General features: G+C 45.2%; 2 protein-coding genes across 3 annotated transcripts; both read left to right on the top strand.

Moving 5' to 3' along the window:
- The first annotated feature begins 5,989 nt into the window (after positions 1–5,989).
- ZNF862 (zinc finger protein 862) lies at positions 5,990–52,190 on the top strand. The gene is made up of 9 exons (XM_064289554.1): positions 5,990–6,121; positions 11,362–11,476; positions 12,883–12,987; positions 14,584–14,873; positions 15,776–16,452; positions 17,768–17,924; positions 37,929–38,033; positions 38,827–40,941; positions 42,573–52,190. Exons 5-9 carry the CDS (start codon positions 15,787–15,789, stop codon positions 42,833–42,835), a joined length of 3,306 nt encoding a protein of 1,101 aa, XP_064145624.1. The 5' UTR covers positions 5,990–6,121; positions 11,362–11,476; positions 12,883–12,987; positions 14,584–14,873; positions 15,776–15,786; the 3' UTR covers positions 42,836–52,190.
- Positions 52,191–52,376: 186 nt separating this feature from the next.
- On the top strand, positions 52,377–58,712 carry ATP6V0E2 (ATPase H+ transporting V0 subunit e2). 2 transcript variants are annotated; one of them, XM_023539531.2, is made up of 4 exons: positions 52,377–52,550; positions 55,378–55,425; positions 57,444–57,512; positions 58,497–58,712. In XM_023539531.2, exons 1-4 carry the CDS (start codon positions 52,381–52,383, stop codon positions 58,600–58,602), a joined length of 393 nt encoding a protein of 130 aa, XP_023395299.2. In that variant the 5' UTR covers positions 52,377–52,380; the 3' UTR covers positions 58,603–58,712. The 2 variants fall into 2 exon arrangements, with proteins under 2 accessions (XP_023395299.2, XP_023395300.2); XM_023539532.2 differs by having other exon boundaries at positions 52,383–52,550; positions 57,444–57,552; positions 58,497–58,559.
- Positions 58,713–64,851: the final 6,139 nt, after the last annotated feature.

Here is a 64,851-nt window from a genome sequence, read left to right as displayed (position 1 = left end):
ATGACAGCACTAAACTCATACCTATCTATAGTTACACTGAATGTAAATGGACTAAATGCACCAATACAGAGACAGAGTGGCAGAATGGATAAAAAGAATACGATCCATCTAAATCCTGCCTACGAGAGACACACCTTGGACTTAAAGACACAAACAAACTAAAACTCAAAGGATGGAAAAAAAACATCAAGCAAACACTCAAAAAAGAGCAGGAGTGGCAATATTAATTTCTGACAAAATAGACTTTAAAGTTAAATCCACCACAAAGCATAAGGAAGAACACTATATAATAATTAATGGGACAATATACCAGGAGGATATAACCATACTAAATATTTACGCACCCAATGACAGGGCTTCAAGATACATAAAACAAACTGTAACAGCAGTGAAACGTGAGATACACAGCTCCACCATAACAGTAGGTGACTTCAACACACCACTTTTGGTGAAGGACAGAACACCCAGGAAGAAGTTCAATAAAGACACAGAAGATCTAAATGCCACAATCAACCAACCTGACCTCATAGACTTATACAGAACACTCCACCCTACAGCAGCCAAGTATACTTTCTTTTCCAATGCACGTGTAACATTCTCTAGAATAGACCACATATTAGGTCATAAAGCAAGTCTTAACAGAATCCAAAACATTGAAACATTACAAAGCATCTTCTCTGACCGTAACGCCATAAAAGTAGAAATCAATAAGAGAAAAAACAGGGAAAAGAAATCAGACACTTGGAAACTGAAAAAAATCCTGCTCAAAAACGACTGGGTTATAGAAGAAATTAAGGATGGAATAAAGATTTTTAGAATCCAGTGAGAATGAAAACATTTCCTCTCAGAATCTTTGGGACACAGCTAAAGCAGTGCCCAGAGGTCAATTTATATCAATAAATACACACGTACAAAAAGAAGAAAGGGCCAAAATCAAAGAATTATCCCTACAACTTGAACAAATAGAAAGAGAACAACAAAAGAAACCCTCAGGTACCAGAAGAAAACAAATAATAAAAATTAGAGTAGAATTAAATGAAATAGAGAACAGAAAAACAATTGAAAGAGTTAACAAGACCAAAAGCTGGTTCTTTGAAAAAATTAAGAAAATTGAAAAACCATTGGCCGAACTGACAAAAGAAAAACAGAAGAGGAAGCAAATAACCCACATAAGAAATGAGATGGGCAATAACACAACAAACCCAACTGAAATTAAAAGTATCAGATCACTATGAAAATTTGTACTTTAACAAATTTGATAACCTAGAAGAAATGGATGTATTTCTAGAAACACACTACTTACCTAAACTAACACGAACAGAAGTAGAACAACTAAATAAACCCATAACAAAAGAAGAGATTGAAAAGGTAATTAAAAAAACTCCCAACAACAACAACAAAAAGCCCTGGCCCTGACAGCTTCACTGGAGAGTTCTACTGAACTTTCAGAGAAGAGTTAACACCACTACCACTAAAGGTATTTCAGAGCATAAAAAAGGATGGAATATGTCCAGACTCATTCTATGAAGCCAGCATATTCCTGATACCAAAACCAGGTAAAGCTACTACAATAAAAGAAAATTACAGACTTGTATCTCTCATGAACTTAGATGCAAAAATCCTCAACAAAATTCTAGCCAATAGAATTCAAGAACATATCAAAAAAATAATTCACCATGACCAAGCAGGATTCATATCAGGTATGCAAGGATGGTTCAACATTAGAAAAACAATCAAAGTAATCCATCATATAAATAAAATAAAAGACGAGAACCACATCAACTTATCAACTGATGAAGAAAAGGCATTTGGCAAAGTCCAACACCCATTCATGATAAAAACTCTCAGCAAAATAGGGATAGAAGGAAAATTCCTCAGCATAATAAAGGGCATTTATACAAAGCCAACAGCCAACATCGTCCTAAATGGAGAGAGTCTGAAAGCATTCCCTTTGAAAACGGGAACCAGACAAGGATGCCCTTTATCACCACTCTTATTCGACATTGTGCTGGAGGTCCTAGCCAGAGCAATTAGGCTAGATAAAGAAATAAAGGGCATCCAGGTTGGCAAGGAAGAAGTAAAAATATTTCTATTTGCAGACGCCATGACCTTCTACACAGAAAACCCTAAAGAATGCTCAAGAAAACTATTGAAACTAATAGTTCAGCAGAGTATCAGGATACAAGATAAACGTACAAAAATCAGTTGGATTCCTCTATGCTAACAAAGAGAATGTCGAAGAGGAAATCATCAAATCAATACCATTTACAGTAGCCCCCAAGAGGATAAAGTAGTTAAGAATAAATCTAACCAGAGACGTAAAGGACCTATACAAAGAAAACTACAAGACACTACTGCAAGAAACCAAAAGAGACCTACATAAGTGGAAAAACATACCTTGCTTAAGGATAGGAAGGCTCCACATTGTATAAACGTCTATTCTTCCAGAAGCGATCTATAGATAAAATTCAATTTCGATCCAAATTCCGACGACATTTTTTGATGAGATGGAGAAACAAATCACCAACTTCCTGTGGAAGGGAAAGAGGCCCCAGATAAGTAAAGCATTACCGAAAAAGAAGAACAAAGTGGGAGGCCTCACTCCTCCTGATTTTAGACCTATTATACCTCCACAGTAGTCAAAACAGCCTGGTACTGGTACAACAACAGATACATAGACCAATGGAACAGAATTGAGAATCCAGGCATAAATCCATCCACATATGAGCAGTTGATATTCGAGAAAGGACCCAAAGCAGTTAAATGGGGGAAAAGACAGTATCTTTAATATCTTTAATAAAATGGTGCTGGAATAACTGGATATCCATTTGCAAAAAAATGAAACAAGACCCATACCTCACACCATGCACAAAAACTAACTCAAAATTGATCAAAGACTTAAATATAAAATCTAGAATGATAAAGATCCTGGAAGAAAAAATAGGAACAATGCTAAAGATCCTGGAAGAAAAAATAGGAACAATGCTAGGAGCCCTAATACATGGCATAAACAATATACAAAACATTACTAACAATGCAAAAGAGAAACCAGATAACTAGGAGCTCCTAAAAATCAAACACTTATACTCATCCAAAGACTTCACCAAAAGAGTAAAAAGAGTACCTACAGACTGGGAAAAAGTTTTTAGCTATGAGATTTCCTATCAGCGTCTGATCTCTAATATCTACATGATACTGCAAAAACTCAACAACAAAAAGACAAATAACCCGATTAAAAAATGGGCAAAAGATAGGAGGCACTTTACCAAAGACGTTCAGGCAGCTAAGAGATACCTGGGAAAATACAATCATTAGCCATTAGAGAAATGCAAATCAAAACTGAAATGAGATACCATCTCACTCCAATAACCAAAAACAAAAAACAAACGAACAAAAAAAAAAACCCACTGCCGTCGAGTCAATTCCGACTCATAGCGACCCTATAGGACAGAGTAGAACTGCGCCATAGAGTTTCCCAGGAGCGCCTGGAGGATCCAAACTGCCGACCTTTTTTGTTTAGCAGCTGTAGCACTTAACCACTATGCCACCAGGGTTTCCCACTCCAATAAGGCTGACATTAATCCAAAAAACACAAAATAGTAAATGTTGGAGAGGTTGCGGAGAGACTGGAACACTTATACACTGCTGGTGGGAATGTAAAATGGTACAACCACTTTGGAAATCCATTTGGCACTTTCTAAATATAGCACTTCTCAATTTGTCCTCTTCTCTCCTGTACATCACCACTGACTGCTTTCAAGCCATCATCTCTCAGACAATTGCAAAATCTCCTTATTGGTCTTTTTTCTTCTAGTGTTTTTCCACTTACTTTCATCCTGTATTCTGCAGTAGGATTAATCTAAGTACAAATTTACCCATTTCAAACTCCCTACTTAAGGTAGCATACCTTCCACACCCAGTCCCTGTGTATCTCTCCAGTGTCATTTCCCATCACTTCCTGCCTTTCACAATGTCCTGCACACACTATTTCTCACCAGCCTGACTCTGCTCATGCTTTTTCTTATGTCCAGTTGCCCTTCTTAGTAACACTCCTCTTCCCCTCCTTAACCTGGTTAATTCCTACCCATATGTTTAATTCTGGTCATGCACCACCTGCTCAGGAAATTCTTGACCCATCACCATATCTCCCCCTTTGTAAAAGGGTAGTAGCAATAGCATCAGAACCTGTCTAACTTCAGCGGGGGAGAATCAAGATCAGCCCAGGGCTGATCCCTATGAGATGGAGGTCAGGCGTACTTGCACTCTTCAACCATTTTACCAATTCTGACACCAGCTGTCTTCCTCATGGCACTCTCTACTTCTGTGCTGGGTTCAATAATGTGTTGCAGTGGCCACACAGAACTCACAGACCATACTTAAAGTGGTTTATTTAGGAAGTAACAGTGTACGACTTGGGATCAGGATCAACAGGCTACAACTCAGGATCAGGATCAGGAAGCACGTAGGCAAAGTCTGAAAGGCTCCTCCAAAGAGGAGAGCACACCCCTCCCTTCTTCAGTGCAGGACAGCTATCTTGGAGTGCAAGCAAGCAGACCCTTCTCTCTGCATGTACACCCCCTCTCAGCCTTGCAGCCCTCTTCTCGGCCCCCTGAGGACAGGCCTCTCTGCCTTCGGCCTCCCTGCCATCAGTTCCTCCACTGCTAAGTGACCCAGCTCATAGCCAGTGTAGCAGTGTTTTAGCTGCATTCCCAGCAGCATGTTTCTGCTGACACCACTGACTCTGCTGCAGGGCCCCTTCCAGGCCTGTTGCCACCAACTCTGCAGCAAGGCCTCTCACTGTCTTCAGTGTTACAGCCCTTGACCTGTTACAGCTCTTTCAGGAGGTTCCTTGCCTCCTCTGTCTCTGCGTCTTTTTTCTTTCTTCCTTCTGCTACCGTCTGCCCACCTCTCTGGTGTTGGCTGCATATATAAGCAAACTCTTCATCGTTTTCAGGGCATGGCCCTCCCACCAGGGCCATGAACTAACCAATCCCCTCTTGGTGGGCCACAGACACTTCATTTGCATATTAGGCTATAGTCACTTCATTTAAGAAAGTATTTTTTTTTTATTGACCAATCACTGCAAGGTGCATACTAATCACAGGGCAGGCTGCAGCCCATGGCCAGACAAAAAGTACTAAACAAGTTGTTCACAGCTTATCCAGCAAATGTCAATCAACCTGGACAAAAGCAACAAACTCTCTTGGATAGGAAACTAGGGCAAAGATAACTTCTCATGGGTTAGGGGAAAAATCTCTCAAGTTGCGTTTTCCACAGAATCGAGGCAAAAGGCCACATAAAGGCACTGATTTCACCACACCTCTCCACCCTCACTCTAAGGTACTCTAATAGTGTCTTGAGCTTACCTCTGTCATTGCATTTGTCTCTTCACTTTGTAATTATCCATTTCTGTGTCTTTTTTCTCAATAAAGTATGAATGCCTTAAGGACAATGGCTTTATCTCATTCCGCTCTTTCTTCCCATAAGCCAGCAAAGTGTCTGGCACATGGTAGGTAACCAATGACGCTTTTCGAATGAATGTAAGAAAAAAGATTTGTCTTTCCTAATTACATAACGTCTGGACCCCTCAAGGTTGACATCAGAAGTCCAGAAATGCAGGGAGCAGACACAAGAACAAGGAACCCATTGCTCAATCAGAGCACTGCCTTCGACGCTCCCTCAAAGCCTGGGCTGTGGGAGCTTGGTCACGGTTACTCCCTCGAGCCCGGCGAGGCAGGAAAGGCGGGAAGGGAGCGCCTCTGCCTCCAATCAGGGACCCGAATTCCGGGAGCCAATCGCCGTTTCTGAGCCGCTCACCGAGGCCAGACTACGCTTCCCGTGAGGCCCCGCGAACGTCGGGGCGGGGCGGATGCCGTAAAGCTACTCGTCCGACGCGCCGCCCATCCCGCCTCGCGCCCCAGAGCTCGGTGGGCGCCACCGCCCCCAACCGAGGGCGCGAAGCTCCCGTGGCTCGCCGGGCTCGCCGGGCCCGCCGGGGCGCCCTCCCCGCCGGGGCCCCATCCTCAGGCCGGGCCGCGGGCGGAGGGGGCGGCCTGGAGGCGGTGGCGGGGTCAGCACGGCCGCCGAGAGCAGGGCCATGGAGCCCGGGGAGTCGGGGAAGGTAGGACCGGAAAGGCCCTGGGCTGCCCACTCCCGTCCCCCCGATCCCCGCTCTGGGATCCAGAGAGCCGCCGCGGTGCGGGCGGAGACCCCTCAGATGAGCCGGCCTTGCAGGGAAGGACTCGCCCGCTCGCCCGCCGGTCTGCGCACTCCCGGGGGCCGCCTCGGGGCAGCGGCCAAGGGCGGAGCAGACACCAGCTCGGCGCCTGGCGCATCCTCGCGGCCGGCCGCGCCCACCGTGGCGAGTGGCCGCTCGAGATGCTGGGGTGGGTGCCGCGCTGAGTGTAACGATGCGAGTGCGTCCTGTTCCCCACACCGCTGTGGGCTTAATGCAGAGTCCCCGCCTGCTCTGAGGCTGGATAGGACGCCAGCGGGAGCCAAGAGGTAGGGACAACTGAGAGGCAGGGTGAGGGCTTGGACCTGCCGTCTACCCGTTTCCCAAGAAAGGGTTGAAAAGAAAAATAGGGCATCTGGCGTATTTTTTGCCGACTTCTCTTTCTAGCTTCATGGAATATCTGGCCGTTGCTTAGATGCATATTCTAAAAATTTGCTTCAGGCTTTGGGCAAGAGGCTTTGAGTTGGACGAAAATGTGGAAAGTGCTTGGAGGTTAAGTGGATTTAACAGGATTGCTAGAGCACCGAGGCAGTGTTAGCCAACCAACATGGTTGTAGGCACGGTGACTTGGAGACAGTGCCCTGCCTCTTGGGTCTAAGATCTTTCTGGATGTTTTTTGTTGCCAGTTCTTGAGGATTGTTCCTTCTTTAGCACAGAGGTAAATTCCCTAAACAAACGTTTTGGAGTGCTTATTGAGTCTCTCCTTTTAAAACAAATTGTTCATTTCATAAACTTTTGTGGCTTGTGATTTACACCCAACTAGATGCTGGAAGTACCAGGATAAATATGAAATGACCACTTTCCTCAAGAAGGCTGGTAACTGAGAGGTCAGTGGTTGGAATTCACCAGCTAGCCTGGGGGAGAAAAAACCTCACTCACAATCGATTCCTGTAAAGATTATAGCCTAGGAAATGCTGTGGAGCAGTTCTGCTCTGTCCTAGGGTCTCTGTAACTCCAGGGCACACAATAACTTTCCTCAAGAAGTCTTCATGCAGTTTCACTTAAATAATATGGAAAATCCTGGAAGGGGTAGCCCACAGACGAAAGAGGGAAAGGATAGTGAGAGGATTTTCATTCAGTAGTTTTTTCTAGAAAGACTGGGAAGGACTCTGAATTACAAAGGAAATTATTCCTTGCTTCCATCCTCCTTCCCTGCCACAAGCTACAGTGATGCATTATCCAAACAAAAGAACTTACAAAACTCAAAGTCCGAGACAATGAAGCTCAACAGAACCTAGCTAAAGAAAGACAGAAGTTGAACTATGTGCCAGCCTCATGTTAAGCACTCTGGGGGATATAGAAAAGTAAAGAAAATGTCCCTTATCCTCAGTAATATCCCCAGATTAGGTTGAATCTGATTTTGGATGAGGGGGAGCAAAATGTAGTGGGAAAGAAGGATTATAAAAAACTGGCATTGAGAATTGGAATTAGATTTGCCAACTTTGGCCTTTCTACTTGTGAGAATGATTTGAAACCAATTTTCAAGCTGTTCTGTTCAGTGCTAGGCTTTCTTAGCATTTAATGAAAGAGGAGAGAAATACAAACATTTTGGGAGGTAGAGAAGACATTTGATGTCGCTTTTAGGTCCAACCGCTCATTGTAAATCCTGGCGACTAGTAATTTCACCCTTGATTGCGGGCTCTCACCCTTCCCAGGTGCATGAGTTGTCTGACTTGGGACATGAGAGCATTATCCAAAGATAGTGGAATAAAGTGATTGCAAAACAAACCAGTGGTGTAAGATGTGTTGCAAGTCAGTGACAGTAATTAAGACCTGGATGGAATGGCTGCATTCTGAATATTCGTTTTTGACTCCCAGGTGGGAGACTGGGAGTCCACTTGGGGTAGTGGCTTGGTCTATTAATAGAGCCCTCCTCTGATGGTATGTAGTGATAAAATATGTAGTGATATATGGTGCCCCGGTGGCACAGTGGTTTAGAGCTCAGCTCCTAACCAAAAGATTGGCAGTTTGAATCCACCAGCTGCTCCTTAGAAACTCTATGGGGCAGTTCTACCATAGGGTCACTATGAATTGAATCACCTTGACAGCAACGGTTTGAGTTTTTTTTCTTTTTAGTGACATTTGTGAACTAAAAGCAATCTTGGGCCATTGGCCATTGGATTGAGTGTCGGGTATGTTACCAGTCATTGGCAGAATAATGGGTAGAGGTCAAAGACTCTTCCTTTTACTCTTTACTCCATTATCCTCATTTGTTTTCTTCCCAGGCATTATCACTATACAAAATCATCATATTACAGAATCAGCCTGGTAGACTATAAGTAGGTGGAGGGAAATGGGGAGTCAGAGGATTTCAAGATTGAGTGTGTAGAGGGAGGAAAGGTACAAAATATGTTGTGTGGTTGCAGTTACACTTACCTGGTTGAAGTAGAGATTCCAGGTGGAGCAAGAAATTGAGCTGAGGTTCAGAAGATAGGTTAGACTCTGATTGAGGGGGACTTTGGTGCTGAGCTGAGAAGTTAGAGTTTTACCCTGTAGACAGTAGGAACTATTAAAATAGAACATCCAGTTGTTGTTGATAGGTGCCATCAAGTCGGTTCCGAATCAGTGACTGTGTACAACGGAACAAAACGCTGCATGGTCCTGTGCCATCCTCACAATTGTTGCTGTGTTTGAGGTCATTGTTGCAGCCGCTGTGTCAGTCTGTCTCTTGAGGGTTTTCCTCTTTTTTGCCGACCCTCCGCTTTATCAGGCATGATGCCCTTCTCCAGGAACTGGTCCCTCCTGATAACATGTCCAAAGTACATGAGACAATCTTGCCATCCTTTCTTCTAAGGAGTATCTGACTGTACTTCTTCCAGGAACATCCAGAGATTACTGAAGCAGATTCGTGTTTTCTTTACATTGCACTCAACCTGAGTCATAAGGTTCTTGCCGTGATACTAGTTCAAAGAGAGGTACCAATATTAGTGTAATCACTTGTCAGGAGACACCTCTTAGCATCCAGCCATAGCCGTATTCATCATCGTGGAGCTCACAGGCCCAAGCAGTGGGTCCACTGGTTTTCATTATGCCTGCCTGTTCACTCTGGAGGAAAGGGTGGGTATAACTAGGGAGTCCTGCCTTGTCCTTGGTCACAGAGTGTTTAACCTGTCCCAATCCTTTAGGCCTAGTTTACAGCAGTTACCCTGGGATTCCCATCCATTATCATTCTGGAGATTCTCTTTACCCCATCTACCTGTTAGATCTTCTTTTGCTGTATCTTGTGTGTACCCCTTTCCTGTTTTACTGCCTTGTTTTAGTGGAGCCCATCCTCCAGTAGGTTTTTGGAAATACAATCACATTTTGCTAAGGAATACATTCTTAGAGCAAATATTTGTTTAAATTATACACATTTGGCAGTACAATTCCAATTTTGTTTTTAAAAACTATTCATTTATACATATATGTACACAAAAGACTGAAAGATTATATACCAAATGTTAACAGTAATTCTCTTTGAATGAGGGATTGTGGGTAGTTTTAACCCCTTTTTTTCTGTTTATTTCTTTTGTCTAACTTATCTGCAGTGAATATGTATTCACTCATCATAAGAGAAATACTCAAAATTATTTTTTAAATTTACAATTCAGTAGCAACTAATAGGAGTTGTATATGCTGTTTTTCTCAAAAAACTTCTACTATTGAAGTTAGAATGCATATTTCATGTGCCTGAAATTATTAAGTATAAAGTTACAAAGCAATTTCAAAGATACTCAACTTATAAATGGAAATGAATATTGTTCCTCCAGATTTGTCACTTTGAAGGGTTTATACTTAACATCAAAGATGCTGCCATTTCCCAAAACGCTGTTTTTCTTTGGAGTGAAGAATTTGTTTGCTTATAATTTTATTTCTTTTACTGGGCGATAGATTTTTACGATACAAAATTAAAAAGGATAAGCAGAGAAATGTCTTTTGATTATTTCGTTTTCTGGTTATTTCTTTTATAACTTTATTTTATGGCTGCAATATCTTACTATCTGATACTATTAATAATAGTTTTTTTTTGTTTTGTAAGTTTCCTTCTCCCTGCCATACCTCCATTTTTTCAGTTCCATTAGCGCCCGTCTGTTTTGGCCTCTCTCTCCCCTGTTAGAACCTTTTGTCAGATGTCTGGTGGTCCAGTTGTTTGATCAGTAGAAGACCTAACATCTAGCTGGCAGTTCTCAGCACGAGGTAGGGGCTTGTCACTTTGGAGCCTCCCTGTAGGGGGGCTGGGTAGGCATTTGTTAGGGAGCAGCTTTCCCCAGTTATTATTTTAGCCCATCTGCTTTCACTCCAGGCCAGAGGTTTCTGGTGCTGCCAGATCCTGAGCCTTTTGAGGACTGAGTGGTATAAATTGGGTTGTTTCTCAGCTTTGCCCACAGCTAGGTTGGGATCTCATTTTCTTGGATAGGCTCAGTTACTACTCATTATCTGCTTTTTGCATTTTTCAAAATTGTGTTTTTGTTGTCTCCTCTCTTGTGCTCCCCGTTATTGTGGGTTTTTTGTTTTGGGATTTTTGGGTTGTTTTGGAGAGATCTTTTAAATTCTTGGGAGGGAGCAATGTACTTGTTCAATCTGCCATCTTGATCCAGAACTCCCCAAAGGGTTTTCTGAAACCTCTCCCTCCTTTTTTGCCCCCTTTATTTTAGTAGTTCTCAGCTCTAAAGCTTTACCTATTTGATCATTGACTTCATCCACAGACACAGCTCTAAATGGCTTCTGACTATTTCTAGAAACGGGTACATCCTCATAGATGACAGTTTACCATGTTCAAGATTATGCAAAAGAAGGTGTTACAAATTGTGACTGAAGGCACTGTCCGAGAAGTAGTGGGTCAGGTGGGAAGACACTTGAAAACACACAGGGAAAGGATTATGAAAGTCTTGAACACTGGTTGTCAGCCTTCTTTGTGACTATTTTGCTTCAGTATGTAGCACTTACCAGAAGAATGAGTCTCTTTCACACTGTGATTTGCACCCAGGGGCAAGAGAGATGGGATGTAGGGGTTATGTATGTAGATTGACCCCCCAATTCTGATATATTCCTTAAATATGGGTGCCTTCAGGCAGTTGTGAACACTAGTGTGGAAAACACACCTGTGGGAAATGTTGGTGCTTAGAAGGTGGTGTTTTTCCTTTCAGGCTCCTGTGACATTTGATGACATCACAGTGTATTTACTTCAGGAAGAGTGGATGCTGCTAAGTCGGCAGCAGCAGATGGAGATCTGGGGTTCTGACAAGCTAGTGGCACCACTGGGTATGTTCACTCCCTACCACTGCGAATCTTAGCCAGGCCAGGACATAGTGAGAATTTCCTGGGACCCTATCTTTTTTCCAGGCATCTTGGCACTACCTGTTTGCTCAACCCCATATCTGACCTATGCACATGAATTCATACACTGTTCTTTCTTTTCTTCCCTATAAATTGACCAAGAGAGGTGGGGAAATCCAGCATGTCAAGTCTAGACCTTGAGCTCTGTCTCCTGGATGCCTCAGGATGTGTCAGGGTACCAAGTGAGAAGCCCCTGCCTGTGGCTCTAGGAAGTGGAGTGAATTCTGTTTCAGGTACCTGAAGAGTACCAGAGGCAGTTAGCTGTGGTAGGAAGAGCATCAGATGTGGAGTTTGGAAATCTGGACTCAATCTCATTTTTAATACTCGTTTGACTTTAGCCAAGCCCTTTTTAAGGCCCAGTTTCCTTCTTCATAGGGTTGTTGTGGAGATATAATGAGATTAGAAACTTTTTTTTTTTTTTAAACAAATGTAGGTATTTTTAATCTGTTCTATTTTTCTGAATCCTTTTCTCTCGGCTTATATGGGTAGACTTTCTGAACCAAGCACAGAAGGAATTGTATCTCAGAAGTAGGTACATGTATGTGTACTATTTTTGGATTTGAATTTGATGAGTATCTACCGTGCTTTTGTTTTCAGTTTTCTTCCTGATCACTGTCTAGGGTCTTGGGAGCAACAATCTCAGCTGTTTGTGGGTGGAGTGGCTGTAGCTGGTTTGGGTCTTCTTCCTGTGCCTGATGAAAAAGACCTGAAAATCACTGGTTCTTCTAAACCAGAAGTTGCACAGGGCAGCTTAGGAGCCAGATTTGGTCCACAGATTTATTTGTTCATTTATTTATTTTTTCACTGGTTTTGTTTGGCTTCTTAAAAATATTTGAATAAATTGTCACTATTTAAACACTGGGAGTTTTCACATAAAAAAATATGGATTCCTGGTGTCTGTCGAATAGTGGGGAGACCTGGCAGTGCTGAGCCCGCGTTTAGGTGGTCACCGTGGCCCCTTACACAGGCCTAAGTGCCTCAGTTTTAGTTTCCTCTCCCCCAGCCTTGTATGTTGCCTACCTGTCTGGCTCCTCCAAGCATTTGAGTTTGGGAGCCTCTGTTCTGAACCAACAGTATTCGTACCTTTTTAGTCTTGAAGAGGGGCACAGAGCCTCTTACTGTGCCCTTCATTGTTTTCACCAGGTCTTCCTGCTCTTAGGGACCTCATGGGTAGCTGAGTTTCTAAACTACTGCTCTAAACCGTTGAGATTCCTTCTCTCACCTTTAACCCGTTACCTTACAATTCGTTGAGGGTGTGACAGACAGATTTTTCTTTGATGTTGTGACCTGGAGCCAGGACCTCATAGTGTTCTTCTCTGTTCCTGGAGCAGGACTGACAATTGCCAACCCAGAGCTATTCTGTAAACTTGAGCAAGGGGCAGAGCCATGGCTTGGAAATATTCAGGGACAGAGGAGTCTCCAGAACCATCGCTCAAGTAAGTGTGGACCTGCATGGGAGGAGGGGCTTAGCTGGAGAGCCAGCTGGGAAGCTGGGCACCAGGACTCCTGTCTCATTCTCTCCCAGCTAGCTCAACTAGTGCGATTCTTCCCCCAGCTGTCACCTTACTGAAAATACACATACCTCCCTACCATCCTTCTCCAGCTTCTTAACTCCCTTTATTTTATCTCCACCTAAGATTATACACTTATCTATAATTACGTACTGTGAACGTACTGTGATATGGTTGTGGCGTTACGTACTGTGAACGTACTGTGATATGGTTGTGGCGTTACGTACTGTGAGCGTACCGTGATGTGGTTGTGGCATTACGTACTGTGAACGTACCGTGATATGGTTGTGGCGTTACGTACTGTGAATGTACTGTGATGTGGTTGTGGCATCACATACTGTGAACGTAGTGTGATACGGTTGTGGCGTTACGTACTGTGAACGTAGTGTGATGTGGTTGTGGTGTTACGTACTGTGAACGTACCGTGACGTGGTTGCGGCGTTACGTACTGTGAACGTACTGTGATGTGGTTGTGGCGTTACGTACTGTGAACGTACTGTGATATGGTTGTGGCGTTACGTACTGTGAACGTACTGTGATATGGTTGTGGCGTTACGTACTGTGAACGTACCGTGATATGGTTGTGGCGTTACGTACTGTGAGCGTACCGTGATGTGGTTGTGGCATTACGTACTGTGAACGTACTGTGATGTGGTTGTGGCGTTACGTACTGTGAGCGTACCGTGATGTGGTTGTGGCGTTACGTACTGTGAGCGTACCGTGATGTGGTTGTGGCGTTACGTACTGTGAGCGTACCGTGATGTGGTTGTGGCGTTACGTACTGTGAACGTACCGTGATGTGGTTGTGGCGTTACGTACTGTGAGCGTACCGTGATGTGGTTGTGGCGTTACGTACTGTGAGCGTACCGTGATGTGGTTGTGGCGTTACGTACTGTGAACGTACCGTGATGTGGTTGTGGCGTTACGTACTGTGAACGTACTGTGATATGGTTGTGGCGTTACGTACTGTGAACGTACTGTGATATGGTTGTGGCGTTACGTACTGTGAACGTACTGTGATATGGTTGTGGCGTTACGTACTGTGAACGTACCGTGATATGGTTGTGGCGTTACGTACTGTGAACGTACCGTGATATGGTTGTGGCGTTACGTACTGTGAACGTACCGTGATGTGGTTGTGGCGTTACGTACTGTGAACGTACCGTGATGTGGTTGTGGCGTTACGTACTGTGAACGTACCGTGATATGGCTGTGGAGTTATGTACTGTGAACGTACCATGACGTGGTTGTGGCGTCACGTACTGTGAATGTACTGTGATGTGGTTGTGGCATCACATACTGTGAACGTAGTGTGATACGGTTGTGGCGTTACGTATTGTGAACGTAGTGTGATGTGGTTGTGGTGTTACGTACTGTGAACGTACCGTGACGTGGTTGCGGCGTCGCGCACCGGGAGCGTACCGTGACGTGGTTGCGGCGTCGCGCACCGGGAGCGCACCGTGACGTGGTTGTGGCGTCAGATGAGGTCATGACTGTGTCTCATTTGTTCTGCATTCCCAGCACCTGGACTAGTAGTTCTGTAGGAATGAATGAACGAATGGATAGCTGTCTGCCAAGTTCTCCTTGGAAAAGCTTCTCTTGATGAGGGATTGGCTTAGCTAGAGCCGGGCCGGGGACACCTGCCATTGTGTAAGATGACTGAGACAGCCCAGCACCTGCTGTGGGAGAGAAGTGAGGTGAAGGAGCAAGAACTTACGTAAAGTGAGTCACAGAGCCTTGCTCTCCTTTGGAATCTATCCCAGACGGACCACAGGAGCCTCAGATGTCTTTGTAACTCTAAAGTATCACAGGTATTCATTTGTTTTGTTTTTCTTTGCTCGGCACTTAATTTTGAGTCTAATGCCCTTTTATTAACAGCTTTGTGCTCTTGAGGTTGGTTACAATTTTGTAGACTGGCCTACTAACCTATAGCAAATAATGAGTCCTTGATCTCTGGGCATCTGAACTTATGTTGATGCATAAGGAGGAACCCCAAAGAGCTAAATCGAGTTGTGTGAGCTGAATTCCAACAAAGGAGTGAATAAAGAAACTTCAAGTTTAGCCTGAAGAAGAAAAACTCCCAGAGAGGGCATGAGAGTTTTCACCTCTTTGAAGGCTATGGTGTGAGAGAGGGGTTAGACTTGTTTCTCATGAAGGCTGGATCAGAGTCAGCGGGTGGAAGTTACTAAAGGGTGGATTGCAGTTGAAGGAAATGATCTAGGGACCAGACTCCACCCTGGGAGATAGGTAGCTCTTTCCCTGAAGGGACTTAAGCAAAATGCAGGTACCTCTTCAGGATCTAGAGAAGGGGATTCCTGCGGAGTAAGGAGTTATGTTATGTGGCTTCATACCTTTTTTAGTCCTGTGTTGTATTGCTTCCATGTTCTCATCCACAAGTAAGTTTTGAACCCCCCGAAGTTTGTGCCACTATCTTAGGTTGCACAGATCAAAGTGCAAAGACCTCCTCTTGTCTGGTGTGCCTGTCCTTGAAATTAAAAGAAAGGAAAAAAAAAAAAGATTTGCTTAAAGCCCATTTGGTTCTTTGCTGGATTGGGTAAGGTGGGCCTGGTAGGCTGGGGAGACTGAAAGGGGAGCGTTTGAGTAGACGCCGTGTCACTTTTGACTGTGTGATTTGCGGCTTTCCTACCGGATATGCCTGAGGGCCTCCATGTGTTGCAATGGCTCTAACTCCATTTGCCCCTTTTCTCTAAAGGAAAAGACAAGATGGGCCGCATGGAAGAAATAGATGTGCCGGAAGCAGCCCGAGAGCCTGGACTGTGCCTGCCGCCCCAAAAGAAAGCCCATCTTTCCCACTTGCGTGCAGAGGGTGGCGACATGGAGGTCCATTGCACAGGAAAACGCCAACGGCCAGCGAAGCCGCGGTCTATCCAGAAGTCGTGGTTTGCGCAGTTTCCGTGGCTGGTCATGAATGAGGAGCGGACGGCTCTGTTTTGCTCTGTTTGCCGAGAATACCCATGTGTCAGGGAGAAACGGTCAAGGTTAATAGAAGGTTATACAGGACCTTTCAAGGTGGAGACTCTCAAATACCACGCCAAGAGCAAAGCTCACCTGTTTTGTGTTAATGCCTTGGCTGCAAGGGACCCCCCGTGGGAAGCACATCTCCAGAGCATCGCAGACACACCTGGAGAGGTGCTCACCAGCTCAGCACACCTCTTCCCTGTAGACTGTCCTACATCATACCCTCCCGGGCCTCTGGGAGACTATGACGATGTAGCCAGGCTCTTGCCAAGCTCTAGAGCTGAGCTGAGGGACCCTGCATTGTATCTAGATTGCGTCTCAGAGTTGAGGCAAAAAGAAATCACTGATGACATCCACACGTCCTCAAACATTAACGTTTTATTTGATGACTCTGCTGAACCCTTCAGTCAGGTAATATGTTTATAATGGCTGCTGTCTTTTAAAGGAAGGACTCATGCTGAGAAGAGCATACCTCATATCACAATGACTGCGTTGTAACGCTGTAATGTTATCTTAAGCTAACATGCTAATTAGGTACTAGGCATTGTTTTAAGTGCTTTACATGTGTTATTAAGACAACAGCCCTGTTATTATCATCTCCTTTTTGCAGATAAGAAAACATCATTTGCAGGACAGAGCATTCTAACCTCCGGTACAAAGGGAACACCTGAGAACAGAACAGTAATCATTGTCCAGATTGAAAACAACCACAGAGCTCAAATAGCCAGATGCTTTTTATCCTAAATAAGGTTTTTTTTTTTAATATTAACTTTAACTTTGCAATCATGTAGTACTTTTAAACACTGCAGAGATTTCTCAACCGCACCGTTTTACGTAACGTTTCTAATGCTGCTGTAATGCCGGTAGAGCAAGTGTTGTAGGGCCCATCTTGTGGGAAGAAAATCAGGACTGGGGGAGAGTGACCTGTCCAGAGCCCAGAGCTCTGTGGTGAGCCCAGGACCTGCTGTCAGCACCCTCACTGCTGCTCCAGCGCCTTCTTGCACACCCCGCAGCACTGTTGAGTCCTGACAGGCAAGTTTCTCTGTAGGTTTGCTTTATAATTTTTTAGTTATTTGAGAAGCTAGCCTGTAAGGAAGCTATAGTAACTGGAATTTTTGAACCTTCCCCATTTCTCAACTATTCCGTGTGAGTCAGAATTTACACCTTACAAATCATTTTTAGTACCCCCTCCAGGATTCCAATTAGAATAGCTGAGAGATTTCTCATACCTAACATAAGGGACCACCTAACGTTAGTAAGCTGAAATTTTTCCAGAAAAATGACACATACCTGCTATTTTAAAGTATGAGAAGCTGGCTAATAAACAGTTCTAACCTTTTATTACTGAATTTAAGGACTGTTCTTTCTGACTACTTCTTCCTTCCTACCCTGTTTGGAAGCCTTAGCAGGAGATTCTAGAGGCAGATAGTCACCTTTGCGTTGTGGTTGAGCAGCAGGCACCCCTCGTAGGACTGTAGGAGAAAGGTGCAGCCATGTGACCTCCCGAGACACCTGTGTATTCCATGTGTGTTACTTCCTCCCAGGCGGCTCCAGTGTCTTCCTGAGATGCATTTGGTTTTCACCTGCTAATTCTGGGCCTCATGAACTTGGTTCGTTGACTTTAGATGGATAAGTTGATTTCTCAGAGCACATCTAGGCCTCTTGGTGACATGGCTGAGGAGGACCCCTGGGTGTTGCACTGAGTGACTGATGCTCTTTGTTGCAGGACGATTCTGAAGAGGGGCTCTTTGAGGAGGTTCCCGTGGTGTTTGAGGATGTGGCGGTGTATTTCACCCGGGAGGAGTGGGGCTTGCTAGACAAGCGGCAGAAGGAACTGTACAGAGGCGTGATGTGGATGAATTATGAGCTGTTGGCATCACTGGGTAAAGATTCACGGGACGTCTGTCCCCCCACATGGCAGCTGTGGCTGCTGGTCATCCTCCCATTTCCGCCCTCTCCCACTCAAAAGCAGAGTTAGCGTACCTTGTATACCTCAGGCCTCTGCCTGCTTTAGGATGCTCTCTTTTATCCCTGTCCATCTATCCATCTTCCACCAAACACGTATTGAGTGCCTACCAAGTGCCAGATGGCACAATGTGGCAAGGCCTCTGCTTTCAAGGGGCTAGTAGGTCTGGGGAGAGACAGGTACTTTAAAAAAAAATTATAAAATAGCAAAAGTACTATACAAGAGGCTGAAAAAGTACCCTGGAAATATAGAAGAAGGGTGATTTCATCTTGATGGGGATGGGAGGGAGGGATCAGGAGGGTTTATAGAGTCCAAAAGGTTTTAGCTGCGTTTAAAACCAGGTGGACAAGAAGTATCTAGACATGACCGAGGGTGGGGCCAGCATCCACAAAGACTGAGGAAGGAAGGGGCCTAGGCGATAGGCCCTCCACCCTGTGCAGTTCTGGCCGAGGCTGCTGTGTCTGCCGGGGGTCTTGGTATGGTGTCACTGGTTTTGGACACTAGAGAATTACGAAGGGGATGGTTTCTGTCACCTCAGAATGACACTCTCATCTCCTGCATCTGTTTCTTCTCTTTAACCCTTTACTCTCAGATACCTGTGGTTCTCACACAGCATCAGCTCTTTTATCAAGATGGAAAGACAGCTTTCACCTTTTTTTTTTTTTTTTAATTTGTGCTTCAGGTGAAAGTTTATAGCTCAAGTTAATTTCTCATACAAAAATTTATACACATATTGTTATGTGACCCCAGTTGCAATCTCTATAATGTGACAGCACACCCCGCCTTTCCACCCCAGGTTTCCTGTGTCCATCCAACCAGCTCCTATCCCTTTCTGCCTTCTCATCCCACCTCCAGACAGGAGCTGCCCATTTAGCCTCATGTATCTGCTTGAACTAAGAAGCACACTCTTCACAAGTATTATTTTATGTTTTATAGTCCAGTCTTCTTTGAACAGTTGGCTTCGGGAATGGTTTTAGTCCTGGGTTAACAGAGAGTCTGGAGGCCATGTCTTCAGGGGTTCCTCTAGTCTCAGTCAGACCATTAAGCCTGGTGTTTTTACGTGAATTTGAGTTCTATGCCACATTTTTCTCCTGCTCCATCAGGGACTCTCTGTTGTGTTCCCTGTCAGGGCAGACATTGGTGGTAGCTGGACACCATCTGATTCTTCTGGTCTCAGGCTGATGGAGTCTCTGGTTTATGTGGCCCTTTTGTCTCTTGGGCTAATATTTTCCTTGTGTCCTTGGTGTTCTTCATTCTCCTTTGCTCCAGGTTGGTTGGGATCAATTGATGCATTTTAGTTGGCTGCTTGAAAGCTTTTAAGACCCCAGATGCCACTCACCAAAGTGGGATGCGGAATATTTTCTTAATGAACTTTATTATTTCAGTTGATGTAGATGTCCCCTGAAACTGGTCCCCCAGACCCCTGCCCCTGCTGCTCTGTCCCTCGAAGTGTTTGGTTGTGTTCAGGAAACTTCTTAGCTTTTGGTTTAGGCCAGTTGCGCTGACTTCCCCTGTATTGTGTGTTGTCCATCCCTTCACCTAATTCGTGTCTACTCTCTAGTTAGTGAATTCCCTTCTCCCTCCCTCCCCATCCTCATAACCATCAAAGAATGTTTTCTTCTGTGTTTAAACCTTTTTTTGGGTTCTTAAAACAGTTGTAATATTCATACAATATTTGTCCTTTTGCGATTGACTGATTTCACTCAGCACAGTGCCTTCCAGATTCCTCCATGTTATGAGATGTTTTGCATATTCCTCATTGTTCTTTATCACTGTGTGGTATTCCGTTGTGTGTATATACCATAATTTGTCTATCTGTTCATCTGTTAACGGGCACCGAGGTTGTTTCCATCCTTTTGCTATTGTGAACAGTGCTGCAGTGAACATGGGCGTGCATATGTCTAGTCGTGTGATGGCTCTTATTTCTCGAGGATATATTCAGAGGAGTGGGATTGCTGGATCGTATGGTACTTCTAGCTTTTTAAGGAAGTGCCAGGTCAGTTTCTCTAATGGCTAACGATCGTGAGCATTTCCTCAGGTATCTGTTAGCCACCTGAATGGCTTCTGTGGTGAAGTACCTGTTCATATCCTTTGCCAATTTTTTAATTTGGTTATTTGTCTTTTTATTGTTGAGGTTTTGCAGTATCTTGTAGATTTTAGAGATTAGACTCGAATCGGATATGTCGTATTCAAAAATTTTTTTCCAGTCTGTAAGTTGTTTTTTTACTCTTTTGGTGAAGTCTTTTGATGAGCATAAGTGTTCGATTTACAACTTTGCATCTTAAAATCTTTTGCTTATTTATATATTGGACTGACATGTAAATGTAACAGAAATCTCACTGAACAGATGCTGTGTAAACTGGAATTTCAGCAGCCGTCTGCCTCATGATGTCTACAGACTAAACGTGGGAACGTTTATGACTAATTTATGTCATATCCTTGCTTACGCTGTCCTTTAGTGTGTAACCAAGATATGTTTTTAAATAGTTTTGATTTATGTATTTATTTTTCATTGTTCTTAACTTTTAAATGACTCCCCAAACCTTCAGAAATTTTTTCTGGTAACAAGAGATTTATAATCAGGTCCAGGACACCTTTAAGAAGTGTGTATTCATAGAGCATCGGTACCACCTACTGTGTTTAAGGGTGAAGAAGAAGGGGGAATCAATCTTAAAAGGTACATATACACTTGCCTATGCACCTGAGTTTTCTTCTTTAAGGTTCTTACCAGCCCTAACACACTTTCACGTCTGGAGCCTGTGTGGGTGGCCACGGTGACAGTGAGGACAGTCAGCACGGAAATGATGCTACTCCAGCATCTATGACTGACTTGGATTGTTCAGCTTAAAACTTGCTGAAGTTTTGTGTTTTGACAGAACATGGTATAAACATTTTATTATTTTCTTTTTAGTTTACATAAATTAGGAAGTGGGGAAACCTTAGCTAACCAGGGTAAATTAAAATACAGCTCAGTTTTGATTAAGTTTTGTTTGGATTAAAAAAAAAAAAAAAAGAATCAGGAAAGAATCAGGGAAGGCTGTATAGAGGATGGAGCTTGTCCTGTCAACTGTCTGTGGGATTAACATGGACCCCGGTGTCTAGAAACAGAATTGCATGTGTGTGATTTCTTCTCAGTACTTTAACTAGCTCTCTTGCTATTATCCTTTAACTGTCCCTCAATTTAAAGAAATTTTTACATTTGAGATATAAAAGAATTTTAAGGAGCCTTGAGAATATAACCTGGACCTAACGTGAACGGTTTGTATGCCCAGTGACCTTTTAAAGGGCATCAAGCCAATTACTGGGATATAAACCAGTGCTGAAATATAGCTTTGATTCTCTGAATTTATTTTTGCTTTGTCTAGTTTTTTTATCTTCCATACTTTATCCCCCTGAGGCAAATGCTTTAAGAGTTGAAAAGCAAATATTATTTTGCATTATCTTATTTTTTTTTGCAAGTAGAACTCCTTGGAGTGAACTCAGTTTTTGAAAATGAAAACCTCAATCATAATTTTTGCACCCAAGAAAAGTTCTATTAGCCTTAAAAAAAAAAAAACTCCTATTATATTTTATCTTAAAATACTGTGATCTGCTCATACTAGGTGTTAGAGGAATCTTCTGTCTGTCTTTTTTAGTTTTTATATCTGGAAATGGTAACAGTGGCTTCGCTGTTCACAGACTATCTCCTGAGTGTCTGTTGAGTGTTCTACATCTGCGCTTTTTAACCTTTAAGCCAAACCTGCCAGGTAGCTTTGTTTTTATTTGCAGATGAGGAAACCAGCCCAGAATCTAAGTCATTTAGCCAGTAAATGGCTAAACGGAGTTTTTCCCTTCTGCCCATCGAGCATGTCCTTGGCTTGGATAGAATTCCTGCTTTATATTTATCGTATTATTACTGAGTGGTCTCCTTTCTTTTTCTTTTCAAGACTTGTGCTAGCCGTATGCTATTAAAATAATAATGATACCTGCCACATGTAAGGCTGTTTAAAAATTCAAATAGTGTAAGGATAAAGTTTAAAAAAAAAAATCTCCACACCTGTTCCTCCTCTTCTTCAGTCCCACTGCACAGGGGCTGATAGTTGGGTCTGTGTTCTTCCAGGCCTTCTGTTCAGGCCCTTCTCATTTCTCACCACCTCCCTGAGGACCCGGGCGGAGAGAGGGGCCGGGGGCGGCCTGTGGGGGCCAGGTGGAGAGAGGGGCCGGGGGCGGCCTGTGGGGGCCAGGTTCCTTGGCCAGGCTCCTAGGCCATTCTCATTTCTCACCACCTCACTGAGGACCCGGGTGGAGAGAGGGGCCGGGGCCTACCCGTGGGGTCAGGGGCCGTGGCCAGGCTGTGGGGGTCAGGGGCCGTGGCCAGGCTGTGGGGGCCAGGTGCAGTGACCAGGCTGTGGGGCCAGGTGCAGTAACCAGGCTCCGCTCAGCGGCCAGTCTCCATGCAGCGCAGCTTCTGCCGCTTACTTGCTCTGCCGTTGCTTCTTCTTAGAGTTTACGATGGGTAGACTTGTTATTTTAAGTTTTTAATTCTCTATTTCTTTTTAAAAGACAGTCTCAACTTGATACAGTGAATTTAATACTTGATTTTGTCAGTGTTTAGTGGTTAAATTGCCTAGTCACTGAAGTGCTTCAGCAGATGTACTTTTCCAGGTTGTATACCCTAACCCCTTAGGCCCTTCTTAGCTTGGCCAGCCGTTTTGTCCGTATTGCTGAGCTTGTAGAGGCCAATAATTTCGATGTTGGAGAAAAGAGGAAAGTGTTTTGTTTTGTTCTATGCTTTCGTATTTCAGCCTTTTGTGGACTTGCTCGTTTAGAACTATTTTATTTCCTGCTCCTCAGAGTTTGTGGCTATTCTTTTATTCCAATATTTTAGACTCTGGGTCCAGACTTTGGCCATATCTGATGAGGTCTCTTGTTTCCCCAAAAGAAGCATCTGAAAAACTCAGTTACATTCAGCTGTTAAGAAACTCATATTTTTCAGTAACAGAAATGGACATTCCACTATAGGGAGCGTGTGGGTAACCCTAGGAGTCCCCATTCCTGTGTGGCAGATCATGTGATAATGGCCTCCAAGTGGGGGAGCAGAACAGGAACGAGGGAGAGAAATGAAGGCAAGGGGCCAGAGTGGGCCATCTCAGAACTTATATTGTGGGCTTGAGCCTGCCCACCTTGGGATGATATCATGGACAAATCAGAAATCTGCACTTCGTAAGACAAATGTTTTTGTGGATTGTAGGTGTCTGTGCGTGTGTGTGTATGCCCTTGCTATAGCTATATCCCCTTAATACTTTTCTACTATTAAGGCATAGAAAGGTCTTTGAAAATTTGCTCTGTCTCACTTGTTCTGAGGGGAACAGAGGGAGGAGGTTTTGACAATACTCAGGCCACAGCATCAGGGAGGTCCTGTGGGGTACAGGGCTTCTGGGGCCAGTGTGGAGCTGCACTCAAAAAACCCACAACGGGAGATTACACGGAGGAGAATGGATTTGGGGATCCTTGGTTCCCTCTTTTGTTTTCTTTAAAAATATTTCTTCATAATTGTGCTTAGTTTTATCCATCAAAGTAGCTGTAGTAGGATTTAAAATGAAAAATGCAATTCCCATCCCTTCTCTCTCTGCTGCTCAATCCTCCTCCCCAAAATCTCTTAGCTGTTTCTGCTAGTAATTTGTCTCCATGTTTCTAAATAACACGTGCTGGATAACATACGCTTGGGCAACGTCCAACTGCATACACATCCACGGTTCCATAAGGTGATAATAAAGTTCAGAAATCCCAATTGGAGAATGGGATTTCACGGATTTAGGCATGTTGCACTCAACAGTCACAACAGCCCTCAAAAACAAAGAAAAAATTCTCCAAGCTACTAAAGAATTGACTCCACCGAAAGCTACAAAGCTGACGAACATGTGAGAGGGACCTATGTCAGCTATGGAGAAATCGCTAATGGCGTGGATTGAGGACCAAGCACAAAAGCCAATCCCTCTCAGCAAATTGATGATCACTGCAAGGCACATATCTTGTTCAAGATGCTTAAAGAAAAAGGAGGATCAGACTATAATATCGAGTTTAGTGCTAGCTCTGGGTGATTCAAGCATTTCAAACGATGTTTTTTGCATATAATATGAAAATAAGTGGTGAGTCTGCGGTTGCCGATGTAAAAGCACCTTAGATTCAGGGCGCTGACTCCAGGGGAAGGATCTCTCTGTCTCTCTGTCTGTCTCTCTGTCTCTGTCTCTCTCTCTCTCAGCTCTGGAGGAAGGTCCTTGTCATCAGTCTTCCATTGGTCTGGGAGCATCTCAGGCGCAGGGACTCCAGGTCCAAAGAACACGCTCTGCTCCCGGTGCTTCTTTCTGGGTAGTATGAGGTCCCCAACTCTGCTTGCTTCTCTTTCCTTTTATCTTTTAAGAGATAAAAGGTGGTGCAGGCCATCAAAAAAATAATTCACCCTGATCAAGTGGGATTTATACCAGGTATGCAAGGCTGGTTTAATATCAGAAAAACCATTAATGTAATCCATCACATAAATAAAACAAAAGACAAAAACCACATGATCTTATCAATTGATGCAGAAAAGGCATTTGACAAAGTCCAACACCCATTCATGATAAAAACTCTTACCAAAATAGGAATTGACGGAAAATTCCTCAACATAATAAAGGGCATCTATGCAAAGCCAACAGCCAATATCACTCTAAATGGAGAGAACCTGAAAGCATTTCCCTTGAGAACGGGAACCAGACAAGGATGCCCTTTATCACCGCTCTTATTCAACATCGTGTTGGAAGTCTTAGCCAGGGCAATCAGGCTAGACAAAGAAATAAAAGGTATCCGGATTGGCAAGGAAGAAGTAAAGTTATCACTATTTGCAGATGACATGATTATATACACAGAAAACCCTAAGGAATCCTCCAGAAAACTACTGAAACTAATAGAAGAGTTTGGCAGAGTCTCAGGTTATAAAATAAACATACAAAAATCACTTGGATTCCTCTACATCAACAAAAAGAACACCGAAGAGGAAATAACCAAATCAATACCATTCACAGTAGCCCCCAAGAAGATAAGATACTTAGGAATAAATCTTACCAAGGATGTAAAAGACCTATATAAAGAAAACTACAAAGCTCTACTACAAGAAATTCAAAAGGACATACTTAAGTGGAAAAACATACCCTGCTCATGGATAGGAAGACTTAACATAGTAAAAATGTCTATTCTACCAAAAGCCATCTATACATTTAACGCACTTCCTATCCAAATTCCAATGTCATATTTTAAGGGGATAGAGAAACAAATCACCAATTTCATATGGAAGGGAAAGAAGCCCCGGATAAGCAAAGCACTACTGAAAAAGAAGAAGAAAGTGGGAGGCCTCACCTTACCTGACTTCAGAACCTATTATACAGCCACAGTAGTCAAAACAGCCTGGTATTGGTACAACAACAGACACATAGACCAATGGAACAGAATTGAGAACCCAGACATAGATCCATCCACGTATGAGCAGCTGATATTTGACAAAGGACCAGTGTCAATTAACTGGGGAAAAGATAGCCTTTTTAACAAATGGTGCTGGCATAACTGGATATCCATTTGCAAAAAAATGAAACAGGACCCATACCTCACACCATGCACAAAAACTAACTCCAAGTGGATCAAAGACCTAAACATAAAGACTAAAACGATAAAGATCATGGAAGAAAAAATTGGGACAACCCTAGGAGCCCTAATACAAGGTATAAACAGAATACAAAACATTACCAAAAATGACGAAGAGAAACCCGATAACTGGGAGCTCCTAAAAATCAAACACCTATGCTCATCTAAAGACTTCACCAAAAGAGTAAAAAGACCACCTACAGACTGGGAAAGAATTTTCAGCTATGATATCTCAGACCAGCGCCTGATCTCTAAAATCTACATGATTCTGTCAAAACTCAACCACAAAAAGACAAACAACCCAATCAAAAAGTGGGCAAAGGATATGAACACACATTTCACTAAAGAAGATATTCAGGCAGTCAACAGATACATGAGAAAATGCTCACGATCATTAGCCATTAGAGAAATGCAAATTAAAACTACGATGAGATTCCATCTCACACCAGCAAGGCTGGCATTAATCCAAAAAACACAAAATAATAAATGTTGGAGAGGCTGCGGAGAGATTGAAACTCTTATACACTGCTGGTGGGAATGTAAAATGGTACAACCACTTTGGAAATCTATCTGGCATTATCTTAAACAGTTAGAAATAGAACTACCAGACAACCCAGAAATCCCACTCCTGGAAATATACCCTAGAGAAATAAGAGCCTTCATACAAACAGATACATGCACACCCATGTTTATTGCAGCTCTGTTTACAATAGCAAAAAGTTGGAAGCAACCAAGGTGTCCATCAACGGATGAATGGGTAAATAAATTGTGGTATATTCACACAATGGAATACTACGCATCGATAAAGAACAGTGACGAATCTTTGAAACATTTCATAACGTGGAGGAACCTGGAAGGCATTATGCTGAGCGAAATGAGTCAGAGGCAAAAGGACAAATATTGTATAAGACCACTATTATAAGATCGTGAGAAATAGTAAACATGAGAAGAACACATACTTTTGTGGTTACGAGGGGGGGAGGGAGGGAGGGAGGGAGAGGGTTTTTTATTGATTAATCAGTAGATAAGAACTGCTTTAGGTGAAGGGAAAGACAACACTCAATACATGGAAGGTCAGCTCAATTGGACTGGACCAAAAGCAGAGAAGTTTCCGGGATAAAATGAATGCTTCAAAGGTCAGCGGAGCAAGTGCGGGGGTCTGGGGAACATGGTTTGCCGGGACTTCTAAGTCAATTGGCAAAATAATTCTATTATGAAATCATTCTGCATCCCACTTTGAAATGTGGCGTCTGGGGTCTTAAATGCTAACAAGCGGCCATCTAAGATGCAGCAATTGGTCTCAACCCACCTGGAGCAAAGGAGAATGAAGAACACCAAGGTCACACGATAACTATGAGCCCAAGAGACAGAAAGGGCCACATGAACCAGAGACCTACATCATCCTGAGACCAGAAGAACTAGTTGGTGCCCGGCCACAATCGATGACTGCCCTGACAGGGAGCACAGCAGAGGACCCCTGGGGGAGCAGGAGATCAGTGGGATGCAGACCCCAAATTCTCATGCAAAGACCAAACTTAATGGTCTGACTGAGACTGGAGGAATCCCGGCGGCCATGCTCCCCAGACCTTCTGTTGACACAGGACAGGAACCATCCCCGAAGACAACTCATCAGAAATGAAAGGGACTGGTCAGCGGGTGGGAGAGAGACGCTGATGAAGAGTGAGCTAATTATATCAGGTGGACACTTGAGATTGTGTTGGCAACTCTTGTCTGGAGGGGGGATGGGAGGATAGAGAGAGAGGGAAGCTGGCAAAATTGTCAAGAAAGGAGAGACTGAAAGGGCTGACTCAAGAGGGGGAGAGCAAGTGGGAGTAGGGAGTGAGATGTATGTAAACTTATATGTGACAGACTGATTGGATTTGTAAACGTTCACTTGAAGCTTAATAAAAGTTATTTAAAAAAAAAAAAGGTGGTGCAGGCCACACCCCGGGGAAACTCCCTTTACTTTGGATCAGGGAGGTGACCTGAGTAAAGGTGGTGTTACAATCACACCCTGATCCTCTTAACATGAAATTACAATAAAAAAATGGAGGACAACCACACAATCCTGGGAATCATGTCCTAACCAAGTGGATACACACGTATTTGGTGGACATAGTTCAATCCATGATAACTGGTTTTGCTTCTCTACAGAACCCAGCCTAAGACAGAGGTCTTTTGCAGCAGATTTGCCCAATGCAGTATGTCGTTTGATTTCTTGACTGCTGCTTCCATGGGCATTGATTGTGGATCCAAGTAAAATGAAATCCTTGACAACTTCAATCTTTTCTCCGTTTATCATGATGTTGCTTACTGGTCCAGTTGTGAAGATTTTTGTTTTATGCTGAAATGTAATCCACACTGAAGGCTGTGGGCTTTGACCTTCATTAGTAACTGCTTCAAGTCCTCTGCACTTTCAGCAAGCAAAGTTGTGTAACACAATTATTGAGTCTTCCTCCAATACTGATGCCCTGTTGTTCTTCATATAGTCCAGCTTCTCAGATTATTTGCTCAGCGCACAGATTGAATAAACATGATGAAAGGGTGCAACCCTGACGCTCACCTTTCCTGACTTTAAACCACGCAGTATCTCCTTTTTCTGTTTGACCAGCTGCCTGTTGGTCTATGTGCAGGTTCCTCATGAGCACAATTAAGTGTTCTGGAATTCTCATTCTTCACAATATTATCCATAATTTGTTACGATCCACAATGCCTTTTCATAGTCAATAAAACACAGGTAAACATCTTTCTGGTATTGTCTGCTTTCAGCCAAAACCCACCTAATATCAGCAGTGATATCACCAGCTCCACTTCCTCTTCCGGCTTGAATTTCTGGCAGTTCCCTGTTGATGTGTTGCTGCAACCGTTTTGAATTATCTTCAGTATAATTTTACTTGTGATGATATTAATGATATTGTTCAATATTTTTGTTGGATCACCTTTCTTTGGAATGGGCTCAAATATGGATCTCTTCCAGTTGGTTGGCCAGGTAGCTGTCTTCCACATTGCTTGGCATAGATTAGTGAGCGCTTCCAGTGTTGCATTCATGTGTTGAAACATCTCGATTCTGTCAATTCCTGGAGCCCTGTTTTCTGCCAGTGCCTTTAGGGCAGCTTGGCCCTCTTTCTGCACCTTCGGTTTCCTGATCATATGCTCCCTCTTGAAATGTTGAATGTCAGCCAGTTCTTTTTAGTACAGTGACTCTGTGTATTCCTTCCTTTTTTTTTCCTTCTAAATTTTATTTATTTTTTGTTGTTGAGTATATACACAGCAAAACATACACCAATTCAACAGTTTCTACATGTACAATTTAGTGATATCGGTTACATTCCACGAGTTGTGCACCCAGTCTCCTCCTCCTTTTCTGAGTTGTTCTTCCCTCACTAACATAAACTCACTGCCCCCTAAGGTTCCTATCTAATCTTTCGAGTGGCTGTTGTCAATTTGATCCCGTATATATAAGTCTTAAAAGGGCATAATGCTCAAGGTAGGCCTTTTTTACTAGTTAAGCTAAACTGCTGTTTGTTTTTAAGATTACTTCAGGGATATTTCTGGTTTAAGGTTTAACAGCTATCTTAGGGCAATAGTTTCAAGGGTTCATCCACCCTCCATCGCTCCAGAAAGCCTAGAGTCCGTGAAAATTTGAAATTCTGTTCTGCATCTCCCCCTTATTGATCAGGATTCTGCTATGGAATCTTTGATCAAAATATTCAATAATGGTAGCTGGGCACCATCCAGTTCTTCTAGTCTCATGGCAAAGGAGGCAGTTGTTCGTGGAGGCAATTAGCTACACATTCTATATCCTCCCCCTATTCCTGACTCTCCTTCTTCCTCTGATGCTCCAGGTAAATAGAGACCAATTGTTGTGCCTTAGGTGGCTGCTTGCAAGTTTTTAAGACCCCAGGCACTATGCAGCAAACTCGGAGGTAAAACAGCAGCACTAAACACATTATTAGGCCAATTAACTGGGATGTCCCATGAATCCTCCAAACCAGGGAACCAAATCTCATGAGTTTTTGGTTGTACATAAGCAGCTTCAGCAGCTACTCTTTTATTTATTCTTGTCATTGTAAATGTATCTATCACACAACTTTTGATAATTCAACTTTTTACAGGTGTACAGTTTATTGACTGCAATTACAATAATTGGCTGTGCAATCCTCTTAACGTGATTTTTCCATCACTGCTAATGCCCCTTTTCCCCTCCCTCCTGCCCCTGGTAACCACTAATAAAGTTTTGTCTCTATACATTTGCCTTTTCTTGTCTTTTTATATAAGTGAGGTCATACAATATTTGCCGTTTTGTGATTGGCTTATTTTCCTCAGCATAATGTCTTCAAGCTCCATCCACACTGTAGCATGTATCAAGACTTCGTTTCTCCTGCTGGTTGAGTAGTACTCCATTTTGTTTATCCATTCATCTGTTGATGGGCATTTAGATTGTTTTCACTTTTTGGCTTTTGTGAATACTGCTGCAACGGACATTTGTTGCAATGTCTTTTTGAGTTTCTGCTTTCAAGTCTTTTCGGTATATACCTGGGAGTGGAATTGTTGGGTCATATGGTGCTCTAGTTTTAGTTTTTTGAGGAACCACTGCACTGTTTTCCACAACAGCTGTACCATTTTGTATTCCCACCAGCAATGGATATTGTTGTTGTTAGGTGCTGTTGAGTCGGTCCCGACTCATAGCAACCCTGTGTACCACCGAACAAAACACTGCCCGGTCCTGCACCATGCTCGCAATCCCAGCAATGGATAAGGGTTTCAATTCCCCACATTCTTGCCAACATTGTTATTTTCTGTTTTTTTAATCTTAGCCATCCTAATGGCAACGAAATGGTATCTCACTGTGATTTTGATATACATCTCTCTGATGGCTGATGACACTGAGCATCTTTTCATGTGTTTGGTGGCCATTTCAGTATTCTCTTTGGTGAAATGCCCATTCAGGCCCTTTACCCATTTTGTGATCGGGTTGTCTTTTTGTTGTTGTCAAACTTTTATATATGTTTGGTTATTAGATTCTTGTCAGGTGTATGTTTTCGCAGTCAGTATTCTCCCAGTCAGTAGCTTGTTCTTCACTTTTTTGGTAAAGTTTTTTGATGAATAAAAGCTTTTAATTTTTTTGAGGTCCCATTTATATATTTTGTCTTTTTCTGTTTGTGCTTTTGTTATTATATTAGATAATCCACTGTTGCAATCTAGGCCCGACAGAATTTCCCTTCTTTGTTCTTTTAAGGGTTTTATGGCTTTAGTTTGCACATTTAGGAGCTTAATCCATTTCGAATTTGTTTTTTTGTGTGATGCGAGACATGGATCCTCTTTCATTTTTCTGTATGTGGAAATCTGATTTTCCAAGCCCGTTTATTGAAGGGAAACCCTGGTGGCATAAGTGGTTAAGAGCTACAACTGCTAACCAAAAGGTCGGTGGTTCAAATCCATCAGGCACTCCTTGGAAACCCTATGGGGGCAGTTCTACTCTGTCCTATAGGGTCGATATGAGTTGGAATCAACTCAATGGCAATGGGTTTGATTTGGTTTGGTTTTATTTATTGAAGATACTTTCCTTTCTCCATTGAATGGACTTAGCACCCTTGTCAAAAATCAGTTGACCATAGATGTGTGGGTTTATTTCTGGACTCTCAATTCTGTTTCATTAGTCTGTGTGTCTCTTGTTGTACCAGTACCAGGATGTTTTGATTACCATAGCTGTATAGTATGTTTTAAAACCAGGAAGTGTGAGTCCTCCTACTTAATTTTCTCTTTCGACATTGTGTTAGCTATTTAGAACCTCTTGCCATTCCATATAAAGTTGAGGATTGTTTTTTTTATTTCTGTAAAGAAGGCTGCTGGAATTTTGATCAGAATTGTGTAGAATCTATAGATAGCTTTGGGTAGTATCGACATCTCAACAATATTAAGTCTTCCATGAACGTGGAACATCTTTCCGTTTATTTAAGTCTCCTTTAATCTCTCTCATCTGTGTTTTATAGTTTTCATTATATAAGTCCATTACGTCCCTGGTTAGATTTATTCCTACGTATTTTATTCTCTTAGATACTGTTGTAAATAGAATTGTTTCCCTAATTTTCCTTTCATATTTCTCATTGCTGGTATGTAGAAACCCAGCAGATTTTTGTTTGTTGACCTTGTACCCTGCTACTTTGCTAAACTCCTCAAGTTTTCTTGTGGACTCTTTGGAATTTTCTATGTATAGGATCATATTATCTGTGAATAGAGATAATTTTACTTCTCCTTTTCTAATATGGATACCTTTTCTTTCTTTTTCTCATCTTATTTCTCTGGCTAGGACTTCTAGTATAATACTGAATAGAAGTGATAAGAGTGGGCACCCTTTCTTGTTCTTGATTTCAAGGGGAAAGTTCTCAGTCTTTCTCCATTAAGTATAATGTTGGCTCTTGGCTTTTCATATATGCCCTGAACCGTATTGAGGAATTTCTCTTCTATTCCAATCTACTTTAGGGTTTCCATCAAGAAAGGGTGTTGGATTTTATCAAATCCTTTTTTCTGCATCCATAGGGATGATCACTTGGTTCTTTTCCTTTGTTCTGTTGATGTGGTGTATTATGTTGATTGATTTTCTAATGTTGAACCATCCCTGCCATTCCTGGACTAAATCCCACTTGGTCAGGGTGTATGACTTTGATATGATGTTGGATTTTGTTTGCTAGTGTTTTGTTGAGGATTTTTGCATTTATATTCATAAGAGATACTGGCCTGTAGTTTTCTTTTTTTTGTGGTGCCTGTCTGGTTTGCGTATCAGGGTTATGTTTGTCATTGAGTGAGTTAGGGAGTGTTCCTTCCTTCTCCATCTTTTGGAAGAGTTGAAATAGTATTGGTGTCAATTCTCCTCTGTTTGGTGGAATTCCCCAGTGAAGCCAATGATCTGGTCTGGGGCTGTTTTTGTTGGTGGAATTCCCCAATGAAGCCAATGATCTGGTCCAGGACTGTTTTTGTTGGTGGAATTCCCCGGTGAAGCCAATGATCTGGTCCAGGACTGTTTTTGTTGGTGGAATTCCCCAATGAAGCCAATGATCTGGTCCAGGACTATTTTTGTTGGTGGAATTCCCCAGTGAAGCCAATGGTCTGGTCCGGGGCTATTTTTGTTGGTGGAATTCCCCAATGAAGCCAATGATCTGGTCCAGGACTATTTTTGTTGGTGGAATTCCCCAGTGAAGCCAATGATCTGGTCCAGGACTATTTTTGTTGGTGGAATTCCCCAGTGAAGCCAATGGTCTGGTCCGAGGCTATTTTTGTTGGGAGGTTTCTGATCACTGGTTTGATCTCTTCACTTGTTATGGGTCTTTTGAGAGTTTTTGTTTTCTCTTTCCATCTTCTTTTGATGCTTCCTGTGTCATTCAATATTTTGCCCATAGAATCCTTCAGTGTTGCAACTTGAGGCCTAAATTTTTTCTTTAGTTCTTTCAGCTTGAGAAGAAGACTTTGTCATAAGACAATGTCTTTTTTCTTGGGTAATACACACTGAAGTATTTAGGGGTAGTGGAGTTTGAAAACAATTTACTGTCAAACAGTTTAAAAATTAGATAATAATGTATATAGACAGGTACCAGTACCCGTTGCCATCAGATTGATTCCTACTCATGGTAACTCCATGTGTATCAGAGTAAAACCGTGCTCCTAATTACTAATTGAAAGGTTAGAGTTTTGGGTCTACCCAGAGGTACCTCAGAAGAAAGACCTGGCAATCTACTTGTGAAAAACTGGCAATTGAAAATTCTGTGGATCACAGTTCTACTCTGACACACATAGGGCCACCGTGAGTTGCAATCTCCTTGCTGGTAACTGGTTTAAAGAGGCATGATAACCATGTGCAATGCATGAGAGCATGTATGAGCATTATAAAGAAAATGGGACAAAATGTAAACAATTGGAGCTCCTTGGACTAGTACTGAAATGTCTGTAAATTTGAAAGTGTATAAAACATTTATCAAAAAAAAAAAACAAAAAACACTGCAGTGAAAAGGTGCCCAGTCCTGTATTCATTTAAAGTTTGGGTTTCTTGCCTTTCCCTTCTAAACCTTCAGGTCTGGAATCCTGTAGTAGAAAGAAGAGGTGGTATTTCTCCTCCCACGCCTCAGTTCATTCCACAATTTTGACACATCCTAGGCTGAAACAGATGGTTGGAGGGCGGGTGGGTGGGGTGGGTGGGAGGAGAGGTACAAGAAAGGTTTTTAACTGGCATCCATCTAATCTTTAGCAGCTACTTGTAGCTGTGATAGTTTAAAGCTGATTCTTGGGTGTGTTTGTGGTTCTACAGAGCCCTCCCCAAAAATGGAAACTTCTCACTTGCAGTTCCCTTTGCCTGGTGAATGTCTTCTTTGACAGTGTGCCCACGTAGCCTCGTTTGTGGTAGTGCATCACACCCTTTGGCAGCCAACATGGGCAGAGGCCCTTTCGATGGCTCCAGGCCTTCTCTCTTTCCTTGTAGGGCCCACATCTGTACCACAGAAGCACTTAGACATCCTTTGCTCTGACAAGCCCTGGGAGTGTAGGCTATTCCATGACATAGCTACCTCAAAAGAGCCTGCCAGTCTGTTTCTGCCTTTAGTCTTTTCCAGGCCTGAGTTGGCAACCTGGCCCACAGACTCCAGGGGTGGCAAGTCAGGATGCCAAGAGTGGTCGGTCTCCTTGAAGTGTAGGGGTCTCACAATACACAGCCAACTCTTTCCAGAAACATCTTCTAGCTCTTTTCATTCCCTCTTAGTGGGTGAGGGCTTGGGTTACAACGTCAGCTTTTTAGCCACTTTCTAAGTCATGGCTTAGGTGGTCTAGCTATGAAATGTGTGATGGCACCTATTTTCTTGGGCCTTCAGCCAAAACAAAGAATCATGTTTTAGTATCCTGTTGCATCTGTTTATTGCTATTCCTGATTTATTGATTTTAGATATTATCTACTGATTCCTACTGGGAAGATGAAGATATGGTCCTCTTACACTATCCAAAGCCCCCACTTCTCTCTCCTCCATCCTCTCAGAACAGGTATCTCACACTTTTTTTGGTTAAATCAATATAAAATATTTGCCTAATTATGGCTGTGTGTTACTCACTGTTGAGCAAAGTGGTATATTATGACACTTTCTTTGTTGTAGGAATGTTTTTCCTTGGATTGAAATTTTTTCTCATTTTTTATTTTGTTCCTTTTCTGTACTATCGCTTATTCTTCCCAACTTATCAGAATTGTGAGACTGCTCTGAATAGTGTTTTCCACGTGGTCAAACAATCCGTTTTCTATCAGTTTCATTCTTTTCCTGGATACTTTCCTCATTCAGTCTTGCATTTTCCTGAGCTACCTAGTTACTCTCTAGGAAGTCTCTAGTACTCTCTAGTAACTCTCTAGTACTCTCTAGTAACTCTCTTGTACTCTCTAGGCAGTCTCTAGTACTCTCTACGAAGTCTCTAGTACTCTCTAGGCAGTCTCTAGTACTCTCTAGGCAGTCTCTAGTACTCTAGTAACTCTCTTGTACTCTCTAGGCAGTCTCTAGTACTCTCTACGAAGTCTCTAGTACTGTCTAGGAAGTCTCTAGTACTCTCTAGGCAGTCTCTAGTACTCTAGTAACTCTCTTGTACTCTCTAGGCAGTCTCTAGTACTCTCTACGAAGTCTCTAGTACTGTCTAGGAAGTCTCTAGTACTCTCTAGGCAGTCTCTAGTACTCTAGTAACTCTCTTGGACTCTCTAGGCAGTCTGTAGTACCCTCTAGGAAGTCTCTAGTACTCTCTAGGAACTCTCTTGACTCTCTAGGAACTCTCTGTTAACTCTAGTACTCTGGTAACTATCTGCACAGAGTGGCTGTGGACTTCTTTTGTCTCTCATTTCCTGAATCTGTCTCTTCTTTCGTGGTTTGTATTTTGGTGTAGAACATCTTCAGTAGCCTTTTAAGAAAGGGTGCATGGGAAGAAATTTTTTAAAGACTCTAAATTTCTGAAAATGCCCTTATACTCTTACAATTCGTTGATACTTTGGCTATGTGTAGAATTCTAGGTTGGAAATAATTTTCCCCAGAATTTTGAAAGCATTGCTCTTTTAGGTTTTAATAGTGCTATTGAGAAGTCTAAGGCCCTTTTTACTCCTAAATCTTTTAACACAACCTATTTTTTCCACTCTGGAGCTTTTAAAATTCTATTCCACTGATGTGAAATTTTTAATGATGTACCTTGATGTAGGTGTTTTTTTCATCTTTTGTGTTGGGCATCTGGTGGGCCCTTCCATGTAGAAACTCTTATTTTCCAGTTTTGGGAACTATTCTTATATTATTCCTTTATGATTTTTCCCCATATATTTTTTCTGTTGTTTCTTCCAGAAACTCTCATCTAGTGCTAGTTAGATACTGGACTTCCTGGGTTGAGCCTCTTATTTTCTTTCCATTTTCTCCTATTTTTTGCTTCTATCATTTCTCTTCTACTTTCTTAGAGATTCCTGAATTTTATTATCTAATAATTCTATTTAATTTTTTATTTCTTCTAACATACTTCTGAATTTCCGAAAGCTCTTATTGCTCCTTTCATGGATGAATATCATGAGTTTTCTCTCTGGGACTAACAATTACAGCTTCTTCAAGTTTTATTTTGTTCCCTGCAATATCTCAATTTCTTCCAGTCCTTTTTCCCCACTTGTATCCATCTCTGTCTTTTATGCTGGAAACTTTTTTAATACAAATATCTGTAAGTTCATTCATATTTAAGAGTAATGCCCTAAAAATGGATTGGGAGCTATGTGTGTGTGGCTGGGTCTCACAGGTTTAGTTTAGGGTGGTCAGTCATAAACCTGGATGTTTCACTGCAAGGTCCACAAAAGTCAGTATCCGTAGATCTTTCTTTTCGGGGAGGGGAAGGGTGACCAATCATTTTCTCCGAGAAGACTGTTCCAGACATCTGCTTGGAGGAATTAGCCTGTCTTCAGCATTCTTGGAGCTGAGTCATGACCCTTTCAGTCTATATGCTTTTACTTCATCTCTGTTTTTAGTACAACACTTCTCCTTCCCCTTTCACTATACCCAGTGTCCCAGGGCCAGGGACTTTTCTGCTTAAATTTTTTCGGTAGGATAAATCTCTCTTCTCCTCCCAGGACTACATGTAGTAGGTGAGAGGACCCATGGGTCTGACTGGTCTCTATGCAGATTTTGGCTCGGTCCATTTCCATGGCATTCCTTACCCACCACCTTCTACAGTGCCCACTACCTCCGTTTTTTGATGCTGGGATTCTGTGGTCTTAACTTAATTCTTGTTATCCTCCTCTGCAGGCATTTGGTGTTCAGCTCAGTTAGCGCTACTCTCTCTTTTATCTCTTTTCCTTTTTCCAAAAATGTGTTAGCATTTCTAGCCCAGTATTTCTCTTGGGCTTATGCTTCTTCTTCTTCTTCTTATTCCTCTGGTCTCATTTTAGAGGAAGGAAATGTCTTAGGAAGCATGTGTGTCCAATCTACCAGACTTTAATAATTTCTTTAGCTCTATCTTTATTAGTAAATATGTGGATACGTATGCACACACACACATAAATATATTTGAGTGGTGCAAAAGGTGTATAGTGAAAAGTAGTCTTCCTTTTAGCTTGACTTCTGGTTCCTCCCCAGAAGCCCCCACAGTGACCAGCTGCTTGTGTATCTTCCAAAGCAAGTTTATACAGATTCATGCAGACATGCAAAAGCATCTAAGTAGACGTCAACAGATTTTGTTTTAAATGAAGGGTGCAATTTTTTTGCGTACCAGTAAGAATACCCATATTTTAAATAAGGGCAGTGCTTCACCCAAAGACAGTCAGACTTCAGGTTTCACTGCGGGTGGGGGCAGGTACTTTTAAGGGGCAGCTGTGGTGCTCTGAGGGGTATGCTCATGGACAGTTGCAGGGGCTCTCTTCCACTTCTCATGTAGCTTCGTCACCCCTCTCTTCTTTCCTCTACTGTTTTATTGTCCATGTTTCTTGTATTTCCCCCTTCTCTTCTAGACATGTTTAGCTGGTTCAAGGCTCCCATGGCTGGCACATGGAGCTAAAGATGCTGTTTATCCTGGCGAGGGGATGCACTCCTATCTGACTGTCTCTTCGGGTTTGAAGCACAAATTGGCACCTAGATGGGTATGCGTCCAGCCTGCCCTGAGTGAATAGATTTTGTAAAGAGATAGAGCCCAGGGGCCATCCCTGAGTGTTGTAGGTACCATGTACAGCTTGAGGTGGGCTACTTGACTTGGCAGTTCCCAGCAGTTACATTAGCGTGACTCTCCATCCTTGTTATAGGGCCTGCTGCTGCCAAGCCAGATTTGATCTCCAAGTTGGAACGAAGAGCTGCACCCTGGATCAATAACCCCAAAGGGTCCAAGTGGGGGAAAGGTCGTCCTCCAGGTGAGTCTGGCCCTACTTAGTTCTGAAAGGCATATGCAGGGTCCCATGTCACTATGGAAACTCACACAGCAGAGGTTCAGCCATACATAGCCTGCACCTTTTGTGTGCTAGGCCCTATAGTAGGCCCTAGGTATATAGAGATGACTAAGATACTTACCCTGCCCTCTATGCGCAGAGTAGACTGGAAGCTTGAACAGTATAGAAACAGTAAGATCCTCTGATAAGCAGAAGTGCCAAAGGGGCTCTGGCAGAGCTGATGAGAATGGCATGGGGTGGACACTGTGGTTAGGAGGAACAATGAGAGGCACAGGTCTGTGAATGGCTGTTCCTCCTTTCCTCCCTCCTCCTTGGTTTTTTAGTGACAACACTATTGGTCTGTGAAAAGTAGTTGCTTTGCATATCTCAATAACTTACTGGCTAGTAGCTACTATATATACTCCTGTACCTCCCTTCTTTCCAGGATAAACCACCTGTTTATCCAATAATATCTATGGCCATAGGTAGTTACTTAAACTTAGCATCTGATGTCTGCTAAGGTACCTGTAAGGAGAGGTGGAGGCTAGCAAAAGAACCCACAAGGATCAGGGTGGGGAACCAGATTGCCTTTCATAGATAATAATGGGGAAGGTTTTAAGGAGAAGCTCTAATGATCACTGGAAAGATGGATCAAATTCATCTTTTCTGCTTTGGCTAAAGGGTGCTTACTGAATTGATTGGGTATCTTAGCTGATAGGAGACCGTTCTGACTCTCCAGGGTACTGAGCAGCAAAACCAACCACAATTTTCTCCACAGGGAAAAAGAAGATGGTAGCAATAAGAGAGGCAGACACACAAGCCTCAACTGTAGGATCTGCATTGCCTTCAGCTCCTTCTGTGGAAACATGTGCCTCCTACTGCAGACCCAGCGTTTGTGAAGTAGAAGTAGATGGACCCGAGCGAATGAGGAGGACATACAGACCCCGTTCAATTCAGAGAGCTTGGTTTGGGCAGTTTCCATGGCTAGTGATTGACCCAAAAGAGACCAAGCTCTTCTGCTCAGCTTGCAAAGCAAGACCCAATCTCCATGACAAATCCTCTCGATTAGTCCGAGGTTATACTGGGCCTTTCAAAGTGGAGACTTTAAAGTACCATGAGGTCAGCAAAGCACACAAGCTCTGCGTTAGCACTGTGGGGGTCCAAGAAGATGCCCCTCAACCTTCCCTAGTCCCAGAGATCTCCAGCGACCTGATGGCCAACATGGGGCACTTTTTCAGTGCTGCCTACTCCATTGCGTACCACGCGAGGCCACTGAATGACTTTGAGAAAATCCTGCAGCTTCTCCAAAGCACTGGAACCATGATTTTAGGCAAGTATCGAAATCGCACTGCGTGCACCCAGTTCATCAAGTATATCTCTGAAACCCTGAAGAAGGAGATCCTCGATGATATCCGAGACTCCCCTTATGTGAGCATGTTGCTGGACAGGTCCATGGACTCCTCTGACCAATCGTGTGTGGGGATTTATATCCGATACTTTAAGGAGATGGAGGTGAAAGAGTCTTACATCACTTTGGCCCCTCTGTACAGTGAGACAGTTGATGGGTATTTCGAAACCATCATTTCTGCCCTGGATGAACTGGATATCCCTTTCCGGAAGCCTGGTTGGGTGGTGGGCCTGGGAACCGATGGCTCAGCCATGCTGAGCTGCAAAGGAGGCCTTGTGGAGAAGTTCCAAGAGGTCATCCCCCAGCTGCTGCCTGTGCACTGCGTGGCCCACCGGCTCCACCTGGCTGTGGTTGATGCTTGTGGGAGCATCGACCTGGTGAGGAAGTGTGACCGGCACATCCGGACCATCTTCAAGTTCTACCAGTCCTCAAACAAAAGGCTGCATGAGTTGCAGGAGGGCGCGGCTCTGCTCGAGCAGGAGATCCTCCGCCTGAAAGACCTGAATGCCGTCAGGTGGGTGGCCAGCAAGAGGCGAACGCTGAATGCACTTCTGGTGAGCTGGCCTGCCTTGGCTCGGCACCTGCAGAGCGTGGCAGATGCGGGGGGCCAGGTTGGGCACCGGGCCCAGGGCATGCTGCGGCTGATGAAGAGCTTCCACCTCGTCAAGTTCTGCCACTTCCTCCTGGACTTCCTGAGCATCTATAGGCCTTTGTCTGAGGTGTGCCAGAAAGCAGTTGTACTGATCACAGAGGTAAATGCCACGCTGGCACGGGCCTATGTGGCCCTGGAGACCCTCCTGCACCAGGCAGGGCCCAAGGAAGAGGAGTTTAATGCCAGCTTCCAGGATGGGTGTCTGCATGGCATTCCCCTGGACGGGATGGAGATGGCAGAGCAGAGGTTCCAGGCAGACAGGGAGAGAGTGGTTCTGACTGGGATCGAGTACCTGCAGCAGAGGTTTGACACAGACCGCCCTCCCCAGCTCAAGAACATGGAGGTGTTTGATACCATGGTCTGGCCAGATGGGATGGAACTTGCCAGCTTTGGGAATGACGACGTTCTTGCCCTTGCCAGGTATTTTGCGCTCTCGCTTCCCACAGGGTACAGTGAGGATGCCCTGCTGGAGGAGTGGCTGGGCCTGAAGGCTGTGACCAAGAACCTCCCGTTCTCCATGCTGTGTAAGAATGCCTTTACTCAGCACCGCCGCTTCCCCCTGCTGAGCAGGCTGGTGGCTGTGGTGGTTTGCGTGCCTGTGTCCACATCCTGCTGTGAGCGTGCATTCCATGCCATGACCCGGATCAAGACCGACGAGAGAACCAAGCTCTCCAATGAGGTGGTCAACATGCTCATGATGACAGCTGTAAATGGGGTGGCGGTCACAGAGTACGACCCGCAGCCAGCCATCCAGCGCTGGTACCTGACCTCCTCCGGGCGCCGCTTCAGCCATGTCTACACCTGTACCAAGGTGCCTGCTCACCCTCACACTGGTAAGTACAGCAGGCGCACATGGCAGGGTCCCTGGGTGCGGGAACACTGTGCTGATGTGCCACAGGTCTGATAAAGGCCAGTGTCCATGACGCATAGCAGGCATGGTCATGCATTTGCCGAGCCTCTGTGGTGTGCCCAGCTGCTTGCTGGCCAGTGGGTGCTGGAGATGGTATGCCTCCTCCCCTACGAGCTGATGACCCAGCAGAGATGAGACATGGCCATGGTAGGCAGCAGGACCCAGAGTTCAGAGCAGGAATTTCAGAGTCAGTCTGTCCGGATCCAAATTCTGACTCTGCCACCTAGCTTGCTGTGTGTCCTTGAGCAAATCAGGCTATTTGCACTTTGGTTTTCATTTGTAAAATGAGTTAATATGTGTAAAGCACTTGGAGCAATTCAAGGGTTGGGTATGACTAAGACAAGTGTTCAGGATAACTGGAGGGTGGGGCAGCCGGTGGACTCTGTCACACTCCAAGTGGGACTGACTGTGTGGACTTGAGTTGGGCAGTTGTTTTTGAGGGGGAGGAGGTCAGAGAAGAGGTCAGAGCAGGCCAGGAGGAGGTCAGAGAAGAGGTCAGAGCAGGTCAGGAGGAGGTCAGAGAAGAGGTCAGAGCAGGTCAGGTAGTACGTGATACGTGGGGGCAAAGGTCAGGGCATGTCGGGCAGAGGAAGAGCTTGGACCAGGTTGAGAACAAGCTAATCCTATTAGGCTCAGAGAGGGAAACAGCCTGACTAGACTGGAGGGGAACTTTGTAAGAGAGGACAAGTTACAGAAACACTGAAAACTGAAGAAAACATGAGCATTTATTGAGATTCCCCAGCCACTTCGTGTTTCCTGAACTGTGACAGAGCAGTGAGTTTTCTCTTTTGGTTCATTTATGTAGCTGGCCCCCTTCCTGTGGCTTCCAGCTGTACTTCACCTCTGAGTCTGTAGTCGTCAACAGTGGGTCTGGGTCTCGGGGCCAAGAGAGGCGCTGTGGGGAGTGAAGTGGCCCTGGAGCTAGAACAGGGCAGGGGGAGGAACAGTCTAGGTAGAGTGCAGAGAGGAGAAAAGGCAACAGCTGAGCTGGAGGTTCCGTGAGTCCATCACCAGGCGTTTGTCATGTGATCGTTCTCAGTGGCCCACCCTGTGGGGGGAGGAGAAGACGCTATCAGGTGTGCCCTTTTGCAGGTGGCTTTTTCATGGGGGTAGTGGGACTGGTATGTATGAAACGTAGAGAACTCCCCAGATTTTATGCAGTGAAACCCCCTTCTCAACCTCAACATTATTGACGTTGGGTCACTTCGTTCTTCGTGGTGGGGGCTGTCCTGTGCATTGTAGGATGTTGAGCAGCATCCTGACCTCTAGCCACGAGGTACCCCATAGATACCAGTAGCAGCTTCCCAGTGGTAATTAAAAGTGTCTCCATTGTCAAATGTCCCCTGGGGACAGAATCACTCCCCATCCCCTGCTGAGGACCACTGTTCTAGGGTGAAAAGGGGGACTAGATGGGGCTGCAGAGCACAGTCCTGGTCATGTCTCCAGTCTGTTTCACCAAATGTACCCTGGGATAAGCTGGAAGTGGGAGGGCGGTTATCAGTTAATCTGTTTTCTCCTCTGTCTAATTGTGGATTTTCTCCCCTCCTGCCTGAGGTGCTGGGCTCAGAAATGAGAGGATGGGAGCACTTGGTATGGAGAAGTCTGTGACCCAGAAGACACCCGCTCAACCCTACAGGGAACCCACAGGGGTCCAGAAGGAGTACACGGTGGATTCACCCAGCAGGTTCACGCACCCCACGCGCAGGGAACCCGCGGGGGTCCTGAAGGAGTACATGGTGGGCTCCCTCAGCAGGCTCACATCCCCTACGCACAGCTGCGCCGATAGAGAGGGGCTCCTGCAGGAGCAGGAATGCTAGCGCTGCCTGGTAGAGGCTGCCCTGAGGTGGTGGCCATGGCGCCAGGCTTTCTGCAAAGAACCTTTGTTTGGATGTAGGCAGTGACAAGACCACATTCCAAAGAGGCACCACTGCCTACCCTAACCCTAACCCTAACCTGTCCAACACTTAAACTCGTAGAAAAGGCTCACACCGCTAGTTCACTTCTGAGGTGCTCCAGGAAATCATTCTATTGTGAATGATGTCACCCCCACATTCCTGAGGGGCTGATGGCTTAAAAGAGCAGCGCAGCCCCCTGGGTAGGTGGGAAGTGTCCAGGAGGCTCCTACAGCTCAAGTGGCACAGGGCAGGGCCGCTTGCCGGAGTGGAGGGCTATAGGCTCTGGAGTCCCCATTCTTGAGCCTTATACCGGCTCCCATGGCAGAGTCAGGGAGCCTCAACTTCAGCTGGGAGATGCACAAAGAGTTTCCTGCCTCCTCTCAGGCTTTCCTTTCAGAATGAGAAATAAAGGCCCACTGAACTGAGCCTGAAGAAAGGTGCTCCTCCTGAGCTTCCAGATGGGGTGGGGGAAGCGCCCCTGGGGAGAAGCCAGGTGCTTCCTGAGCTGCATCCCACCGAGCCCTTCCCAGGAGTGTGCAGAACCAAGCGAGAGTTGGGAGGCTAGGATTCAGCCCAGTTCTGCTGCAGGCAGAGGTGCACTTGTGATTTCTCCCTCCCTCTTTGCTGTGCCTCGGTTTCCCTCTCCATGAAGTGGCAGCAGAGAATCCAAGTGCCTGCTGCCTCCCAGTCAGCCCTGGGTTGGATGAAGGATGTCAGACCCACACACTGTGCATCCTTGGCCTGAGCATCCAACCTTTCTGCTCAGCCTAAAGTACTGCACTTTTCCTTCTCCTTTAGGGAAACTGCACTGGGCAGGCTCAGTAAGGCTGCTCATTGGATGGAGGTAGTTTTATTTTAGGTCTATCTTCCTCAACATGGATGGGGCCTCTTCTTTTTCATCTTTCTCCCGAGGGAGCACCTGCCTGTTGCTTGATTTTCATCAGCAGGCAGTGGTGCTGCGTCCTGACCTTTCTCGTTGCCCCTCTCAGAACAGGCAGGTCCCTTGTTCTGTGCTGCACACCCAGGTAGTCTGGCCACATAACCCACAGTCTATGAGGTGCTGGAGGCTTCCTGGGATATCATCACCAAGCATCCTGGGGTGACTGCAGACCCTGTTTCTGTCTCCCTACAGCCTCAGCACCTTCCATCTCCCATTATCTTCTTCAGTGTCTAGCCTGGAATTCCTCTCTCACTTTCTGCAACTCAACCTTGTGGAAATGCCTCCCTTTAGCCCTGTGGATCTGGAAGTATGAGGCTACCAGGTGCTCTCTGGAATAAGAGATCCATTAGCGTTCCCAGATGTGCAAGGTTCCCCCTCTAGTCCACAGCAGCTTCTATTGGGGAGTTCAGGAATTTGCCTTTGATCAGGGGCTGTGGGTGTGAGTTGAAATGGAAAAGAGAAAGGCCCTTTAAAGTGGGCGGTGTAGACCTGCCCAGCTATACCCAGAGGGTTTCAAATGGAAGTGGCTTCCTGGCCCTTCCCCATGGGGTTACCCAGAACAAAAGGCTGGGTTTCTGTGAGGGAGATTCTGTACAGTGATCCAAGAGTGGAGGTAGGAGCCAGGTAAGGAGCAGCTTCCTCCCCTCAGAAAGCAGTATGTTGGGCTGGTGGCCTCTGTGGTCTCAGGAATGCATCCAATGGCAGGCTTGGACCAGGGGACAGAAATGCCGTTTAGCTTAGGTGTTTGTCTTAAGTCTCTCGGGCATGGCTGCCCTGGTTTCTTTTTGATAGCTAAAGGCAAAGAGGGCTACTGATGTTTTATGGAAGGAAGGAGGAGGATTGAAACATTGCGAAAGCCTTTGGTAGAGACCGTTGCCCAGGCTTGCCTCTTTGTCTCCAGAGACTAGGGCTGGAAAAACCCTTGTTGGAGAGGGCTCCTGGTTTTGCCTCCCAGGAAAGCAAGCCGAAATGGGAGTGGAAGGAGCCGGCACTTTCCCTTTGGCCAGAGTCCTAGCCATACTCCCTGTCACCTTTACAGCGTCTCTGTATATCCTGGCATTTCCCCCTTCATCCCCCATGATGGATGTCCACGGGATCTGACACTATGAGTGATCAGCATTATGATTCGCAGTTTGATTTCAGTAGCCACAGAATCTTGAGATGAGGGCGGGAGTGAGGGGCCTTCTGTCCTGCCTAATGTCAGCAGAGAGTGTAACCATGCTCCAGAACGTTGCTGCGCTTAGCTGGGCCTGCAGAGGCTGTGTTCCTGCAGTGATGATTCCTAATTAGGCTAGTGTGGAGATGGGCCAGAGCCCTCCCTAGGGGTCTGCTCAGCCAAGGACACAGGGTGACTGACCCACCCCAGGGAGAGCTTCTCCCTCTGGCTTCAGATATGTGCAAATGAAGTTTAGAACACCAAGTCTGAGTCTTCAACTTTTGGTGTCTAAATAAAGCCTCTGTCTTGTGAGTTCCATAAGCAGGAAGTAGGAAGGTAGAGACACTTCAAAGTATTCTCTCTTGTGACTATAAAATAATATCCTTTAACACATTAAGCTCCTTGCTGTTCTGTGAGAGATGACCAGGTGTTCATACACAGCTCCTACCCCCAGAAGGGAGGGGTGGTGTAGCCAGCCCTGCCTGATGGGATGTGTCTAAGAAGTCCACCTGCTTTGGGGGAAGGAGGGTGAGCAACCATTCCTGCAGCTGAACCTCTAGCTTTAACCCCATTTTGTAGACAAGTACTGGTTCAGCAAAGTCAAGACACTTGCCTAAGGCCATACAGCTGTTAAATGATGGAGCTCTTACCTGCCCAAGCTTTCCACTATACCACAGACACACACACTCAAATGCCCTAGGGCCAAGCAGGTAACATAAAGGAAGTGAAAAATGGAGTGCGTATCTTGCCTAAAGCCATTCATATTTTTTTAAAAATTTAAAGAGTGAAAAAGTACATATGAGACTGTGCACTGGCCAAAGCAGTTGGACACTAAAAGGCTCACTGGCCCATGTGGCTGTGTTCTTGAGCTCCACACTCGGCAGTTTGGGACAGCTTTTCAGAGAATATCTCAGAGGCAGAGGGGCACTCTCAGAGGTAACTCTTGGACAGACTTTGTTTTCGCTGGTCTTGTGGTTTTTCAACTTGACAGAAGCCAGAGGAATTGTCTCTGACTTCACTACTTTGAGGTTTCCTAATAGCTTCCAGGATCATCTTCAGTCTTACTTCTGTTATCAGATTCTCTGAAAAGAATTCAGATGTTGGTCTAGCAATAGGGACATGTTCCTTTTATTCAGTATCAATCTCTCTCATCTCTACCCCCACGGATGGGGCACCAAGGGGAGCTCAGCAGATGTGACGCGGCCAGTCTGAGAATGTAGAAACTTCTGAGGTCCCAGAGCCCTCTGTCAGGACTTCTAGCTGACACCCTTCCTGCTTCCATTGCAACAGCTGCACAGGGGTGTCTTCTTTGGAGAGTCTGGGCTCTTTTGCTGCCACTTTAATAATTTCCTGCAGCCACTGCTACACAAGAATCTTCTAACGTAGGAAAGTCATGAAAAATGTCACCGTCCCTTATAAAAGGTAATGGACCAAGAAGTACCTGGCCCTTGCTCCTGACTGCCAAGTTCAGTGACCCAGGTTAAGCCTTTGCCTAAACTCATCTGTCATGAGGTCAACACAACAGATGCTCCATTGCATCCCTCCAAGCCAGAGAAGCCCAGCTGGCTTATATCATAAAGGCCATTCTGTGTCTCCCTCCCTATAGACAGAAAAGGCCTGGGCTTGTAAGGGTTTGTGAGACTGAACATGGCAGATTCTAAGATTTGTACTTTTAGATATGTGCCCCTGAAAGAGTAAACATGGGCTAACACAGCCCCCCTTTATAGCACTGCCCCAAATTCTTCCTTTCAGGTATAGCTTGTCTCGAGGTTTATAAGTGTTCCTGTGTTTCTCATGAGGCTGCTCAAAGGGAAAAACAAACTGCATACAAATTTGTAAGTGCTGAAGGATTGCAGATTGATAGATCAACTGAGCTGGGATGGGCTACTGAAGGCTCAATGAATGTCGCGAATTTTGAGAGGAATTTCTAGGAAGATGCGGCTTTAAGACTTACCCAGCTGGTGGGTTTTTTGTTTCATTTTGTTTGGTCTCTGATTGGGGGGACTGAGAATCCTTCATCTGGAGCACTTGTTCCCTTTCAGATTTACAGACGCTCTCTGGTTTGGCAGCAAGACACACTTCATGGAGACAGACAACCTAGATAACCTTAAACTCACACACTGGGAGTGCAAATGGATCCCATGTCAGTCCTGAAATCTGATTTGCTCCACCCACCTGGGATGCTTTGGGCTCACCCTGTGTTGGGCAGTGGGAAGAAGTTGTAAACCTCAGGAGAGCTCAAGAAACATATTGGGCCTGGGGAGAAGTAAGAGTAAAGATTACTTCAGGGCAACTTTGGGAGTGTCAGAAGCTAAATAAAGCAGTGCAGTCATCATACTTTCCCACTTTCCAGAGGCTCTTGAGGAAAAAACAGGCTCAACCAATTACAGGGCCTAGAAGGTCTAGGCCTCCCTGACGCACCCCCCCCCCATACCACCACAATAGGGGAATTCCCTTTCTAGGAATTCATTAGTTCCAAAATCAATGAAAAGATCACAGGTGTGACCAAAATAAAGGCCAATTCCCTAGGAGATGTCATGGAAATTCATCAATGATACCTCAAAGCAATCATGGGGGAGCCATTACAGTACGGTCAGTGACCAGTAAGAAGCAGAAATCACCAGGAAGAGGGGGACAGACACACAGCTAAGCCACTAGGCCACTCGGGGGTCTGATAGCAGTGCCTCTGCCACACATTAATGCTTCACAGAACAGTGTCAGCTTGGATGCAAGCCCCTGTGAGTAAGCTGGGAGTTTGCCGAAGACACTGGATTAGGACTGAGAGACTTTGGTCATGGTCTGGTTTTGTTATGTGAACTGTGTGGCCTTAGGTAAGCTATACACTTCTTGGCCTTAGTTTTGTCATATCTATATAAAGTGAATGGCCTACCTTGATAGCCTCCAAGGTCTCTCTCAGCTAGGTACAAACAAAAATTCTATGCAGTAAATATGTGGTACTGTGGAACTAAATTTTGGGAAGCTGTTTAATCAAGTGGATAGTTTACCTCTGGAAATGAAGTACCAGCACAAAGGGGCCCATATCATTGCTCTAGGGAACAGCTGGAACTCAGGGGCCCAGTGTATAAGACTCATTGCCTCCAGTGCTTAGAATAGGGGCTGGGTTATGGCTTTGATCCCCATATGAAACAAAGACTACCATAAGGGTAGCAAGCAGATGACAATAGCCATCAAATGCAAAATAGGACAGAAATGAAACATCAAAGACTATTAAGGGAACAAAAAGTAGAAGCTGCAGGCACCTAAAATGAGCTGGCTATTTAAGTCAACCCCCATGCATCTGTCAGCTTGTCATACTGTGGGGGCTTGCATATTACTGTGATGCTGGAAACTATGCCATCAGTATTCAAATACCGGCAGGGTCACCCATGGCAGACATGTTTCAGCTGGGCTTCCAGACTAAGACTAGGGAGAAGGAGCCAGCAGTCTGCTTCTGAGAAGAAATAGCCAGTGACAACCTTATGAATAGCAGCGGAACATTGTCTGATACAGTGCCAGAAGACGAGCCCCTAAGGTTGGAAGGCACTCGAAAGATGAGTGGGGAAGAGCTGCTGCCTCAAAGTAGAGTCAACCTTAATGACGTGGATGGAGTCAAGCTTTCAGGACCTTCGTTTGCTGATGTGGCATGACTCAAAATGAGAACAGCCGCAAACATCCATTAATAATCAGAATATGGAATGTATGAAGTATGAATCTAGGAGAATTGGAAATCATCAAAAATTAAATGGAATGCATAAACATCGATATCCTAGGCATTAGTGAGCTGAAATGGAATGGTATTGGCCATTTTGAATTGGACAATTATATGGTCTACTAGGCCAGGAATGACAACATGAAGAGGAATGGCATTGCATTCATCATCAAGAAGAACATTTCAAGATCTATCCTGGAGTACAGTGCTGTCAGTGATAGGATAATGTCCATATGACAACAAGGAAGACCAGTTAATACAACTATTATTCAAAATTATGTAGCAACCACTAAAACCAAAGATGAAGAAATTGAAGATTTTTACCAACTTCTGCTGTCTGATCGAACATGCAATCAGGATGCAGTGATAATTACTGGTAATTGGAATGCAAGAAAGATGGAAACAAAGAAGAAGGCCTTGGTGATAGAAATGATGCCGGAGACCACATGGTAGATTTTTGCAAGACCAATGACTTCTTCATTGCAAATTCCTTTTTTCAACAGCATAAATGGTGACTGTACACATGGATCTTCCCAGATGGAATACACCAGGGATCAAATTGACCACATCTGTGGAAAGAGAGGATGGAAAAGCTTGATATCAGCCAGAACAAGGCCAGGGGCTGACTTTGGAATAGACCATCAGCTGCTTGTATGCCACTTCAAGTTGAAGCTGAAGAAAATTAGAACAAGTCCTCAAGAGCCAAAGTATAACCTTGAGTATATCCCACCTGAATTTAGAGACCATCTCAGAATAGATTTCGCATGTCGAACACTGATGACCCAAGATGAGACGAGTTGTGGAATGACATCAAGGACATCATACATGAAGAAAGCAAGAGGTCATTAAAAAGAAAAGAAAGACCAAAATAGATGACAGAAGAGACTCTGAAACTTGCTCTCGAACGTTGAGTAGCTAAAGCAAAAGGAAGAAATGATAAAGTAAAAGAGCTGAATAGAAAATTTCAAAGGGCAGCTCTAGAAGACAAAGTAAAGTATTACAGTGACATGTGCAAAGACCTGGAGTTAGAAAACCAAAAGTGAAGAACATGCTCAGAGCTTCTCAAGCTGAAAGAACTGAAGAAAAAATTCAAGTGTTGAGTTGCAATACTGAAGGATTCTATGGGCAGAAATCTGAACAATTCAGGAAGCATCAAAAGAAGATGGAAGGAATACACAGAATCACTATAACAAAAAGAATTGGCCAATGTTCAACCATTTCAGGAGGTAGCATATGATCAGGAACCGACGGTACTGAAGGAAGAGGTCCAAGCTGCACTGAAGACACTGGTGAAAAACAAGGCTCCAGGAATTGATGGAATACCAGTTGAGATGTTTCAACGAACAGCTGTAGCACTGGAAGTGCTCACTCCTCTATGCCAAGAAATCTGGAAGACAAGCTACCTGGCCAACCGACTGGAAGAGACCTGTATTTATGCCTATTCCCTGGAAAGGTGATCCAACCAAATGCAGAAATTACTGAACAATATCATTAATATCACAAGTAAAATTTTGCTAAAGATCTTCAAAAGGGGCTGCAGCAGTACGTTAACAGAAAACTGCCAGAAATTCAACCTGGGCTTAGAAGAGAACGTGGAACCAGGGATATCATTGCTGAGGTCAGATGGGCCTTGGCTGAAAGCAGAGAATACCAGAAAGATGTTTACCTATGTTTATTGACTGTGCAAAGGCATTTGACTGTGTGGATCATAAGAAATTATGGATAACATTGTGAAGAATGGGAATTCCAGAGCACTTAATTGTGCTCATGAGGAACCTGTACATAGATCAAGAGGCAGTTGTTTGGACAGAACAAGGGAATACTGCATGGTTTAAATTCAGGAAAGGTGTGCGTCAGGGTTGTATCCTTTCACCATCCTTATTCAGTCTGTATGCTGAACAAATAATCCAAGAAGCTGGACTCCGAAGAAGAACAGGGCATCAGGATTGGAGGAAGACTCATTAACAACCTGAGTCATGCAGATGACGCAGCCGTGCTTGCTGAAAGTGAAGAGGACTTGAAGCACCGATGAAGATCAAAGACTACAGCTGTCAGTATGGATTACACCTCAACATAAAGAAAACAGAAATCCTCACAATGGGACCAATAAGCAACATCATGATAAATGGAAGAAAGATTGAAATTGTCAAGGATTTCATTTTACTTGGATGTACAATCAACACCCACGGAAGCAGCAGTCAAGAAATCAGATGATGCATTGCATTGGGCAAATCTGCTGCAAAAGACCTCTTTAAAATGTTGAAAAGCAAAGATTTCACCTTAAAGTCTAAGGTGCGCCAGATCTAAGCCATGATATTTTCCATTGCAGCATATACACGTGAAACCTGGACAATGAATAAGGAAGACAGAAGAATTGACACCTTTGAATTGTGATGTTGGTGAAAATACTGAATATTCCATGGACTGCCAAGAGAATGAACAAACCTGTCTTGGATGAAGTACAGCCAGAATACTCATTTAGAAGCAAGGAAGGCGAGACTATGCCTCACGTACTTTGGACATGTTATCGGGAGGGACCAGTCCCTGGAGAAGGACATCATGCTTGGTAAAGTAGAAGGTCAGCAGAAAAGAGGAAGACCCTCAATAAGATGGATTGACACAGTGGCTGCAACAATGGGCTCAAGAATAACAATTGTGAGGATGGCGCAGGACTGGGCAGTGTTTCGTTCTCTTGTACATAGGGGTCACTATGAGTGGGAAGCGACTGACAGCACATAACAACATTTAAGTCAAACACTGGCTTTAGTTCTGAGCTCCTGGCAGCTGAGGCAAAGAACACACCTTACTGTATATATGTATGTGTGTATATACGTGTGTGTATATATATATATATATATATATATATATATACACCAAAAAACCAAACCTGTTGCCATCGTGTCGATTCCGACTCATAGTGACCCTATAGGACAGAGTAGAACCGCCCTATAGAGTTTCCAGGGAGCGCCTGGTGGGTTTGAACTGCCAGCCTTTTGGTTAGCAGCTGTAGCACTTAACCACTACGCCACCAGGGTTATATGTGTATGTATATATATATATATATATTTTTTTTCTTCCTGAAACAAATTTCCAGGAAGTAGAACTTTTAGAAACACAGAGAGATGGACTTTCATGGAGATTTTTTTGAAGGACTCTGTGGACCAGTTTTACTGTATCCCATGGATGCAAAGTGTGCCCTTACCCTAGGCCAGTGTTCACGAAAGTGCACAATCTTGATGAGAATCCTAACCATTTTTTACAATCCTGCTAAAAATTCACAGCTAGTCTTCTCTTCACCCTCTGAATTCTCATAGCAGGCACTGACTATCTTTAGTGGCCTTTTTGGGCCTTTAACCTAGACTGGGCAACGTTGTGGTTTTAGCAGAATATCTCAACTAGATGAGCAAGTCCTAGAAGGCTAAAACTGTACTTTATACCTGAAATCTTTGTGTATCATCCACTCCCTCCTAACTTGCATGAATGTTAAAAAGATAAGGAGGTCTCCGCCCGAGAAGGGCAGTGAAGTTCCTGCTTTGGCAGTAGGTCAGGACAGGTACGTTTCTTGGTGCACCGCCTCGGAGCCGCTGCCCTTCCCGCCGTACGCAGCCGCCAAAGCTGGCGCGTGCGCGTGCTCGTGCTCGGGGCACTGCTGCGCAGACGCAATGCGCAAACGCCCCGTTCCCGCGCACCGGGAGGCTGGTTGTCAGCTGCTTGCGTCCCCGCCGATCATGACGGCGCACTCCTTCGCCCTTCCAGTTATCGTCTTCACCACGTTCTGGGGCCTCATCGGCATTGCCGGGCCCTGGTTCGTGCCGAAAGGACCTAACCGCGGGTAAGAAAGGCAATGCCGGGGCTCCCTACGGGATCTCTCCGCCCCGTGCATGCTGTTCGCTCCCGGCCCGGGGAGCGGCTCTGACCGCGCGGCGCGACCCCGGCCCGGGGAGCGGCTCCGACCGCGCGGCGCGACCCCGGCCCGGGGAGCGGCTCCGACCGCGCGGCGCGACCCCGGCCCGGGGAGCGGCTCCGACCGCGCGGCGCGACCCCGGCCCGGGGAGCGGCTCCGACCGCGCGGCGCGACCCCGGCCCGGGGAGCGGCTCTGACCGCGCGGCGCGACCCCGGCCCGGGGAGCGGCTCTGACCGAGCGGCGCGCGCTCCCGCGTCCACCTCTGGCTGCACAGGGTGTCAGGCGACGACATCCTTTTCCGAGGACTTTGTACAGGTGCCTGTTGTGAGTTCAGCCCGGGAACAGGCAGAAAGTCTGCGTGAAAGGGCAGATAAGGGTCCTACTCCAGAAGGGCGAAGCCCAGAGTGACACTGGGAATCAGTTAAGTGTCACCTTCACGCACTATTCCCTCCCCAGCCAGTAGAGGGATGGTTTCTCCTATCCTGTCTAGCTCTGTGGCTTTGAGCAAATGTTAACCCTTTCAAGACACAGTTTCTTCGTAGGTAAAATGGGAATGACAGTAATACTTGCCTTGTTAGGCTGCTGGGGGGATTACAGGAAATAATGTACATAAAACATTTAATAGCGCATGGCACGTATTAGGTATTTAATATCTTTTAGTTGGTCTCATTGGCAGGTTTCTGTACCCATTATACCACTCTCCAATTTCTGCTTTATGTTATCCTCTGTTAGAAAGCACTCTCACTGCCTTGACTACAAGTTCTCTGCAGTCAGAGACTGTCTTTTTCACTGCTGTTGTACCCCTGGGCCAGCACAGGACTGGCCCAAGGTGCTTAGTAACGTTGACAGAATAGATAAAGGGTTCATTTCTCTGGCACTGACTTGAAGTGCTTTACATCAGAGGTCATAGCTGGTTTGGATTCAGTTTAGCTTTGATTGGACACTGCTTGGACATATGGGCATCGCCTCTGTTCTCTCTTTTTTTTTTTTAATTGAACTTTAGATGAAGGTTTACAGAACAAACTAGTTTCTCATCAAACAGCACACACATTGTTGTATGACATGTCAACACTCTCCCTTCTTAATCCTGGGTTCCCTATTACCAGCTTTTCTGTTCTCTCCTGCCTTCCAGTCCCTGCCCCAGGGCTGGTATGCCCCTTTAGCCTTGTTTTGTTCCATGGGCCTGTTCAATCTTTGGCTGAAGGGTGAACCGCAGGAGTGGCCTCATTACTGAGCTGAAAGGGTGTCCAGGGGCCATACTCTCAGGGTTTCTCCAGTCTTGTCAGGTCAGCAAATCTGGTCTTTTTGAGTTAGAATTTTGTTCTACGTTTTTCTCCAGCTCTGTCCAGGACCCTCTATTGTGATCCCTGTCAGAGCAGTCAGTGGTGGTAGCCCAGCACCATCTAGTTGTACTGGACTCAGTCTGGTAGAGGCTGTGGTAGATGTGGTCCATTAGTCCTTTGGACTTATCTTTCCCTTATGTCTTTAGTTTCCTTCATTATTCGTTGCTCCCAAAGGGGTGGGACCAGTGGAGTATCCTAGATGGCGGCTCACAGGCTTTTAAGACCCCAGATGCTACTCACCAAAGTAGAATGTAGAACATATTCTTTATAAACTTTCTTATACTGGTTGAACTAGATGTTCACTGAGACCATGGTCCCCACAGCCCTCAGCCAAGCAATTCGGTCCCTCAGGGAGTTTGGATTTATCTCTGGAGCTTCCATGGCCTTGCCTTGTACAGGTTTTGCTGGCTTCCCCAGTATTGTGTACTGTCTTACCCTTCACCAAAGTTTCCACTTTGTCTTTTAAGTGTTTTTCCATCCCCACCCCGTCTCCGTCGTAACCATCAAATATTGTTTCTTTTTGTATGTAAACCGTTTTTTGAATTTTTACAGTGGTGGTCTCTTAAAATATTTGTCTTTTTGTGACTGACTGACTTTACTCAGCATAATGTTCTTCAGATGCATCCACGTTATGAGATGCTTCACAGATTCATCGTTGTTCTTCAGCGTTGCGTGATACTCCATTGTGTGCGTGTACCACGGTTTGTTTAACCATTCTTCTGTTGATGGGCATCTAGGCTATTTCCATCTTTTGCTATTGTGAGCAATGCTGCAGTGAACGTGCGTGTACGTATATCTATTCATTTGATGGCTCTTATTTCTGTAGGATATATTCTTAGGGCCTCTGTTCCTAAAGATGTGCAGACTTCTGGGTCCCACAGCTTCACTCTGTAAACCATTTGAGTGTGTCCCCTCTCCTGTATGTCTTGGTAAGATTTTTTTTTCACTCTCATTGATGTCTCCCCCAGTTCCATTTTAAGTTTATTATAGCTCATTTTGCAGCAAAGATGGCTCATAATCTCCTTGCTTCTTGCCCTACATATGGTCTTTTGCTTTGCTTCTCCCCCAATGAATTTTGAATTCCAGAGATCACTCTGCGGTGGGTTGCCACAAACACAGCTCTGTGCAGTGTCTTTCCTCAACATCTCTGCATTAAGATGGGAAATACTAGGGCAGAAGCATTCCTAACTTGGGTTTGGTCAAGTTTGGCCTCTCCACTATGTGTTACTTAGAGTTTTTGTTTTTATTTTCCGTCTTGGAGTTCTTACACTGAGTGAAACTCAGTTCCCTGTACAAGTAGCATCCAGAAGGCAATGGGAAAGGGGCTCACACGGGAAGGCTTTCTCTGCCCCAGAGTCTCCTGAGGGCTCTGGCTGTGTCCGTCCTGACCTGACCCCCTCTTCTGTTGCAGAGTGATCATCACCGTGCTGGTGACCACTGCTGTCTGCTGTTACCTCTTGTAAGTATACCTCCCCATCTCTAAGTCAGTGGCCTGCATTGTTCTCCTTTCTTCCCCCTCCATCCTAGCCTGCTCTCCCCTCTGTCCTGGTAGTGAGCTCCCCTTGAAAGGTTGACCATCGAGCATAGATGTGCAGGCAGAGTGGAATGGCGAAGAAAGGATGGACCAGACACCGTGGACTCCAAGTTCTGGTTCTGGCTCTCCTGTGAGTGTGTGACTTGGACACACTTTGCAACTTCCGTAGGCTGCCGTTTCTCACCTGTGAAACGAGTGAGTGCGTATCCTGGGGGTACAGAAAAACTGTCCATGTGTGAGTATAAGGGAATCAGTCTCCAGGTTCTAAGTACCCATATATCTTCTTTACGGACATTTCTGAGACCCATTCACAGTAGCCCTTGCCCCCTTTACCAAAGGAAAGTACCTGCCATCCATTTCCACTCACTGCGTTGGGCTGGTCCATGGTTACAATTATCCCGGCTGCAAAGGCCAAGGCTAAGTCCAGGTTTTGGTTTTGGGGGAGGCCTCGCTTATGGTTAATCAAGCCACTTAAACATTGTTTTTATGGGTTATGCTTGGCATTGGGGGGATGTCCTGAATTCAGAACAATGAAAGCAGAACAGATAAAGTGATGGCATGCTGATTCCTTAAGAGAGAACAGACTTCTTTAGAGATGACTGGAATGTTTCTCAGCACAGCCAAATTTTTCAAAATATATAGGATAAAACCAATGTTTGAAAAAAGTGACTTATTTCAGATTTGGCAGATTTAGTTAAAACCCATTTTATTAGGTCATGTCATGACTTATTTTTCTTATTTTATCTATTAATGTTTAGTATTTCCTACTTCTTGTTAACAAAAAAGAAACTTATTTGAAAGAGTGATGATTCGTAGATGTTAAGTACATGGGGATATGTGGTTTTTCAAAATTGTTTGGGCGGTACATGTGCAGAAAGGAACACAGCCACTGCACAGAGCGTCTCCAAGGCCTGTTCCGTAGTGCTGTTTCCCAGTCTTCAGGGCTTGGCGTCGTGTTCTCATTTGTCCCAGGAAGGGCCTCAGAGGGCTGGAACTCAGTGGTTCAGAGACCAGGTTATTGAGAATGACGATTGGGATCGTGGGGGATACGAAATGTTCCCATGATGTAGGGATAATTACAAACAATCAACAAATGAGAAGTGAAAAGCATGCTGCACATTTTAAGCTCATACCTCAAAACTAAAGCACAGAATGCAAACCTGGGGATAACAACAGTGATGCAAAGCAAATAACTTCATGGCTCTTGGGGTATCAGGCACTCCACTGGCTCCTGTGGGGATTCAGGTGAAAGCTTGGCTTCTTTACTCCAAACGCAGAGCTAGAGTGTCACCAACATGCTCGTGTGAGGCACTGGGAACTGTTTTCAGTCATGAACTTCCAGAGATTCTTTTGGGGCCAACAGCTGCGGGACAAATGAAGTCAGGAGTGTTTGTCATGAATTCTGGGGTCAGACATTTGCCAGGTCTGCTTACTGGGGGTAGGAGTTACACCACTTGCTTGAGGGACAGATAGTTCAGACTAGGCCTGGGGCAGTGGCTCTTGGTCATCAGCTCTCATGTCTCTGGATTGTTCTTTCATTTTCCTCTTAAAAGGGGTGATTCTGACTCACCTCCCTCCAGACCAGCCCTTGTCCTGCTCCCGGGTGGCGTGGATCATGGAAAAGCCCAGACAGACATATGAGGGAGCGCATAAACAGCTCAGAATCCCTCCCAAAGCATCCCTGGCAGTGCAGACTTAGCTCTTCCAAACCCCAGGGTCCATCCCAACTCAGGAATCTGACAAATGTGCAAAAAAGTCAAATTACACCAAAACACACTAGCCCCAGGCTGGCCCCATGGAGCTGCAGAGCATGGCTCTCTGTGACCCTGATCTGGCAGGTCGGTCCCATCCTCCCTGGGTGGGAAGACCGACAAAGGCCTGCTCTGGGGCTCAGGGCAAGTTCCTTCTGTCCCAGCCTTACCCTCACTTTGCTGTCCTCGCAGCTGGCTCATTGCCATCCTGGCTCAGCTGAACCCCCTGTTCGGCCCCCAGCTGAAGAACGAGACCATCTGGTATGTGCGCTTTCTGTGGGAGTGACTGCTGTGGCCCCAGGTATGGAAGGACGCAGGTATGGAAGGAGGCAGGCAGCCTTAGCCACAGGAGGCCTCTGGGGGTGGAGAAGTTACCAGGCAGGGCCCATGGTGGAATTGCTCTTGTGGTTTCAGGCCATCACTTATTTATCTGACACAAAACCCTTGCTGCCTGCCTGCCTCCTGGCACTGTGCTGGACCCTCGGGATGTCCCTGTCCTCACACTGCTTCATCCTGGGGGCAGGAGGGTAACTTTGATTAAGTCATCTCATAGATGTGTAATGAGAGCCATGGCAGGGCCTGGTCCTGGTCACCAGGGAGGTTTATGAGGCAGCAATGACCCGAGGACACAGCTGGCCAAGGGGACGGGGTGGGGAGAAGTGAATGAGAAGGTTGCTGCGTCCTCCAGGTTGGCAGAGCTGGAGAGGGCCGGCAGGGCAGCTGAGAGTCCCAGGGTGCTGGAGCTGCTGGGCCCTGTCAGCCCTGCTTTGAAGGCTAGACTTGCTGCGGGGGCCATAGAGACCTGTAAAGGGCTAACCCAGAGAGGTGGGGTCCATCTGTATCTTTAAAAGACCCCTTTAGTGTCTCCTTCCATCTGTCTGTAGAGCTGGGGAGGGCTCAGAAGCAGCCAATGCCAGGAGGCCGACAGGGAGAGGGAAGGGATAGGCAAGATGAGGAAGAAGGGAAGGTGGGCGGTGCCTCACAGAGTACAGCTGGGTATCTTGAGCCATGGCCCCCTCAGGCACTTCCAGGCTCAGCCTTGGGGTGGGTGTCACAGAATCTGTAGGTTGGGTCACAGGAGGCATGAGACACGGATCTGGACAGAGGATATGGGAGGGGGGCAGAGTGACCCAGGGCAGACGCAGGTCGTTGAGGCTGCTTTGAGAGGGAACCAGGGGGTGCCCGGGGTGGGGCAGGGGTAGCCCCACAACGAGGAGTTGATCCTTCATATGATGCACTTTTTAGGTTCCTCTGTTCTCTGGACGGCCCTGGAGCGACTGTCCCTGATGACCCCTCATCCTCAGCCCTCGCCCCCCACACTGTGTCCCCCGGTGCTCCTGCTGCCTCCTAGACAGGACCATCTTCCCGGCAGTCTAGGTCCTGGGGGAGGTGCCAGGGAAAGCCCTGAGGTTGGAGTCAGGCTGGAGCAGGGACTGAACAGCCCTAAAATTCCCCTGTTCCAGAATTTTCTTCCCTCCCCTGTAAGTCCCAGCCCAGCCCCAGGAAGGACCTGATTCCAGCAAGCCTGTTGGAGAAGGAACCCGGGTTAGGTCACAGAGAAAGCCCTGGGTGGGGACTCAGGGGACCCGGGTGACTGTCCTGGCTTTGCCATCGTACGGCTGTGTGACCCCAGGTAAGCGTCTTCCCCTCTGTGGATCTCTTGTACTCAAAATGGAAGGGCTGTATCAGACTATGTCAGAGGCCTTCTACTTCTCTGGCACAGGGTGGTTCTTTAATTTTCTGACACATTTAGATGTGAAATTTCTGAAAATGTTTGAAGTAATGGGATAACATTCACACACAAAAAACAACATAGTAGTTGAGTCAAAATAGAAGTCTGTATACTTAGCATCCCTTATAGTTACAAAGCCACTTAAGTTGACTTTTTCAGAAAAGTTTTATTCTCTCAGAATATTCTTTTCTGCTTTCCTTCCCTGCCTTGGTCTCCCCTTCCCCATTTGCAGAGGCAGTCTGTCTGTCAGTCTGTAAGCACACGGGAGTCCCTAGGACGCTGGGGTTAAGCTTCACCTAGGCTGGGGTGAGTAGCAGGTTTTAGAGTCTGCGATGAGGGAAGTGGATTGTACCCCAGGCACTGGGTCCACCCTGGGTGATGAGGCCACGCTAGGCCTCTGCCCCCATTGAGGATGTGGCTCAGTGTTAGGAGATGGTGAGGGTGAAAGTGAGGCCTCTAGCCTGACAGAGGTTGCAAAGTGGAAGGCACAGGTGTCAGTACTACAGGGGACCTGGGACCTGTGCCCTTGCACCTCAAAGGATCACAGTGAGGCTGAACCTAAATTAGACACTTGCAGAGGTCTCAGAGCTTGCCAGAACAGGATGAGGCTCACGCTGTGTTGCCTGATTCCCAGGCTAGGGTCTTTCCACTTTGTGGTGTTTCTTCTCTGGAGGGAAGAAAAGCCAACCTTGCCTATTTATGGACTTCATTTGACTGGCATTCATTACTTCCTGGGAGTGGCATCATTTTGGAAAGGCTGTAGAATATGATGAATCTCACCCAGACTTCTTGGTGCTGGCCTTGGCCAGTTCCCCAGAGCTCGGGTTGTAACCTCCCGTTAACATCCCACCCACAGACCCCCTTTTCATACGCCTTTCCTGCATGGAGTGGAGGATGCTGAGAGTCTGAACTGTACTGAAAAACCCAATTTACGTTTAGTGAATAATGCATGGTGGGAAATTATTGTGTTTGGTGCAATGTCCTGGCTCCCGGCCACCAGATTTCCATTTCTTTAGTGGTTTGGTTTTGGGGCAGCAAAGGGATCTGATGCCCATACTTGGAGCTGCAGCTCTGGGACACAGACACGAGAACGACATTCTCCCAAGATGTGGAGGAAAGTACGGGCTCCTGCGCACTGCCTCAGTTGTCAGCAGAACTGAGTCCTGGGAGGAGGAGCTATGCATGTGGAACCCTAACCACTGCCCCTCTGTGGCCTAGATTGTAGAGCATGAGTCCTGTTGCAGGGAAGCGTGTGGCTGTGCAATAAACCAGGTCTCCAACCTTGCTGGAGAGTGGTCTCTCTCATTCCTGACCATCGCGAGGGCATGGGGTTGATCGCAAACAAGGGCCTGCTCTGTGTCTGCACTGGGCGTGGCTGGGGGGTGCCATGGAGGAGGGCAGGTGGGGATCGTGGACAGAGGGCATGGGGTACACCAAGGCCAGAAAGTCTATCTGTTGGGAGAGCTGCAAGGAATGGGGCTGGAGAGGAGAGGGGTAGGCATAGGTGGTGTGGGCAGATGACGATCCCATCTTAGAGGCAGGAGGAAAACTGGGTGAGTATATTGTCATGGGAACCAAAGGAGGAGTGGTTCCACAAGGAGGGAGGGTCTCTGTCCCAGAGAGGTCAAGATCAGCCTCAGCTTTGGGAAGGGCGTGGTGAAGTCAGATTGCAATGGGCTAAAGAGTGGGTGGGAGGGTGGGAGGTCAGGAAGACCAGTGACAGCCTCGTAGACCCTCCAAATGGGCCAGGGGATAGAATTCAACAAAGAGAGGGCCTTTGTGGCTCAGACCCAGGGCCTGGGGCGCTCACTGCACCGGGCTGCACCCCTCCTCCGGCCTTGCTGCGGTAGCTCTTAAGCCAGGCCCAGCAGCCACCCACCCAGCCCTACCTGCATCTCCAGCTCCACTCACTGGACTCCCATGTGAGACCCTCAGGTCTGGAATGTGGAGGATCCTGGGCCTGAGGCAGATCCCACCCCATTATGCGGGAGCGGGGAGGGATTGTAGACGTGTGTGTTGAGTTTCTGGGCTCTGGGCTTCCCAATGGTTGGGTTGTCCCAGCTCATCTCTTGCACAATTCCAAGGATGTGTGTATGTCATTGAATTCTCACTGAGACGGCCAGCACAGCCCCTGTTTCTGGAGAGCCAAGCAGGGAGTCCTTTCCCAGGTTTTTCATCCTTTCTTTCTGTCAACCATTCAGGGACAGGAGAGAGAGGACCCTCCCTGGACCCACCTCCTAACCCTTTGTTAGCATTTCGTTCCTGCCAGAGGTTTGTACTCCTCACCAGGTGGAAACCCGCAGGTGCGCAGGTCTCAAGGAAGAAGCACTCCCACCCCCAAACATAGGGGGCACGTTAGTAAATGTCACCTCCAACCCAGAAGCTGCAAGAACCTACACAAAGCAAAAGAACTCTGAAAATGAGCAGTGGCCAAGAGGAGGGTACTCCCTCAATCATACTAAATGGCCAAGTGGGAAGTGGCATTAGACCACCCTACTGACAGAGCATGGAACCCATTAAGGTTAAATATAACCAAAGCAAGTTAAGCTGCACACGAAGAATGCCCAACAGAGGGTGGTGCCCATACAGCAGCCAGGAAAGGAAAACGTGAGGCTCCTGTAACACCACTGAGGGTGGTAGGGGAGGCTGGACTGGCCAGCGATGGAGACTGTGTGGTCTTGAGGGGTGGTTTTTAGCATGGAGCGAGGATAACTCCCCGGACACCACAGCCTGATTGATATGCCCTTCAAATGCATCTGATTAGAACAACAGCTCACATTTCTTGAATGTTTCTATGTATCGGAAACTGCTTAGGGAAACCACAGGACAAAGTCATCTGAGGTGCCTTGTCTCATTTAATCCTGCCTGGATTCCAGGCTCCCCAAACGATGTTACTTTTCTACCTCAACCTCCTTGGGAGATCAGACACACCCTCATCTCTATGGTTACACCCATCAGGAGAGATTCTCAGGGGGCAGGGGATACACAGCTCTAGTGTGCTGGCCATGGGGTCCCATCACCCTGCTGAAGCCCTGAAGCACTGCCGTTGAGTAATTTGGTTGCTTTTTTGAACAGAGAGAGGATTGTTGGTAACAAAGGGAATGAGAGGGGCCCGTGTAAAATTGCTGGGGGTGGGGAGATTGTTTCTGTTTATAAATGGGGTTTCCAGGAAAGAAATCAATTGGCAGCCACTAGGGTTTTGCTTGACTTGTAACACCATGATGCGAGGGAAGATGACCCAAATCCTATACCTACCTCAGGCCACACTCTGAGTTAACAAATTTGAATAATCATAAAAACAAAAAACAGACTCTGGGACATAAGGCTGGCCTCTAAAGAGACTCTCCAGGGAATGGAGTGAGACTAGAGCTGTGATTGGTGAAAAAAACAGCAGTCATTCATATTAGTCAGGAAAGGGGGCTGTTTGGTTGCTTGTGGTTTGGAAAATGTTCTTATCTGTGTGCAGACGTGTTTATGGAATAGTCTCGTTATTGTCTTTATCCATCATGGTCACAGAGCAAACTTGTCTGATGATGATGTTCAGTAAAATTGTTTCTGTTCAACAAGAGAACACAGCGGCCTAAGTGGGTGCCAGGCCAGCTCCCAGGTATCGGGGCTGCTTCTCTCCTCCTCAATAGGTTCTTCATACTGAATTATCCTTGCATTCCTGGAATAAACCCACTAGGTCATGGTGTATTTTAATGTAGTCTAAAACCTAGATGAACGGTGTGACATTACAGGAAAATGTAAACAACCAAAATTGATTTGAGTGATTAAAATCTGATAATAATGATAGAAGAACTTTAAACGGTAGTCAGACATCTCCTAAAACAGTACAATATCCAGAAGGTCTGTCCTTATCGTCCCTCCTTCCACAGATATTTTATAGGCACTGGGGAGACAGCAGTGAACAAATAAATCATAGATCTGTATCAGGTAGTAAAATTCTGTAGAGGCAAATCAAGCCAGATAAGGGAATAGAAAGTGCAGCGAGGGGGAGAGTGGGGGAGGGAGTGCTGCTTTAGATGCTGTCTTAGTTATCTAGTGCTGCTGTAACAGAAATACCACAAGTGGATGGCTTTAACAGAGAAATTTATTCTCTCACGGTCCTGTAACCTGGAAGTCTGAATTCAGAGTGCCAGCTCCCAGGGAAGCCCTTCCCTCTCTGTTGGCTCTGGAGGACGGTCTTCATCCATCATCAGTCTTCTCTTGGTCTCAGAGCATCACAGTGGAGGAACCCCAGGTCCAAAGGACGCACTCTGCTCTGGGCACTGTTTTCTTGGTGGTTTGAGGTCCCCCTGTCTCTCCGCTCGTTTCTCTTATATCTCAAAGAGATTGGCTTAAGACAGTAGCTAATCTTGTAGATCTCATCAACATAATTTCCCCTAATCGATCTTATTTCATCATAGTGATAGGATTTACAACACATAGGGAAATCACATAAAATGGTGGACAATCACAATACGGGGACTCGCAGCCCAGCTAAGTTGACAGATATTTTGGGGGGACACAATTCAACCCATGACAGATGGGAAGGTCAAAGACTTGTTTTTAAGCATTATGGTCAAAGGAAATTATAAAAATATTTTCAATGTATGTATTATTTTTCTTACAGAGGACTAATAGGAAGATCAGTTTAACCAATTTAAGCATAAATGTGTATTACATTAGTATAAAAATTGTGAGGAAAGAAATGGAACTATAAATTGAAGCAGAAAAGTAAAACTTCTGATTGTTGAAGAGCTGGTCGTGTATTTTTCAACGGATGATCATAGATATACAAACCATTATACCTAGGTACTGTTGAATATATTTAGAAAAGTGAAGTAACAATTTTATTTTAAAGTGTTCAGTATCTATAATATGCTGGAAATTACATTATCTGCAATATTTAAATTTATGATAAAAATGGTTAGATGTCAACTTCAAAATGTCAAGTTTTTCAAGATTCTTTTACGATATATGTGAGCCATAAAGTTTGCTTTAGATCAGTGCTTTTCAGAAGTGTCTCTGCAGTGTGATTCTGATGCATTTCACTCCTCTGGAGGCGTATTTAAAATGTCATTTAAACTCCAAGTCCACAAATTGGATGTGGGTTCCCTATTCTGCATTTTAAATAAGCTCCCCAGTGGTTCTTGTGTATCCTGAACCACTGTAGAAGTAGGAAGATCAAGGGCCTGCACACAAAAACTTGGATTTAGTCCTTGTTCTTTGCTGAGGAAGTCTTCTCATTAAATTCTCCATGCCTCAGTTTCCTCATTTATCACTTGGGAATAAGAAGCTTCTTTCTACCTCACATAATTATTATAAGCAAAAAGAGTTCAACTCCTCTATAAAATGTGGTACTTTTTATACCTGTAAAAATTCATTGCTCTGCATTTCACCACTTTATTGCTGGGTGGAAACCCCAGTTTCTGCTCGGCGCAGCTGTCTCAGCTAGTAAACGAGAGACTGAGGTGGGAGAGTAGAAAGACGCCTATGTTTCGTTGCACAAGTAAAGGAAACAGGGCTGTTGCTGCCAAGACTGCTCAGCAAGGGCAAGGGGGAAAGTTACTTTTAAGGGGTTTACAGGTAGGAAGTTCATACAAGTTATACCAGCAACATTCTTAATCATACTACACAGGCTCAATGGGATTTATATATAACTTCATACATTGCGTGTTCAGAAAATGGCGGTTAAGCTCCACTGAGAGGCAGGGAGGTTACTATGCGTGAGGTATTTAATGAGCTAAAATGTTACCCTGAATGTCAGCATGGCATCTAAACTAGTTTCTGCCAGTTTCCTCTGGTTTAGCAGCGGTTTAGGAGAAGGAAACCAGGATTTCAATGTAAAGCTGCGGGGTGTGCCAGGCAAGCTGCTTGAGGCTT

This window comes from Loxodonta africana, chromosome 8 (assembly GCF_030014295.1).
Source record: "Loxodonta africana isolate mLoxAfr1 chromosome 8, mLoxAfr1.hap2, whole genome shotgun sequence".
Classification (NCBI taxonomy): domain Eukaryota; kingdom Metazoa; phylum Chordata; class Mammalia; order Proboscidea; family Elephantidae; genus Loxodonta; species Loxodonta africana.
Note: the sequence above shows the minus strand (reverse complement) of the source record. Positions and strands in the feature narration are given on the sequence as shown.

Excerpts from the sequence above, each read along its gene's own strand:
- ATP6V0E2 (XM_023539531.2), top strand. The coding sequence starts at position 52,381 with ATGCGCAAACGCCCCGTTCCCGCGCACCGGGAGGCTGGTTGTCAGCTG. Across the intron at positions 55,426-57,443 it reads GCTGTCTGCTGTTACCTCTT|CTGGCTCATTGCCATCCTGG; the intron begins GTAAGTATACCT and ends CTGTCCTCGCAG. Across the intron at positions 57,513-58,496 it reads CTGAAGAACGAGACCATCTG|GTTCCTCTGTTCTCTGGACG; the intron begins GTATGTGCGCTT and ends TGCACTTTTTAG.
- ZNF862 (XM_064289554.1), top strand. The coding sequence starts at position 15,787 with ATGGGCCGCATGGAAGAAATAGATGTGCCGGAAGCAGCCCGAGAGCCT. Across the intron at positions 17,925-37,928 it reads TGAGCTGTTGGCATCACTGG|GGCCTGCTGCTGCCAAGCCA; the intron begins GTAAAGATTCAC and ends TCCTTGTTATAG. Across the intron at positions 40,942-42,572 it reads GCCTGCTCACCCTCACACTG|GTGCTGGGCTCAGAAATGAG; the intron begins GTAAGTACAGCA and ends CTCCTGCCTGAG.